The 68,732-nt window shown below is 48.9% G+C and overlaps 8 protein-coding genes and 1 non-coding gene across 10 annotated transcripts; 3 read left to right on the plus strand and 6 right to left on the minus strand.

Moving 5' to 3' along the window:
* Positions 1-235: 235 nt before the first annotated feature.
* LOC117857298 (uncharacterized) lies at positions 236-6,823 on the minus strand. Of its 2 annotated transcripts, none has more exons than XM_034739894.2 (7): positions 6,288-6,823; positions 4,370-4,510; positions 3,909-4,274; positions 2,875-3,120; positions 2,644-2,736; positions 1,200-1,400; positions 236-850 (listed from the first exon to the last, which is right to left on the minus strand). In XM_034739894.2, exons 1-7 carry the CDS (start codon positions 6,687-6,689, stop codon positions 635-637), a joined length of 1,665 nt encoding a protein of 554 aa, XP_034595785.1. In that variant the 5' UTR covers positions 6,690-6,823; the 3' UTR covers positions 236-634. The 2 variants fall into 2 exon arrangements, with proteins under 2 accessions (XP_034595785.1, XP_034595786.1); XM_034739895.2 differs by lacking the exon at positions 6,288-6,823 and adding an exon at positions 5,133-5,762.
* Positions 6,824-15,301: 8,478 nt separating this feature from the next.
* LOC117855429 (uncharacterized) lies at positions 15,302-16,117 on the minus strand. The gene has a single exon (XM_034737781.2). The coding sequence runs from the start codon at positions 15,965-15,967 to the stop codon at positions 15,593-15,595; it is 375 nt and encodes a 124-aa protein (XP_034593672.1). The 5' UTR covers positions 15,968-16,117; the 3' UTR covers positions 15,302-15,592.
* Positions 16,118-22,164: 6,047 nt separating this feature from the next.
* Positions 22,165-23,211, minus strand: LOC117855178 (uncharacterized). The gene has a single exon (XM_034737471.2). It carries the CDS (start codon positions 22,773-22,775, stop codon positions 22,407-22,409), a length of 369 nt encoding a protein of 122 aa, XP_034593362.1. The 5' UTR covers positions 22,776-23,211; the 3' UTR covers positions 22,165-22,406.
* Positions 23,212-24,231: 1,020 nt separating this feature from the next.
* LOC117856516 (uncharacterized) lies at positions 24,232-24,699 on the plus strand. Its single transcript, XM_034738861.1, has one exon. The coding sequence runs from the start codon at positions 24,232-24,234 to the stop codon at positions 24,697-24,699; it is 468 nt and encodes a 155-aa protein (XP_034594752.1).
* Positions 24,700-35,305: 10,606 nt separating this feature from the next.
* LOC117858058 (uncharacterized) lies at positions 35,306-35,999 on the minus strand. The gene has a single exon (XM_034741042.2). It carries the CDS (start codon positions 35,874-35,876, stop codon positions 35,538-35,540), a length of 339 nt encoding a protein of 112 aa, XP_034596933.1. The 5' UTR covers positions 35,877-35,999; the 3' UTR covers positions 35,306-35,537.
* A 6,917-nt stretch (positions 36,000-42,916) lies between these two features.
* Positions 42,917-43,055, minus strand: LOC117859395 (small nucleolar RNA Z247). Its single transcript, XR_004641190.1, has one exon. It is a non-coding gene; the product is annotated as a small nucleolar RNA Z247 (small nucleolar RNA).
* A 6,802-nt stretch (positions 43,056-49,857) lies between these two features.
* On the plus strand, positions 49,858-53,581 carry LOC117856054 (uncharacterized). The gene is made up of 3 exons (XM_034738475.2): positions 49,858-50,339; positions 51,576-51,677; positions 51,769-53,581. Exons 1-3 carry the CDS (start codon positions 49,962-49,964, stop codon positions 53,317-53,319), a joined length of 2,031 nt encoding a protein of 676 aa, XP_034594366.1. The 5' UTR covers positions 49,858-49,961; the 3' UTR covers positions 53,320-53,581.
* Positions 53,582-57,568: 3,987 nt separating this feature from the next.
* On the plus strand, positions 57,569-61,169 carry LOC117856055 (probable nucleoredoxin 2). Its single transcript, XM_034738476.2, has 3 exons — positions 57,569-57,967; positions 59,688-60,167; positions 60,321-61,169. The coding sequence occupies exons 1-3, from the start codon at positions 57,866-57,868 to the stop codon at positions 60,930-60,932; spliced, it is 1,194 nt and encodes a 397-aa protein (XP_034594367.1). The 5' UTR covers positions 57,569-57,865; the 3' UTR covers positions 60,933-61,169.
* Positions 61,170-61,439: 270 nt separating this feature from the next.
* LOC117856056 (protein translation factor SUI1 homolog) lies at positions 61,440-63,888 on the minus strand. Its single transcript, XM_034738477.2, has 5 exons — positions 63,741-63,888; positions 62,503-62,612; positions 61,970-62,181; positions 61,823-61,876; positions 61,440-61,743 (listed from the first exon to the last, which is right to left on the minus strand). Exons 2-5 carry the CDS (start codon positions 62,537-62,539, stop codon positions 61,699-61,701), a joined length of 348 nt encoding a protein of 115 aa, XP_034594368.1. The 5' UTR covers positions 62,540-62,612; positions 63,741-63,888; the 3' UTR covers positions 61,440-61,698.
* Between the last annotated feature and the right edge of the window lie 4,844 nt (positions 63,889-68,732).

Consider the following 68,732-nt stretch of genomic DNA (forward strand, 5'->3'; position numbering starts at 1 on the left):
TTTGACTTGGGAGTTTTAGGGAGTAATCCAATTGAAGGTCTGAAGGGCAAGTAGAAGGTTTGTGCGGGAAAATGATTTCTTTTTTCTGTTTGCCAGATACTAGATCAGAATGCGTCTTACTTATTTGTTAGGGGAAATCCAAACGTCGTTTTCCATGAGTCAGTCCTGAGCTCAAAATGCACACCGTGGTGTTTTTGTCACGGATTTAGTTCGGTCATCATCACCCGATACAAAATAAAGTTTAAACGCCCCCTCAGGGTACGTTGGTGATGCCACATATGACAAATCAAACAGCAGGACGGTTTCAACCGTGTACAATCAGCTTTTGATACAAGGATGCACGTACACTTCATCAGAGAAACTGAATGAAAGCACTAGAGATGTTTCCAGGACCCTAGAGCTGCGTGACTTTTGGGACATCAGGTGTTGATCTTTACTGTACAGTCATGGTCTTCCATATTCGAGGAAGTTGACATAACTTTCCTGCAACCTATGCATTTATACCTAAAGTATTATGTACAACTGAAGATTATGGCTACAAGACAGCGTGCGTAAAAAGCACACAGCATATCTAGATAGCACTAGCTGTGAGGGACAAGTAAATTTAGTGCTTCAGGTACAGTGATGCCTGACACTAGCAGCCCTTCGTCCTTTTGTAATCCGGAGGCAGGGATGGACATCTTTCGTTCATGTGGGCATATGGTTTCATGGTGTTGTATCCAGGCAGCTCCATCCGGTACCTACCCTTGATTTGGCAAAAGGGGAGCTTAACACTGTCACCCTTGTTGCACCACTCGGGAAGCCGAGTCGAGTTGTCCTCAAAAAAGTTGAGGGTGTAAGCATCTTTTATCTGCAAAATATGGGGCAGATAGATTAAAGAAAAACAAAGACTCCAGTATGGTTCCATGTATCGTGTCTCTACTATTGGAAAAACTCGAAAGCACAATATTGACTACAGTATAGAAGCCTTCCCAATCCCCCCTCTCCTCTCCCTATAAAGGATAATAAGATAGACCCCCTCTCCTCTCCCTAAAAAAGGATTGTAAGATAGACCATGCACTGCTAGGCTATCATGTACTAGATTATGAAATAGCTGCATTTGCAAAAAAGATATCCCCGCTAGATCCTTTTGTTCTAACATCAATTTCTATATATTTATAAAGTCGCACATTTAAGCACAAGGATTCAGGAGCACTTACTGTGAATTCAGTAACTTCAACAGAGTTGGTAATAGGGCCAAAGAGTCCAGCCTCCTTGTACATCATAAGTACGAAAGCAATACAAGATGCTGACTGACCATCTTCATAGACCCAGTTATCTTTCTCAGGAACAGTTAGTAACTTGTCAAATGTAATCCCACGTCTCTCTGATTCCACAATGATTTCAGGTAAATCAAGACCCTGAAAGAAATGGTGTCACTTTAGAACCAAACAAAAGCACTAAATAACTTTTAAGCACAATAAAATCGTAAAGTACAAAATCCTTCTATCTACATTTAAAATTTTAAAAACAGTACAAAAGGGTCTGACAGACCTCAAAGGTGAAACTAAAGTACCAGTTCCTAGTTGTAATAGGGCCTGTTTGTTTGAGCTTCATGGTAGCTTCTCAGTGTGAAAAGCCAAAACCTCAAATAAACAACTTATTTCTCGTGCAGCTTTCGAAAAGCTAGAAGCTCAGAAAAGCTGAGTTTATATGGAAAGCTCAGTTTTATGAGCTTTTCGTAGCTTTTTGAGCTCAGAAAGCTTTTGCTAGTGTTGTCTTTTCAGAACAAAAAGCCAGCGGCAGCTTTTCAGAAAAGCTCAGAAGCTGCAGCTCAAACAAACAGGCCCTACATGCAACAAGGAATCCGGATACAAATTGATCCCTTAGTACGGAACTATGGAAAAAAAACATGTCTAGCGCAGCACAGCATTTCTACTTATACCCACGCAATAGTGGGCACTCTTGACCAAGTGATCAATTTCAGTACAAGCTAGTTATTGCCATAAAATTGTAAAATACAGGCGCATCAACCAAAGCTGCCAGCACGACCTTATTGCTAGCCAACATAACTTATCTATGCATGGTCCCATGCACAGATTGACAACTGGAATGGAACTATAAGTTCTAACTGAATAGCTTATCAAACTTGTCTTGGTCCTTATTGCCACTCATCTGCAGTATTTAAGCACTGGCCTCTCTGTTCTTTGCTACCATTTGCTAAATCAGGTTCACAGCGATGATAGAGTTATATAGGCAATACCACCACTGGAGCACACCTCATGTGTGCCATCTAACACAGCCTAAACATTTTGAGGGGTGCCACGCGAGTGCAAGCAATGCTCACACTGGAGCACTAGAGGCACACAGGGCTGATGCTGGTATTTTCCTTGCACAAGTTAAGTTGAACTACTTGTTTGTTTGTTTGTCAGTTGCCATGTCACCTGAATTATCTAGCCATCTCATCTTAACTAAACTCTCAAGTGATCCGAGAGTGAATATTTGGACCTTTTCAGAAGTTAGGCCTAAAATCAGCCATCACCACATGCAGGAATCAAGGGACCAAATTGTGCATCAATCCAAATGTAATAAATACCCATGTAAAATAAATAACAGCTACTGGAAAACACTTAACAGAAGCATAGCAAACAGATCTAAATAAACCTTAGTTCCAAGCCGTTTGTTAAGGGCTTCTTTCCACAAATTAGCAGCATACTCTGGTTGAAGCTTGGTCCATACAGTCATAACAGAAGCAACCTGGATCATTCATTAAGATTTCAGTAACAGCTAACAAAACCTTCAAAATTGCATAGTCTAACCTAAAAAAACTTGGCCAGTGGGGGAAAGTTCAGCAGGTGAAAAGATATTAAAAAAAAGGTACATGTAGAATCATACCACATGAGCATCTAATGGTGGTGGATAGTTATCGCTGATGGTATCGATCCAGCTAAATATCATATTGTGATACCCATAAGGCTTCCCACTCATGTTTTTTGCATAATTCCAAGCTGCTGTCTCATTAAATTTTGCTCGCAAATCTGGATGCAAAGGAAGCAGTGCAATCTGAGGATTTGAATCATCCTTTGTCACTTCAAACTCCCACCATTCCTCCCAGGGCAAGATAGCAATAACATCTTCTCCCTGCAATCCGCTATTTCTTAGCTTTATATGGGACATTGAGACTGATACAACTAATAAAAGTAAATTTGCACTATGAGGGAGGGCACCCGTTGGTATGCAATGCTCTGTTAGGCATAGTTATATAGTTTTGCATAATGGCGCGTACTAGTTCAAGCCGATAATTGAATGCAGTAAAATTACACAAATAAACAAATAGCAATGCTGGAAGCTGCCAAACTTTTATTCCAACGGCATTTGATTTATACCCAGATTCCAGATGGAACAGCTAGGGTTGGCACTTGCAATGATATCCCTTGTTTTGTCTTTCCGGTTTATGTTTTCTGTTCTTTTAAGCAGAACATATTAATGATGCATTCAAAAGGAAAAACAACATTACCCATACACATTTACAATTGTAGACACTGACCACAACAAGAACATCATTTTCTGGTTAAATGAACACATGCTATGGAAAGGGGCTGTATCCTAGTGAAATAGCGCAAATTACTACTCATTCTTTGTAGTCATTCAGTTATTTTTGCAAGAATATCGTTGGGGTCACTTTAGATATCATTTGGAATCTTTAATCCTTGATCAAACCTCTGTGGACTCACTCACTATAGGAGTTCAAGCTAATCGATATAACAAAAACACGTTATCGATGGGCAGGACACCTATTGCAAAAACAGTTAACAACTTAACATGATGAGATTTGAGAGTTAACATTTTTTACTTGATAATCGCACATCTGCACTGCATGAGAAAATAACAAAACATACACATAAGTTATGCCAGTTAAGGGCCAATACCTTTTCGTTTTCATTACCCGATTCCCCAACCCAAAGCTTTCCATCAGAGTCCCTAAGGCAAACTGCAGTATGGCCTGCGTAAGCACCAGTAACCCACTTCTCCAGTGTTTCAAAACCACCCCAGCGCCCACGAATCTTGGATAAAACCAAGAAATCTCCAGAGTGGATGTCATCAGTATTTAACTCTGATACCCAAGGCTTCGGCCGTTCCTCAAATGTAGCACCCATATGCTTCTTGAGAAAGTTAAGATTTGCATTCTCGCCCCATGCAGTATTTGTGAACAGAGGAAAGACCTCCCAAAGTGCTCGAAGTGTCCCAATTGTTCCAGATGGCATAAGGAAAATGGACACCCCATTACGTTTCACCTGTTTATAATGAAACAAACTAGAAATCTTGTATCCAATATGCATATGTTGAATAAACGCCAATTGTATTAATTAAAGCAGAAGTGAATACTTACATATTCATACTCAGCCTCACTTTCCCATTCTTTGAAATCAAGGGTGTGCTCTCGCCCCAAAAAGTAGTAATCCCATGTAACACGGTAAGGTGTGGCAAATACGTAGAGATCTATGCAAGTCCAGCTGTGTGCTTTGGTTGTCTGCAGAAAGAAAGCATGGGATAATGTAAAGCGAAGGAAAACAAATGCACAAGTTAGGAGCCACAATTCACAGAAAACACACAGCATAGTAGCACTACATACATGAATAAATAAGTGCACAAGTTGAACTGTCTAGGCACCATTGACCCATGCAAGTTACAAGACACAACTGTATGTTCGACAAAATTTGTAGATTCGTGTGAAGGCACGTTTTGATTGAATCCTTGGCTCAAAGTCACCAAACATCAACTGGTCAAGTCCCCCATCACCCAGCTACAATCACATAAAGAACACAACAATTGGTAGCACTAAACTGCTAACTATACCAATTTTAGAGTAGACTTTTTTGAAAGACGGATCGATAGACTAAATATACACGAATTGAATCTGCTAGCTACCATTTACCTTGTAGAAACAGTTCCACCTCCAACTCAACCAAGCAAGTTACACGAGAAAGCCAAACATTTCAATGTAATCCGCGCAATTTGTGTTACTAAATTTTGATCCGAGTCTGAGATCAAAATCACCATATCTACTGGAAATCTTCCGTCAAGTAGCTCTACCATTCACTCGGCCGAATACAGAAGCCAACAAGGCTATTGGGTCCGGTACAGGAGCTCACCTCCACATGAACTACGCCGCCTCCGAGTCCCCCGTTGGTCCCGTTGCGGAACTCCACCCACGCCCGGTTCTCGTAGAAACAGGCCCCCTTCCACTCCGCGGTGCTGCCGGCATCCCCATCCTCCGGCGCGCGCGCGGCGCCGACGAAGGACGGGAGCAGGTCGGCGGGGCCCCGGAGCGCGAGGCGGCGGAGCAGCGGCTGCGCCACGGGCCATGGCAGGAGCGGGAGGAGGTCTCCCGGGAGGACGGGCGCGCGGAGGGGCGCCTCCAGGAGCCCCCGGAGGACGCGGGGCGGGCCGGCGAAGAGGAAGAGGAGGGGGAGGAGGAGCAGGAGGGGGAGAACGAGGAGCTTTAGCTTGGATCCTCCCATGGCGGCAGTTAGTGGTTAGGGTTATCTATGCTCAAGCAGTTAGCGGCGGCCGTTGGGTTCCCCACCTAATTTCACGGCCGGGAGCTTGCCAGCGGAGATGGAGTCATGGAGGAGTTCTGTTCTGAGAGTCTGAGGGGAGGGGAAGGGGAAACCTGAAAAGGTCCAATTCCGGGAGGGAAAGAGTAAGGTAATTATCGTGTTTCTCAAGGTTGCTTTGGTTAATTTGCTGTTGCTTAAGCAAATTTCCAATTCTGCCAATGTTGACCCAACCTGCACACGAGGGGCGATCAGCACAACAAGGGAGGGCCTGTTGTTGTTACGAGTTGGATTCCTCATCCACGTCGATGGTTCAGTGTTCAGTTAAACAATAACTCGTTCTGCACAATAATTAAAAAAACTCGTTTTGCACATTCCAGGGATATTCTAGTCCACACTCCACATACGTGTCCCAATCACTAAATAAAGTCACTGGGCCAGACACGCAAGGCCAGGGAACAGTTACGTCGCGCGCGGTGTCACTCTCTCCCGAGTTCTGCATTCATAGCAACCAAAATGTAGCAACAAGAACAGCTTGCTCCGGGCCCAGGCGAGTTTCCTAATGTTCTTCGGCCATCTAGTGGGTTCCTTAAACACACAGCAACGAGATAGTACTAACAGTTTCTTTCTATAAGCAGATCGTGCTAACAGTTGACCATTGTGTTCAGCAGCACGAGCGCTTTGTCATCTTCCTCCTCCGAGAAGATGAAATTTTTGCTAAAACCGTGCTCGGGCTGGAAGACGGCGTACCTTGATGTGGAGCGTGCCTCCGCCGTACTTGGACCCGCTCTCGTTGTGGAGCACGAGCCACGCCTCGTTCTCGTAGAAGCAGGCCCCCTTCCACCGCACCTCCCCTCCGCTGTCGCTGCCGGGCGCCGCGCCCGGCGCTCCCGCCGACGCCGCGCCGACGAACACCGGGAAGATGTCCGACACGCCGCGGAGCGCCCGGAGCGCGGCCATGGCGACGCCCCGGGGGAGGAGGGGCAGCACGTCCGTGGGGCTGAACGGGAGGGCCGTGAGACTAGCGCCCCACGGCGTGACCAGGCGCCCGAGGTACCCATCCTCCGATGAGCTCGTGGAGAGGAGGAGCGCGGCTGCTGCCACGACGAGCAGCAGAGCGGCGGCGGCTGCGGGCCTGTTGGGGCTCACCATGATGTGGTGACTGCTGGCCTACTGGTCTGATCTACGGGCTCCGGGTCCGGGGTTCATGGATTTCTACTTATCGGGAGGAGGTTTTCGACGGGTTCCGTGTCAAAGCGGAGCAGCAGGGTGAATGGAGACAGGGGCAGAAGTATCCGGTACGCAAATGTTGGCGTTGCTTCTCATCTCTAGCCGGTTGTTGAATTGTGTGGTTTTGGGCCGGCGAGGGCCCCCGGAGGCCCCAGAATTATTTACTTGGTTTTTTCTGTAAAGAGAATTTAATGATTTGGTTACCGGGTATGGGTGGGTGATGGCAGTACGCTGAAGAAAGTGGAGCAATTGGATGCTAAAGTGGATAGTCCGTGGTACCTGTGAGCAGGGATTGGGATTTCGTTTTTTTGAAATTTTTTGGTCCCTAGAAAAGACCAAATTTCGTAAAATTCCGGCCGAAATTTGGACTAAAAGGTGTATCTTTCGGTGGAGATAGTGAAATTTCGGGCAAATAGTAATTTCGGTCACTACTGAAAACATCGAAATATCGCAAAATTCGCGAAATTTCGGCCAAAATTTTGAACACTGCCCGTGAGTTGACTCCAATCGATTGCAACATGCACGTCGTTTTAAATTTTACAGGTATAGAAAATTTGTTATATATTTAGATATAATATTGTCGGTGTCAAGAATTACGGGTCAAGACTCCGGCAAGTAAATTTGTTTTTTATGCGCGTAAGGCTCGGATGGTTGCACGAGAGGACACAAGGTTTATACTGGTTCGGGCAGGAATAGCCGTACGTCCAGTGCGGGTGGCTGCTCGTGTTACTCGTACCAAGTCTGTAGTAGGGGCTACAAACAGGCGAGAGAGGGAAGCTAGTTCCCAGGTCTCTATGGGTGTTTTTCGTCTGGTAGTTCGGTTGGTTCGTACTTAGGGTGAATTCGGGGTTCGGTCTCTGGATCCCTCGCCCTCGGGGCCCCTGGTCTCCTTTTATAGTGCAAGGAGGATACAAGGGTTACAAATGAGCCGGGCGTAAGGAAAGTAAAAAGGTAGAAAGGTAAGCAAGGAAGGTAAAGCACATGGAGATGGGCCGAGCCACCGGGGTTGCCACCTTTCCTTCTGATTTCTACATCCTGTCAGCATGGCCGCCGAGGAGGGGTGGTTGCCGGTAGGTCCCATCGATGACCCAGCGGTCGGCCACTGTAGCCGAGCACGCGAGACGTGCGTGGCGATCGACCACTGTAGCCATGCGAGTTGATGATGATGACTGGCCACCGTAGCCGTGCACGTCGCGGATGACGGGCGACCACTGTAGCCACGCATGTTGACCAGGGGCGCGGCTGACACGCCCCTGCTGCCAGGCTGAGCGGGAAACCGAACGGCGCACCCTTCTTCGTTAGGCAGCATGGGCGATGAGTGCCCTATGACGAATGTCATAGGGGAGGGTTAGGATGGGGCAGCTGTAGCCCTGTGCAGTCGTGGCAGCAGTGCGTCGCCCGAAAACTCCGGTGGGTCACGTCGAGAAATGCTGGCGCCTCTCCGTGTGTCAGAGTCGTATTCCGGACATGCGCGTCCCATCGGTTGCATTTATGGCGAGATCGGTGGGGGCCCACAAGATCTGCGCCCTCGTCTGCTGGTCCGCGCACGTCCTTGGTCGAGGCGAAACTTTGTCTTGTGGGTCCGGATATGTCCGACCCTTAGCGCCCGGGGTCGGGCGAGACGGAGCCTTGCGCTCGGGGTCGGGCGAGGCGGAGACCTGCTGGGAGGGATCGGACGAGGCGGAGACATGCTGCAAGGGGTCGAGCGAGGCAGAACTCTCCCAGCTGGGATGAGGAGCGGCCTCAGGGGGTCGAGCGTGTCCGACCCTGTGACCCGGGGGTCGGGTCAAGTCGGCGGACCCTTATGACCGTCGTTTAAGGAATATAAGGAAGTCGTTAATATTTCCTCCCGACAAATATATATCTATATATATAGAAAAAAAAAGTATATATCTAGAAAAATTAAAATAATGTGAGGAGTATATGCTCCATTTTTTGGAGGTTCCGGAACTCTGGAATTGATATTCCTGCTATAATTTGAAATGTAAGGAGTAGATGCTCAGTTTTCCGAAGGTTCCCCGTGGAATTGATATTCCTACTGCATGTGCAACCGCCAATCGCAAGGGCCAAAGTACGTACAAATCAATCGTGCACCTTTCCCAAAATCAGAGCGTAAGAGATCTAAATTTTTTGAGTAAATTGCACCTACCATACAACAACTTGTCAAGTGGGTGCAGATTGGTCCAACATCTTGTAAAATGATTACAATACCTTGTTAAGTAGGTGCAAGTTGGCCCAACACTTGTAAAATAATAAATTTATTATAATAATTTGATCCAAAAACTTGTAAAATGTTTAAACTAGTATAATGACTTAGCAAATTGGTGCACCTACAGTCTGAACGTTAGAACGACAACGAATTAAGCAAAATAGATGGACATTTGAATTTTAATTTATTTCAATCCATAATTTTTTACTTTTTGTTAATAAAAGTCATCCATCATGACTCAACTATGCACGTAACTTATTTGTTCATTAGTTAAAATTAAATCAAATTTTAGAATTACGCCATTAGCATTACCAAGACTAAATTCATAAGAGAGACCCTAGGATCTTAGGTTTCTGCTTTTGCTCATGTATTCAACAACTGTAGAGAAGTATGTCTGTTTCTATTATTTTAGCTCATTTTTACTTTCTAAATAAGTACATGAGGCTTTGAAAATATTTATGACAAACTTTTAAAAGATATTGTTAGTATGTATTAAAATAGCAGGCTTCTTTAGCCAAACAAAAATGCATATAATCAAACATGTAAAAATAGTGAGGGCGAAATCACTATGAATATGAAATTAATTATTCCTAATTAAAATTTAATTATTGTATAAAAAAGAGTTAATATGAAGACATGACAATAATTTTTTTTCTAAACGCACAGAAGGTTCTAGTCCTGGCCAAGTATGCTACCATCGGCATGGTCAAATAATGCTTAATATCTTGTTCCGATGTGAATATATTCTGGTTCGACATTTATGTTGCTTGTTATAATATTTGGACTGCAGATGCACCAAAATGCCAAGTTATATTGCAGTGAAATGAGCATTTTACAAATTTTTGGACCAATCTGCACCCACCTATCAAGTTATTGTAGTAGATTAAACATTTTATAAGTTGTTTGAACAATCTGCACCCACCTGATAAGTTATTGTACTAGATTGAGCATTTTACAAGTTTTTGGACCAATCTGCACCCACCTAACAAGTTGTTGTATGGTGGGTGCAATTTACTCAAATTTTTTTAAGGCTTCAACATAAAACTTGTATTGCTTGGACTGTTTCAATGGGGTTAGAGCATCAATGGGGTTAGAGCATCTCCAGCAGATTGAGAAAACCAATCCACTTTACCTATATTCCTAGTTAAAGGGGATTGAGGAGGAAAAACATACCTTCAGCGGATCCTGTTTCACAATTCCCTTTCCCTATAATTTTTCTCAAACCCCTTTATCCTCCTCACTCTCCCCTTTCTTTTCTTAATCATCCTCTCTTTTGCTTAATCCCCTTTCCTCCTCCTCCTTCTCGTCACCCCGACGCACCGCCTGCCATCCCACCTCCCTTGTCGTCGCCTCCCATCTCTCTCCTCGCCTTTCCCGTGCTGGAGCCTCCCTCTCCTCGTCGTCGGCCGCGCCCGCCTCCAGCTCGTTGGTCCACCCGCTGCAGCCTTCCCGCCCTTCATCCATGCTGCGCCGCCGTCCCCCAAGGCCAACCGCGGCCCCACGCCACCACCCCTCTGAGCTGGTGCTTTGGCGCCCCATCGTGCCGCGCCGCCGCCTTTCCAAGCCGGGTGCAGCCCATTGTGACGACCGCCCCCAAATCTTCCATGTAATCTTACTCCTAGCCCCTGAGCACCTGTTTAGTTTTCCGCGCCTAAGTGTTCAGTTCAACCTTCCGACCGGTCCCGACCCCTGAGACCCGACCCCTCCCCGCTTTGCTCCGGTTCCGACCCCGCCAAACCTAGCCCACCGTCGGATCCTTCTAAGTCCTCCCAAACCGTCCGTTATATCTGACCGGTGGACCCGCGAGATCTTTTTCCCAGATCTTCCGCGACAGGCGCACTTGAGTTGCATGCCCGCTTCAGAGTCTCCCCGCCGCGTGGCTCACCTTCTCCGACGCCCGCCGCTCAGCCTCGTCTCTGGCCCGCGACCGAATGGATTCTCGCGCCCCCTTCCCCAATTGCAGCGAAAGCTCCTCTGCTACCCTTTCTGCAGCACCTCGCCACCCGTGCCCATCATCACATCGCCAGATCCCGGCTGCAGAGCCCGATGTCGCCCGTCTTTTCCGTCACTTCGAACACAGTCGCGCCGCCTGGTCTTCGCTACCCGACGATTCCTCCTTCGCCAACCCCGACCACGGCAGCGACAGCTCCTTTCCCCGCCCTGTCAGAAGCCGCCCGACAATCTGTTGCTCCGCGCTTGCCCGCGCGCCCGCGGCTGCCTGTCTTCTCACCTGTGCGTCCTCGATTCTAGCGTCGTTAACCCGGTCACTTCCATCAAATCTACCGCACGACGACACCCGCCTCCGCCAAATCTCAACCACCGGCATACCCGCTCCTGCGCCGCCCTGACGCCAGAGCCCGATGACCGCTGGCGTCATCCCCGAAGTCCTGCACCACCGCCCTCGTCGCTCAATCGCCGCCCCGGTAGAGCACTCCATTGCTTCTTCCCCGGCAATCGCGCTGCTCCCCTTCTCTCTTCCGCGCCGCTTCCCTTCTCCCTTCCCAGCCGCTATAAAAGGGAATGCGCAAACCCCGCCGAAGTTCCCTCCGCCATTGCTGCCTTCCGCCATTCTCTTGCTCCCTGCTCAAGCCCCAGCGCCACACACTAAGTTCCTGAGGAACTCTCCTCTCCGCTCCCCTCCGTTTTCCCCCAAGCCACCAGCCGCTTGCTCCTCCGTGCTGCGTAAGAGCTCACTTGTGATCCACAAGAAGCGCCGCCGCCGCCAGAGCACTGCCGGACCCCGCCGCCGTCAAAGCCTTAGTTCCTCCGCCCAAGTCTGTTTCTTCCCGACCCCAAGTTTTCCTTGTAGGAAGAAGGTAAGCTGCCGACCCCAGTCCACTTTGCCTGACCCCTCTTATCCACCCGACCCCAGTTCCGTCTCGCCCGACCCTATCTGTTCTGCCGACCCCTACCCGCCTCGCCCGAGGGCTCGGCTGTGATCTTTTCTTCAATCCGAGGGTGTGTGTGTAAAACTTAGGGGGTGTTTGGATAGCAGGTGCTAAATTTTAGCACCTGTCACATCGGATGTTTGGACACTAATTAGGAGTATTAAACATAGTCTAATTACAAAACTAATTGCACAACCCCTAGGCTAAATCGTGAGACGAATCTATTAAGCCTAATTAATCCATCATTAGCGAATGTTTACTGTAGCACCACATTGTCAAATCATGGACTAATTAGGCTTAATAGATTTGTCTCACGATTTAGCCTAGGGGTTGTGCAATTAGTTTTGTAATTAGACTATGTTTAATACTCCTAATTAGTGTCCAAATATCCGATGTGACATGTGCTAAAATTTAGCACATGCCTCCCAAACACCCTCTTAGGAACCCTTCAACGCTTGCGTCTAAGGATCCCTAGTATACCACATCCTCTAGTTTAAGGATCAGATCATAAGTTCCTTTCCAACCCTTACCTCTTGATCTCCACCAGCTCCGTTGAACCCCCCCTCCTGCTCTGTGTCGCAAGTTTCTGGGCTCAGTTTTGCAAGTGTTGCTGTTGAAATAACCGTCTATGCTAACTCTTGCATTGCATTCGTGTAGAGCTGCGCCTCGCCGACGGCTTCTACGAACTACACCCGGCGCCAGAGGACGAAGCTGTAGCTGAGCTCCTACCCCCAGAAGCCGAAGTCGCCCCCGAAGTCGAGCAGTTCTCTTCCTCCTTGCTCAAAGGCAAGCCCCGGCTGCATGAAAACCCTGTGTTGTTTTACCAGACTTGCGCATGCCTTCGGTAACATGCTTATGCATTTACGTATAGGAGTTGTTTGGAACCCTAGATGCATATCCTAGCTCCCATGATTTGAACACTAGCTGTTGGACCGAGTAGCTGCTTGCTTAACTAAGAAACGGTAAAAGCCGAGTGATTTCCTGTCACTCGCGAGTTGTAGGAGTTGACTGTTTACCCTTCTGTTACAACTGTAAGGACGATGGACGGGGCAGGGTTTGGGTAACTCTTTGGTGGTCGGATGGTTGCCCTGTCTGTCTATGAAAACTTGCTAAGGCCCGACAGTGGTGGTGTTCGTGATCAAGTGTTTGAAAGTACTAACCTCATACTTAGTATGGGATGAGGAAGCCTAGTACCGGATTGAACCTAAACGTGAGCGGTCGCCCTATTGTTCTTGGAACGGAGTTTCAACTGCTGGTTGTCGCACGTGGTTAGGGGATTAATGGGGAAGGCCGACACAGGAAGCGACCTCCGAGTGCGCGGATGTCGTGAGGTCAGGTTCAGCATGCATGGTTAAAGAACTCGAATCGATTCGTCTGCCTCTCACAGTTTGAGACTGCTTGATCGCTATGTCACCCTGAGTAAATGAGGAATCTGATGATGACATGGTTTTGTTGATATCTACGTACCTTGTTTTGGTTCTATGATTGCTTAGAATAGGTTGCAAAACCTAGACCGGTTAATGAACCTAGAACCAGAGCTAAAACTTGAAAATAGGGTTTTACTTAGTGCTTTTGGCAAACAAACCCCTCAGCCAAAAAGCCCTGCATGTCTAGAAGTGTGGAGTAGTTTTACTCCTGTCGGTTAAGTCTTGTTGAGCTTAGTAGCTCAGCCTTGTTGTGGCTCCTGTTTTTCAGGTGAAGTTGCTGTTCCCGACCCTTCTCCCGCTGGCACTTGGCCGCCCCAGCTCCCTCCGGGTTGGACGGTCGAGTGGGATCCCTCCTCGGACGGCGAGGAGAGGGATCAGTGATGTCCCGGCTAGCCTCACCAGGGATGTCCGACCCCGACGTTGCTTCCGCTAGTGGTTTTACCTTTTGTTGTCTTTCTGAAAACCCTGTAAAACTCTGATGTTTACTTCATAATCAAACTAAGTGGTTAATTTGTTAACTCGGTGGACTTGTTGTACTCTCTGGAGCCGCTCACCTTCGTGTGGGTCTGCTAAAAAGGTCCTGTTCAAGTGGTTAAATTGGAGGAAATCCGACGGCACTTCGTGTTTACTCGGCTTAGGCATGAGCGCTGCGTATCAGGCGGCTAAATCATGTTTAACCAAGTAGATCCGAAGTGGATCCGCCACACCCATCCTGGAGCAAGACGCGAGAGAGAGGAGAGAAAAAAAATGAAGGGAGGAAAAAATTACCCACTGTCAGTGGATCCCACATGTAAGCGAAAGGGAAAGGGGAACAGAGAAAGGGGATCTGCTGCAGCAATGGTCACTTGAAAATATGTTTTCTCAATCCCCTTTAACTGGTACAGGGTAATAGTTTTTTTTCTGAATCTGCTAGAGATGCTCGATGCGCTTGCCGGACACGGGAGGGGCCAATGCATTCCGCAAATGAGCCTAAACTGTTGAACTCGCGCGGTTGACCAAACGTACGAGCATATGAAATTTGGGCCCATACGTTTATGCTTACGCCTGATGCGGCCCATATCGAACGGAACGCGCGCAGCAGCGTAGCCCCCGCAGCGCAGCATGCCAACTCTTGCAGCTGAGAGCTGACGCTGACGGCGGCTGCGCCGAGCGCCCGCTTCCCAGGGCAGGCAGCCGCGTACGCAGCAAAGAGGGAAGCACGCCGGCCACCGCGCGCCGACAGTGGTCCGAACATGCACGCGACCCATCGCGTTCATTCCGTCCCGGCGGTGCAGCGTGAACACGCAGGTTGGCACGTGCCGCCGCCCTCGCGGTTAGCGTGCACGCCGCCGGGTCGCCGGCTCAGGAATCAGGATGCCCAGCCACTCCACGCGCGCGCGCCGACCACGCCATGTTTCGTTCCGCCGATGCCCAATGGCTCTACTGCACCTTCGAGTCCCTCACTCCGTCACTCGTGAGTCGTGACCTGAGCTCCAACTCCATGCCCGCACGGCAGGTGCGATTAGTCCGGCCGGTGCGCGGATACTGATCGGCGACGACGACGACAGGCTATCGAGCAACGAGCCGCGCAAACACCGAAAGAGCGGTGGCTACAAAGGGTCCATGAACGACGAAAGATGTACGCTTTTTTGCTTGGTTGCCAGATTCACTCGTGTTTTCTCATTGCTTTTCGTTCTCTACTTTTATTCCGATGTGAGATCCCTTGTTTCTTTTGCGACCGTATAGTATGGATGCTCGCGGACGGCGTACTGCGTGACGGCGTACTGCGTGTACGAGTTCAAAGTCATAAGCACCACAGTATGAACGGAACTTCAGGAATTGGCCTTCACAGATTCTTTTCCTACACCTGAAAATTTGACTTTACATTGGAATTTCCCTACTACAGTTATGTACATATCTAAAAAATCGATATCTACACAGATTAGTGATTACCCCCGAACAAGGTGAAAACAACGCGGAAACCAAGATGACATTGAGAGGTGGTAGGAGAATTTCTGAACCACCGGATACTTCGAGGACTAAACTGGATACTAAAAATATTAAACATGAACTAATTACAAAACTAATTACACGGATGGAAGTTAATTTGCGAGATGCTATTAATGCTATTAAGTCTAAGTAACCATTTGCTAATGATAGATTAATTAGGCTTAATATATTCGTCTCGAGAGCTTTTGCCGTTAGTTTTATAATTAACTTATACAATGTAACAGGAATCAAACACGACCTTAATCACGATCGAGATCGATCGAATTCTCCGACGACCTTAATCACGATCGAGATCGATCGAATTCTCCGGTGTCATGACTCCACGGCCTCGGGGATGCTCTGCAGCGCGGGCTTCCAGTGCCAGTGCTCTTCCCTGTGGTGGTGCACCTCCCCGGAGTTCATGATGTCCGCCAGCAGCTGCTCCGTCGACCGCCGGCTGCCCAGCCCTAGCACTGGCAGCTGCAACCCATGGCCGCCGCTGGCCCTCTTCTCCATCAGCTCGTGCAGCTGCCTCTTGGTGATCCTGATGGTCACCTCCGACGCGTGCTCCTCCGGCCTCTCGTGGTGATGATGGTCATGGTGGTGGTGGTGGTGGTCGCCCTCCTCCGAGGACGAGGCCTCCTCCTCCCACTCGCCGTCGTCGGCCCACGACTCCACTGCGCGCTGCGACGCCGTGCAGTTCCCCATGAAGAAAACTATCTGCTTGGAGGCGGACCGGCTTGATGAACTGCCTGGCTTGAGCTAAGAAGCTCCTTCCTTGTTTGCTGGATTCTCTCTCTCTTGTAGCAGTAGGCTGCTTTGAGATGAATGAATGGATAAGTAATGTAAGCAAATGGGTTTGGGAGTCCATTTATAGCTGAACGTGGGTGAGAGGGGAGGCTGCGAGGAAGAGGGTGCACATGCCGTCGCGTTCCTTCCGCTGTTCGTCCGTGATGTCACATCGGGTTGTCGGGTTCCATGTTCCGACGTGGCGAGCTGGTCGTGTCCCAGGTCAGAGGAGCTCATCCACTCCTGGCCCTGGGGCCTCCAACGAGGCAATCGAGATAGATGCCTTGCCGAGTACGCGTTCCCAAGCATCATCGTGCGGCGTGCGCGTTCGACTGCCGACTGGGCCTCCCCGCTCTGCGTCCACCGACAACGCCGCTGGGGTAGGTCGAGTTGGTCCAGGGCAGTTGGGCCGGCCTGGTGTGAATGGGCTCTGGAGCGAATCTTTTGGTGGCTTCAAGGGCCTACTGGCTCGCGCTTTCTTGCGAGCACGAAGACACTCCTCCGTGGTGCCTGCTGCCTGGTGCGTGGAGACTTGCTTGCTTGCGTGGGGATTTGCTTTGGTTAATCCACAGATTGGGATGACCGGATGAGGTAGAAACGGATAAGGAACCCCTGTTTAGATATTTACCGTGGGCAGTTTAACATTGATTTAGGGAAAGTTTGGATCCTATAGCTAAAGTTTAGTCTGTATCCTATCGGATATTCGGATGCTAATTAGGAGGACTAAATATGAGCTAATTACAAAACTAATTGCAAAATCCTAAGTTAAATGCAAGATGAATCTATTAAACCTAATTAATCCATCATTAGTAAATGTTTACTGTAGCATCATATTGTCAAATCATGAACTAATTAGACTTAATAGATTCGTCTCGCGATTTAGTCTAGAGATTGTGAAATTAGCTTCATTCGATGTGACAGGAGCTAAAGTTTAGTCCGGGATCCAAACCCCCATTACTTGTGCGAGCAGTACGCCCCCATTACTTGTGTGAGCAGTACGATTCAAGCATTGATCATTTCGTCTGATTCAGTTTTCAAGCTCCGACTCTGTCTCGATGGGCACAAATCCTCGCCTCCCCGTGCTGACACAATCACAAAATCTTCACATGCCACCGAATCATCGATGCGCGACGAAGCCAGAAGCACGCATGGCTTCTAGAATCTAGAGGTGTGGCTAACTGGGTATATACCATGTCAGAGATGTTCTGGTCAATTTCCTTTCACGGTAACGCGAGGAGCTCCACGTGTGGTGGTTTATATAATTATTATATGGACTGGCCGCTCCACAGAATCTCTTCCATCGGACGGAATTTTCGATCGGCGGAGTGGTCCTGATCTTGTTTATACGAACGTACAAGTAGCTCATCAACGGGGATTCAAGATCCTTGATTTCGGATTGGTCCAACATGCCGTGCAGGGCCCCGATATTCCACCTAGAAATATCCCGCAGGACAACAGTTGTTCCATGTTCCATCGAAAAAGCAATTGTTCCATGGATATTTCCACCTAGTACTCTCGGAATATGGTTCGTCCACATGCTGGATGTCAACCCCCAATCCCAAAGGACGATCATCCCACACGGCGGGGCTCTCGCGTGCCCATCTAGAACTTCCAATCATGAGTTCATGACCATGAAATAAGTCTGGAGTGGCTCGTGTTGACAAATTTCTGGAACCTTTGCAGTCACCGTGACGGATTCTTCTTCAACGAGACATAGGTCAATAAATCATATGTTGCGGAATTAGTTAACAAGCATATATATAGAGAGAGAATAAGATAAGAAGTTTGATTTATGTGGGGTTGCTCTCTTATGCGGGTGATTTGGTGTACTCGTAATGATATAGTTTTTTAGAAACAATAGTTCATGCAGGTTTTATTCCGAGGAGCTTATTTGCTATGGTTCTTATCACCGTTACAGCGTGAAGATACTAGGGAATAGTCCGGCGACGAGCAAAGCGCTAGAAATCATCATTTTAGAGGTGGAGAAGCAATAATCTTTACCTATTATTAAAGCAAGGAACATCTCTGCCTGGATTTTTCATCCGTCGGGTTATTTTGCAAAAAAGTCCCTCAACTTTCAAGGAATCAACCCGCAGTCCATATTGTAAAGAGAGGAATGGCTCGGGTGGAAAAAGAAGGGAAGGGAGGGGGTTAAACGGGAAAAAGCTTATAAAACAGAGAGGGGAGGGGGATTGGGCGCACTCCGTCCGGCCGTCCGGCTCCGGACCCGGCGCCGCTCGACAGTGGACTGGCGGGCGGCGGCTGGAGCGGGGCGCCCCGACGCTCCCCCACGCTGCCCCTGCGCGTGACCTCAGCCGGAGCTCATCGGCGTCTGAGAAGGCGCCGTCGGGGTGCTGGATCTGGATCCGGCAGGAGCGGGCGGCGACGGTGGAGAGCAGGGAGGGGCGGAGCGGGGGAGCCGGGCGGCGGGGAGGTGCTCCGAGGTGGTGGTGGAGCAGGGGAGCCGGGCGGCGGAGCGGCCTCACGGTGGCCGGCGGAGCGGGCGACCGGCGGCCCCCTCCCTCCGAGCCGCGCCCCGCTCCGAACTCGCACTTCACGCCGGCGCACGCGGTGTCGCACCACCACTCGTCGTCCACCGCCGCCGACGGCGAAGGCCACCGCACGCCTGCACGCATCCATGCCGCCGGCCTCGGCATCAGCTGCGGTGGCAGCGCAGTGCCCGCCACACCTCTCGTGGCGTCATCCCCAGCATCCTCCTCTGCGTCGTGCCCGCCCGCCCACAACCCAATCTCCGTCAGCCCAGCGTCCTTGTGGTGCAGATCCTGCAGCAGTGAGTTGGAGGACCTCAACAGTGGCCTCGTGTGGAACGCCATGCTGCATCAATCGAGAGGTGCGAGATGGTGTTGGACATCCCACAGGTGCAGCAAGGTGACCAGGCGGGTGCATGGTCTTGGCCGAGGTGCGAGATGATCACCATGTTCATGAGTGAGGAGCCCCGATAAGCTGAAGCATGCATACATCTTTATAACAAATGGATCTTGGGGTTTTTTGAGACAGATTTAGCGTTCTCCTCCTCCTGCTGCACTTGCAGGGAAGAAAGCTAGCTGGGTGCCTGATCTGCTCCTGGTGCTTGCCGGCAGGAAGAAGGAAGAGCTACTGGTAGGTGGTTGCTGCTGCTGTCTTGGTGGACAGAAGAATAGAGCAGAAGGTGTGCTGGTGATTCGAGCTGTTGCTTGCCCATTTATGGAGGAAGAAAAATAAAGAAGCTAGCTATTGTGGATTGCTGGCTCGGTGGAGAAAAGAAGACAGGAATGATGGTTGAACAGGGGAGCACTTCTTGCTGGATTGGGTTTGGTGAGGCCGCGTCAGCACCCAGAGATTTGTCATTTTGTTTGCTTAAAATTGTTGATGAATCCAAGGTGAACTCTCGGGATTAGTTGCCAATAACAAATTATCAGATATAAGGTAACCAAGAGATTTCATCGACGCTTCTCCACTTACCTGTTCCTCAGATTTAGAGTAACCCCTTGTTTACTTCACCCCCAACTCCCAACTTTGACACTATGCAAAAAGAAGATTCCCCATCACATCAAACTTGCGGTACATGCATGGAGTACTAAATGTACTCGAAATTAAAAACTAATTGCACAGTTTTGTTGTACTTTGCGAGACGAATCTTTTGAGCCTAATTAGTCAATATTTGGATAATAATTCACAAATACAAACGAAACGCTACAGTGTGCTACAGTGTTGTAACAGTAATTTGGCACCTCCCAATTTTGCCAACTAAACAAGGCCTAAGCTACCTGCAGCTTCTGCTCAAGGTCATGCACCTTCTTCTCAAGTTCAACGCTCTTGCTTACTTTTTGTGTCAACTTATTGAACTCTGTGGTAATCTCAGCAACTTTATCCCTCTCTTCTGTGACCTGGAAAGCTTAGACGATTCAATGCAAGAGAAAAATGTTGCAAGCTAGCAAATGCACCATGCTATTTCAGCAAGTCGGTAAGTTTCAATAGTAAAAGGATGTCCTGTATTAGCCAAAACCTATAAGTATGGGTACTGCAAAATTGCAAAGCTTCATCGTGGTATTATAATATTTGCTGACCTCATGTAAGATGATGGTCTCTTTACAATGGGATAATGATGCAAGGATAATGTTTACCTTCTGCTTGTAGCGCGCGTTGGCTGATTGTAACTTCTGTGCAAGAGCTTCGATTTGTTTCTCCAAGTCGTTGGCACACTGATGTTGAGCTTGCAGCTCATCCAGTGAATGAGTTTTATCCGCTTCCCATTGAACCACCTAAAAGAAACTTGTTCCTCCTGTCGAAAGGAAAATTATCCACTTATAAAGAGTCCACTGGTATAGAAAATACTAAATTATGCAGGGTTGTGTTCGTGGGTGCTCCCTGCACTCATCAGACTTTCCAGATGGCGGTCGTCGTCGTGTGTGCTGCCAGATGTCTTCCCTGTTCATGCACTCCTTTATGGCCGGCGGCCTTCTACTTCACTGCCGTCACCTTCAGTGGCGGCGTGGAGCAATCCGGTTGACTGGATCACTGGAGGCCTAGGATTGTGCTCCTTGCCCTGCTTGCTATTGCTACGGATAAGTTCGCGCGTTACTCTGCTGGACTTGGCATTTGGCAAATTTTGAGCTTGATTCACGAGACCGTACGTTGCGTGCGCGTGAGATGTTCGTGAAAATACCAAGCATGGCTACCTTGGTTGCATCGCACAGCAGGTGCTTCTAAAATTGCCATACAGACATAGTAGGCCATGAATCAATGCATGTAAAAAGTTCATGCGTTGAGACAGGGTCTGGATATTATTTATAGATAATACATGTAATATTTAAGATCTTCACCTGTAGACCCGTAGCAACGCACGGGCATGTTTGCTAGTAAATTTAAATTTCGCTTATGATTTGCATATGTTCACCACCAAAAATGACCGTTGCAGCGCTAGGAGGACAACGTGTCCCCAAGTGTCCACTGAGTTGTCTAGTTACTATTCCTATATTCGTCTCTTTAATTTTCACATATAGATAGCCGCGGAGTTTGAAGGCTAATGCCACTAGCACTAACATGTTGTCTAATGTGTTAGTACTAATTAACGGCATTAGCCTCGTCTCTTTAATAGATTTTTCAACTGGAGGGGAGCACCCTTGTTTCTTCTTCTCCGTCTCTTGCGACCTTTGGCGAGCATTTAGTAATGTCCGTGTCGAAGGTTGGCGCTCATCGAAGTCTGATAGATCTAGAGGGAATCAATGGCGTTGGTCGTGGTACTAGGATGGGGAGGTGCGGACCGGCGGAGCGAGCGGCAAGATTGCAGTGTTGTGACACAAGCGGTAGGAAGTAGAACATTGCTAATTGGGAAGTACAAGTATGGGGGCGTCATGCAATGAGCTAGACGGGTGTCATCGAGGGGGAGGCAGAGGAGATTATAGGAGCAGGACCACGGATCAACGAGTAGAATTGGTTTGATTGAATTGAAGATGAACCGTTGAATGTGCATATCAGATGGTCCAAAAATCAGATGGGGGCAACTGGCAAGGTCTAAAATACTGAGTGAGCTATAGATGCCCCTCTAAAATACGGAGGAGAGCTACGTATCTTTGTATTAAAAAGATATACGTAGGAGAGCTACGTATCTTTGTATTAAAAAGAAAGAAGAGTAAAATATAGTTTTGTTACAACCCAGATTTTACCGGACGCACGCACACGGACGCACGCACACGGAATGCATCATTGATCGTTACATGCTTATCTCGAGTTCATGCAGGCATGCCACGATCTTTTGACGCGTTTAGATGATCCTGTCCAGCCTTGGCCTCATCGGGATACATCACCGGTCTCTAGTTCTCCGTAGAATGGACTAGTCGCCGCTCCAAATTAAACAAATGAGCGCGACACGCCGTACTGGTAGCAAGTGTGCATTTTCGCATCAGCTTCCTTCTGACAGTGATTTTTGGACGGAGCTGAAGTTCTCTTCTAGGTGAGCATACATAGCGCCTGCACTGACCAGCCTTGGAAAGTAAAAGTAGTGTCAGGATCGCTCCACTCCACCAAATCCTTACTCTTGGTTGTTAAGAACAAGTCTTACACTACTTTCTATATAGCTGCAGCTTTAATTAGTGAGCACCCATGAATGGAAAAAATGGCTCCAGTAAAACATGCAGTAATATTTGAGGTTTGCCGGATTGTAAAAAATGGCTCCAGTAACTGCTTCCTATCAGCATTTCCGGTTTGCAAAGCCTGTACAGCACTATCTCAGAAAGAATCGCTAGAACCTGCATCTTCCTATAGCAACTATATGCACGTACGGAACTAATCAGACAGAAAATTCTGATCGAGCACCCTGATCTCGCCGGCTAATAGGCTCCAATAATCTCGCGAGCCGTCATGACTCCTCGGCGGCGGCCTCCGGTATGCTGTAGAGGGCGGGCCTCCAGTGCCCCCGCATCTCCTCGTGCTGCTGCTGGTAGCACACCCTGCCGGAGGTCATCAGCTCCGCCAGCACGGACTCCGCCTGCTGCTGCGCCGCCTTGGCCTTGCCGTCGCACCCCCGGCGGGCGCCGCCGGCCTTCTCCAGCAGCTCCTGCAGCTGCCGCTTCGTCACCCTGATCTTCACCTCCACCCGGTGGTCCATCTTTATCGCCTCGGCGGCGGCGGACTTCGCCGACTTGCTCTCCGCCGCAAACTCCTCCTCCCACTCGTCGCCGTCCGCCCACACCGCCGCGCGCTGCAGCTTGAAGCAGCAGTTCCCCATGCGCGCGCGATGCGTGTACGCGGCCGGCGAGCTTGTTTACGCGCGCGCCTCGACTTGCAACTACACGCTCGAGCTTTGGGTAAATGGCTAGTGGTCGTTGCTTGATAGGTTGATATTTTGCTTTGATCTGTTTTGCACTCGGGAGGACTCGGCGAATTGGTGACGAAGAGCTTATTTATACGCTGGCCCAAGCCTTCAAGGGGGGTGTGCAGCGCGACGTGCCAGCTACGCGAGCCAGAGGCGGGGAGAGGAGACCGGGTCGCTGGGGGCGGCTTCGGCTCTCCATCTCGCCACGTGGACGGACACTCGCTAGTGCGGGCGGCGAGATGGAGGCGCTCGACGCCGCACCGGGCGGACGGCGGCGACCGGGCGGGGGACGGCGGCGACCGGGCGGGGGACGGCGGTGACGTGGGTGGGAAACCTGTGGGGGGAGACGGAATCTTCCAGCGTTTCTCTCGCTTTTCCGTTCCACGCGAGGCGCCAGTGGGCAGCGGGGGGAAAAACTGCGGGTGTGAACGCGGCTTTTCCGGGGGATCTTCCGCTAATGAAGCCACCGGGCGGGACGGGGTCGCTCTCGGTCTCGGCCTCTCGCTCTCAAGCATGGCCCATCTCGACGCGCCGATGGTGTGCGACCGACGGGACGAACCGTGAGCGGATTTGGAAGGCTTCAGCTGCCGTGTCCGCGGCCATGTCTAACCGATGCCTTTATGTTTGTTTAATCTCTCTCTCTCTCTCTCTCTCTATGTTTGTTTAATCTCTTTATGTCCGTGTTCGTGATCGTGCGAGGGGCATGCTCTTTATGTTTGTTTAATCTCTCTCTCGCTCTTTGTGAGGTTTTTGATCCAGGTGGTAGACAGTGGAATGAGCAGCTGGTTCGAAGCTCCTTTGTATATGTAGATGCTAATGAGATTCTGAAAATCAACCAAGCCGCATGATGGATGTTGATGTGCTTGCCTGGGCGTATGCAAGATCCGGCAACTTTTCAGTTCGGTCGGCGTATCGACTGCTTAAGGAGGAGGAGTCCAGACGAGCACACGAGGCACAAGGTGTGGGGGGCATGTCGAGCAATGGGCCGTGGTGGAAGGTGCTTGAGAAGCTCAAAGTTCCACAAAATGTGCGGATTTTCTGATGGCGTGTGATCAATGGGTTTCTCCCATCGAAAGCGGAGTTGAGGAAAAGGCACATCATTGAGGAAAGTCACTGTGAGGCTTGCGGGAATCCGGTGGAGGACTTGTTCCATATTATAGTAGAGTGCCAGTGGGCTCGTCGGTTCTGGGCGGCGGTACAAGATGCCACTGGAAGGAAATTCCTAGAGTTGCATCCGGAGTCCTGGGCGAAGGACTTATTGGGCGGTAAGATATGCTCTTGGGAGGATGCGACGCTATTTGTGTGTGGTGGATGGTCATTGTGGACCAATCGTAATGGTCGTGATCATGGAAGGAGTCGTTGGAGTCCGATGGCGGCGGTGAAGCATGTTGCAAATATGGTGGAGGCCCTTGTGTGCCTGGGAGCAAAGGGAGTGCGGAGTAACCACAGAGCACAGGAGAGCTGGCACCCACCTGAGGAAGGTTGGGTGAAGGTTAATTCAGATGGCACCTTTGAGGTCCGGACACGGAATGGATCGGGAGTAGCAGTTGTGCGTGATCATCTTGGCCAGGTGCAGGCAGCACAAGCGCGTTGGCAGGGGCAAGTGGATGACGCCCTGATGGTGGAGGCATTGGCGGCACGGGACGGACTGGAGCTCGCGCATGAACTGGGTTACACGCAGGTGATCCTGGAGATGGATAACTCCACGCTGGTGAATGCACTAAAGGTGACGATGGCGGACAGGTCGCGGATTGCTGGTCTTTGGCATGACATTAGAGAGCTAGATCTTTTTCTTCATTTCAAGTGCGTTGGGTTCGACTGGAGGCGAATCACCTAGCTTATCGCTGCTCAAAATTTCGCTCTGTCGATGCCCCTGTGCATGTTTGGCGTGGCTGCTTACCATCATGGCTGACGGAGGCAGCGGCCAAGATTGTAAGACTTACATCTAAATGAATGAAAGCTCTCAGTTTGCCCTAAAAAAATCTCTGTCTCTCTCTCTCGGATTGGTCATGCTCTTTTCTCCAGCATAGCGCAACGGTCCATACCATTATGCCTTGGGTATCTTGAAAACCACATCACACATTATGAATTATGAGGAGCAACAGATCAAAAAGTGAACATCTGCAATGTGGATGAGAATTTCCCTTGGTTTTTGCCATAGGAAGTTACTCACAGGTCATAGCCAAAGGGTTGGCAAAGGAATCCTGAGACTGTGAACTGCTGCGAGTAATCACTATGGCTACTTAAAGCCTGGATAGAATATGAACAGGGTTGCAAAAGCATGAACCATCAGATCAACCCTTGATTAATCTAACAACCAAGAATTTTTAGTCCAAACAAACAACTGCCATGGTATTAATAGAGAGAATTCCTTGTATGTCATTGAAAATTTAACTCATCGCCTTTGTGCTATCCAAATTTAGATGATCCCTTAAATGCCATCAAAAATTTAACTTCATCCTCTACAGGCCATTCCTGTCATCTTTGCACGGAGAAAAGATGTAACGGCGTTAAATCGTATCGTTTTTCCGATTTTAGACCTCCCCATACCTTATCCTCTTATCCAACACCGTCGGCAGCCCTGAACCCTAGTTGAGCCATCGTCGCGAACCATCGGTCGAGCCGCCGCGCTACAAGGCCTCGGTCGAGGCAGACCGCGGCGTCCAGCGCTCGGCTGGGCCGCTTCTCGCTGTAGCCAGTAGCACCCGCTCCCGGCTCCCGCACGCGACGCCCTCTCGGCTCCCGCCGCTCGCCCGTCCACAAGAATCGGCAGGGGCCTGTCGTCCCACCCGTTCTCGCTCAAGAGACGCATGGCTCGTCGATCCCGCCCGTTCGTCCACAGGAATCGAAAAATCGGCGCATCGCTCGTCGAGCTGTGCGACAGTGCCTGCACTCCCCGGCTCCCGCGAGCAGGAGGCAAGAGAGGTGGTGGGGACCTGCGTGCGGCTTGCCCACCTGCATCGACCTGCGTGCGGCTTGCTCGCCTGCATCCTGCATCGACCTGGCAGCAATGATGCTTATAATTGGTTGCTTGCTTGTAAAAAATTGCAATGACCGGTGATTGTGTTTCGATTTGGTCTGTTCGTTAGTGAACCAAATAACATCTATAGTCTACGCATAAGATGTACTTGTGTGTGTTGCTTGTATGTGACATAGTATTGTTCTTAACGATAATGGTATAGAGGTGATAGTAAGAAAAATACTTCATCTTTCTCTTCTATGGGTAAAATTGTCTTTCCCACCTCCATTTAACAGCCACATAACAGTTTTGTAATGGGAATGGGATGTAGATGATGGAGTTAATTTTTTTTTTTGAAAAGGGGACCAGCAAAGACTGCCGGACTTGTATTAATTAATAGAGAAGGTAGTTACAGGCCTAGGCCGAAAAAAGAAAGAAAGAAAAGGTATAATGGGGCTACACAACGACAAATCTATGTTTGTCAGTCACTCCTCCAAAGGGCAGAGAGCTCCCAAATGTTTTGCACCTGCCAAGGTCCAGCACCGCACTTCATCCTTTATTTTACACATTAGCTGGTCCAAACTTTTAAATCTCCGTTGGAAAATTCTTTCGTTGCGCTCTTTCCAGAGCTCCCATGACACGAGAATGATGAGTGATCTAAATCCCTTACGCGGCATACCCTGCATGGATCCAAGATGCGACCACCATTCACTGATAGACGAGAAGGCGGACCAATCTCCCCTGGGTGGAATATGCACAGTCGCCCAGGCGAAGATTTTATCCCAGAGTCGAGTAGTGTAGCGGCATTTTGATAGCAGATGTAGCAGCGTTTCATCGTGCGTGTGACAGAGCATGCACACCTTTTGATTAGGCCAGCCCCGTGTGGTAAGCCGATCCGCTGTCCATAGCCGGTTTTGAAAAGCGAGCCAGGAGAAGAATTTGCACTTTGGGGGCGCCCATGTTTTCCAAATGAGGCGTTCCATATCAGACGGTGTTGAGGTGTTGAATTGAGCCTCGTATGCCGATGATGCCGTGTATTCGCCATGTCGGGTAAGTTTCCATGTAATGGAGTCCGGTGTGCCTGGGCTCAGTTGGACCGTTGCCAGGCGAGCCCAGAGGGTAACGAATTCAGCGATCTGTGTCACCGACGATAGACTGACCACGTTTAAGTCAGTGATCCACTTGTCATTTAAAATGGCATCTTTAACCGTCCTGGTCTTCTTTCTTGAGATGGAGTACACCGATGGAGCAATTTGTTTTGGCATCTCTCCCTGGAGCCACGCCGACTCCCAGAATTTGGCCGTCTCCCTATCGCCAATCGTGACTGTCGTTGCAGTAGCGAAAAGATTCTTGTCTTTCGCAGTGCACGGTGTTGGCATTCCAACCCAAGGTTTGCGCGGCTCCTTCCATTCATTCCAAAGCCATCGTAGGCGGAGTGCTCTCGCAAACTTCTTTAGGTGTAAAATCCCTAGGCCACCCAGTTTTGTCGGTTTGCACGCTATTGTCCATGCAACTTTACATTTTCCTCCAACGATTTGGTCTGTACCGGCCCATAAGAAACGCTTCCTCCGCCTGTCAATTTCCTCCAGCACAGCAGATGGGGCATTTAGAGCAGAAAGGTAGTAGATCGGTTGCGAAGAAAGTACTGCTCGGACTAGGGTTCGCCGTCCTGCGGGTGTGAGGAGCTTGCCAGCCCAGTTCGCTAGGCGTGCGTTTGCTTTGTCGGATAAGCTCTGGAAATTAATCTTTTGAATCCTACCAAGGGAGAGCGGTAGTCCGAGATATTTGATAGGGAAGTTGGTTTGTGCCGCCGGGAAGGGTGCAAGGATGTCATTTAGATCTATTCCGTTGCATCGAATGGGGGCAACCGAGCTCTTGCCGATATTGGTTCTTAGTCCAGTAACGCAGCCGAACCGGTCTAGGAGATCTTTAGTGTTGCGGACGTCAGCTACTGTCGGATTGATGAAGATGACCGCATCATCCGCATATAAAGATATTCGGATGCGGGCGTATTTCCCTCTTAATTTCGATAGCGCGCCCCTTTCAGTTGCAAGTTGCAGTAGTTGTTGGAGCGGGTCGATTGCCAAGACGAATAATAGAGGCGACAGCGGGTCTCCTTGACGCAGGCCTTGACCATGCTGAATGTCCTCTCCTGGCGCACCGTTCATAAGGATCTTAGACGTGGTGGTGCTTAGCAACGTGGTAACCCAGTTTCGCCATCTCGGGGGGAAACCGCGGCGCTGCATGAGGTCTAAAAGGTAATCCCACCGGACGGAGTCAAAGGCTTTGGAGATGTCCAGCTTGAGCATGAGGGAGGGGGTTCTCGAGACATGAAAGCGACGTGCTAGGTTTCTGACGTACATGTAGTTATCATGGATCACTCTTGTTTTAATGAAAGCGCTTTGACACTCTGATATCAAGGAGTTCATAAACGGTTGTAATCTTAGGGCCATTATCTTCGTTATGATTTTCGCTATGGCGTGTATTAGACTTATTGGTCTATAATCCGTGATGGAGTCTCCTTCTTCCTTCTTTGGCACCAGCACGATGTTGGCCGTGTTCAGCAAGTCGAAGAAATCATGGCGCAAGTTATGAAAAGCGTGTAGCATTGCCATCACATCTAGACGGACAACTTCCCAGCATTTATGGAAGAATTTAATCGTGAAGCCATCTGGTCCCGGTGCCTTGTCTTTGGGCATTTGTTTGAGCGCTTTTTTGATTTCCTCCTCCGAGAACTCCGCGTCCAACGAGGATAGGTCAACGGAGGGCCAGGAGAGCAGGTCCCAACTAAAGTCTGTTTGTCTCGGCTGTGGTCTTCCAAGAACATTAGTGTAATAAGCGGCAGCGACTTCTGCTTTGTCTTGCTGGGATATTGCCCATGTATCATTGTTTCGGAGCCGCGAGATGAAATTCTTTCTTCTCCGAGAGTTCATCTTCAGATGAAAGTACCGAGTATTGGCATCACCTAGTTTTAGGTTCGTTATTCTGGAGCATTGTCGCTTTCTCAGTCGTTCGAGGATGGCTAGTCCCATTACCCTTTTCTTTAATTTGGAGCGTAGGGTTAGTTCGTTTATGGTCAGAGTACGACGCTCCTGTGCGATGTCGAGCTGCAGGATGACTGACTGTGCCATGTGAAATTGTAGTTGTGCTTCTGAAAATAAGGTCTTGCTCCATTTTCGGAGTGCCAACGCAGTTTTGGCAAGCTTGTGATTGAGGCGATGAATAGGGTTCGTGTGAGTGCTCGTGGATGTCCATGACTGCTGTATCACCTGCTGAAAACCTGGCATAGAAACCCAAAAGTTCTCGAATTTGAAATGGCGTGGTCGCGGCGGGCTCTCATGACTGGAGAGAAGCAGGGGGCAGTGATCGGAGTGCGAGGAGGGGAGCGCTTGCAGGGTGTGTGACGGGAAAGCTAGGTCCCAATGTTCATTGCAGAATACTCGATCTAGCCGAACGAGGGTTGGGTTGCGGCGTTCGTTGCTCCAAGTGTACTTCCTGTTCTGGAGGTGGATTTCTTTTAAGTCACAACTGTTTAGCGTGTCACGGAAACGTCGCATGTTGTTGGTGTTTAGGTTGGAGTTATTCTTGTCAGTAGTTTTGTAGATCTGGTTGAAGTCGCCTAGGATAACCCATTTGATGCCCTGGCGGGGAGCCAAGCTTCTGATTTCCTGGAGGAAGTGCGGCTTTTCCTGCTCTCGCGTTGGCCCATAAACGACCGTTACCCGGGAAGTTACCGCAGTCGCTTTTATTGTTACGCTCGCCGTTAAGGAGAAATCTTTCTTTTCAAAAGAATCTACGGTGATTGCATCATCGTTCCAAAGGATCAAAATGCCGCCCCTGGTACCCGACACTCCTCCTGCCGGCAAGAAACTGTAGCTCCTGAGCATGCGTCCTCCCACAGATCGCACAATACTGTCGTCAATCTGGGATAATTTTGTTTCCTGCAGGCATACAATATTACAGGGCACCGATGTGATTATCTGTTGCACAGTTTGTCGCCGTGCCGCTGAATTTAGTCCTCTAACGTTCCAACAAAGAATTTGGAGATCATGTGTTGCCATTGATATGGGTGCGGGTATGGCGCTTCAGGAAGGTGGCAAACCTTGCAGTAGAGTGCGACATAGAAGAAACTGATCCAGCAGAAAGCATGCATATTACAGAGTCCAGATATACGCGAGTAGCAGCCGAAGGATATGGTAGTGCAGTTCGCAGATACATAGCAACATAAATAAAAGCCCACTGGGGGCTGAAGTGGCTGAAGGACTTATAACAACATAAAAACATGATATGGGAAGGAGCTCCGCAGGATAGCCTTTCAGGCAGCATGGCTGGAACCTTCTATCGCCTCTGCCCCTCCAAGCTTGATCAGAGCATTGGTTGCATTGTCGATGTTGTCGTCATCGAGGTGGAACAATGCTGAGAGTGCCTTGATAATATAGTCCGGCATAGGGCCTTGGAAAGTGGCGATGAACTCCCTGATGGCTTCCTCAGCCGGCGTGGTGTCGTTTTTGATGTAACCCAGGCGTCGGCATAGGACATGGTTGGCCTTCTCTTCGGCAGAGAGGTGCTTGATCTTACTGCAGGCTTGGCGCTTACTACGGCGTAGAGCCGCGACCTCCACTGGCGGCTTCTTGAGGCGACGCCCCCTTTTGCCGGGTGCAACAGATGGCTGAGACAGGATGCCATTGTCAGGCGTTGAAAATAGCTCAGCAATACCACTATGGGGTGTAGATGGATGCAGGGGTGTAGATGGATGCAGAACCGGTGACAGAGGAGCCAAAGAAGCAACCTGAGGGGCGAGGGTGTCGCCGCCGCCTGTTGGCCCGATGTTGCCGGCGTCTGGTAGGGTAGGTAGCTGGGCGGTGAGGTTCGCTTGTTGGCCGTCAGTACAGGCAGCTTGTGAGTCGGCTTTGGTGCCGTCCAGCAGGGGAGTGGCGCTGAGGGCAGCGCAAACAGTCGGCCTCCCGCCCGTCAGCCTCCCGCCGCTCCCTTCCTGGACCTGGTGTTCCTCCTGCAGTACCTGGGACAAAGGCAGTAATGCATGAGGAGAGGAGGTGGCGACATTGGCAGCACAGGTTGCTTGCTTGCCGTTTTGCTTCTCGACGACAGGCATCGGCAGGTAGAGGCTTTCCTGAGGCACCAGGGTAGGCGCCGGAGAGTCTGGTATGTTGTCAGGCGCTTGCAACCAGAGGAACCTGCAGCGGGGTGCTGCTGGCAACTGGCATTAGCCACCCCTTGCAGCTGAGCGAGGGCGGCGTCCACCTCTTGTACAGAAGGCTGAGCAGGGGGGGAGGGAGTTGCTCCTTGACACGCTGAAAGACACGATGTACAGGGATTGGGGTTTTGCCATTAGGTACCTTAGAGCAGATCTTGTCACTTGCCACAACGGACCAGGCTTCTTCCCCAGGGTCGGCCGCCATCCGTGCTGCAGAGGAGAACAGCTGGTGCAGGGGGCGTGGTGATGGAGGAGGGAGGGCGGGTCGCGGCGTGGACTGCAGGTTAAGAAGCTTGCTTGCCGCCTCCTCCATGGTGGCAACCTGGAGAGAGAAGAGGAGCTTAAGGTGTCGTTGACGTTGCGCTTCAAGCTCGTCGGCCGACATCGGCTTGTCGTCGTCGTTGTGGCTGTGGCGGCGGCGGCCGCCATAGGTGTCGGAGCCCCTGTTTTGGCGATGCGGGGAGCGTGAACGTTCACGGCGTGAGCCGTCGTGGCGACGGCCGAAGCTGGTGTCGGTCCGCCGCGCGTGGCCGTGGCGGTCGCGCGGCCAGGAGTCCCTCTCGTCGTCGTCGTCGTCGTCGAAGTTGTTGCTGTTGTGGGCGCCGCGGAAAGCCGGGTGGTCGTCGACGCGGTCCCGGCGCGCTCTGTCACGCCTATCTTCCTCCTCACGCTCGTTGCGCCGCTCCTGGACGCGCGGTGGTGGAGGGTGGTGGAACGGCTCGAAGGCGGCCGTGGGGACTTGGTCGCCGTCGCGGACGCCCCAAAACCAGGGAAGTTGCCGTCGCTCCGGCTCTCCCACAGCAAGGTCCGGGTCATCACGGTCCGCAGACACTTTGGAGAAATCATGGATTTCCCAAATGTGGATGATGACCCGGTGCTTGATTCCCCGCTGCCATCGCCGGGGGGGTGTCTCCGAGACCTGCACAGAAGAGGAAGAAGCATCCAAGGCTCCAGTAGTGAAGATGAGCCACATAACCTTGGGGATCTTGCTTGGGTCAGCCGTCCAGGCCCAAAGCTCAATGCCACGGGTGTCCGTCGGGTGGAGCAGGTTAGTGTCAACACATTGGAGCGAGCAAGTGCGGCCGACGATTCTCTCGACGAGCTCCGGCTGCCAGGCATGGCGCGGAACACCGTCAAGGACCAGGCGCACTCTGTAAAAGAGTGCAGCCCCGAGAGCACCCGTGAGACTCCTCCATGGCCGAACGCAGACATCCGCGCCGCGGCACTTGAACTTGCCTTTTGCGTTGACCTCTTCGCAGCTTCTCCTGTTCTGGAAGCGGATGAGGAACGCCTCCGGCCGGTGTCTGGTGACGTCAACGTCGCCTGGCCGCAGCCTGAAGTCTGCGACGAGGGCCTCCTCCAGATGTCGCGATGTGGTGTTGGGGGGGGGGACACGCATGGCCCAGGTGACCAGCGCACATCCCTCCCAGTCTCGCAGCTCCCGCTCCAGCTCGAAGGAGGTGGGGATATGGAGCCTGTCTTCATCTGGCCGGAGTGCCGGGTCACCAACAGAGAAGTTCTTCATCCTCGAGGAACTGTGGTGGCCAGGGGGCGGCAGCGGCTGTTGTCGTCGAGGTGGGGGCCTGCGACGTGGTTTGGTGGGGGAGGTCTTCTGGGACGGTGAGGTTGTTGAAGCAGAGGCGTGTCTTGGTGGGAGGAAAGTGCGACAGAAGGAAAGCTTGTGCCCCTGCTGGAGGCACCTGAGGCAGCGAATGGGGTCTCTGCAGGAGCTGGCGCGGTGATCCCGGCCGAGGCAGCGGAAGCAGCGTCCTTGAGTGCGGTGGAGGAAGATAGCTTTGGGTAGCGAACGGGCCAGCGGCGCCCTGCTTGAATGCCCCTGTCGCAGGCGAGTAGGTGGCATGGGAGGGTGCCGCCATGAATGCACAGGACGCCCGGGCAGAGGCTTCTTCCTCGGTGAGCCCCTGCGGCGGTTGACCACATGGGTCCAGCCAGGCTCCTCGTCGCTCAGAGCTGGGGGTGGGATGCGGCGCAGGTGCACGGGGCTCGAGGGCCCAGCGCGGCGCGAGGCTGCAGCCGGAGGGGCATTAACACGGTAGGCGGAGGGTTGGGTGGCCGACGAGGTAAAGGTGGAGCTGCGGGGGGGGGGGGGGGGGGAAGGGGTGAGTAAAGGCGGATCCAGCGAGGCGACGTCGCGAATCCGCGCACCCTGCAGGGGGATCGATGACAGAGGAACGGCGGGGCGCCGCAATAACTGTGGATCTTGGAGGGAGAACGGCGGATCTAGGCGCAGCGAGGCGTGTCGTGGGCGGGATGGGGGTGCGTCCGCCAAGGTGGAGGTTGAGGGAGCGGGGAGGTGACCGGCGGACAATCTCCGCGTAGGAGGGCGAGGCACGGATGGGTTGGGGAGTTTCCGGGACGGGGAGGTCGTCGAGGTAGCCGGAAAAAGCGGATCTGGGTGGTGGCGGCGGTGGAGACTCTCTCCAGAAGGAGGGAGAGAAGGAGCTGGGTGAGGGCGGAGGGGGCGGTGCCGCGGGGGAGGCGTAGGGGGGGATCTGCTGGTGGCAGGGAGGGCTGGCTGTGGGGGGCTGGGGGCGGTGGAGGATCCGGGGCGGCGCCGCCGGGGCCGGCGGCATCGCGGAGGTGGGTAGCAGTTTTTCCCGAGGATAGCCAATTTCGCAACTTTTTTTGGAGTTAATTTTTTGATGGGTACCGAAGGGATCATCTAAATTTCGATGGCATAGAAGGCATAGATTAAATTTTCAATGGCATACAGGGAATTCTCTCGTGTTAATAACAAGTTCGAGAAGAACTTGTTGCCAATTGACGGTCATGCATGCGTGATTACAAAATGTACATGCTTACGTACCCTTGCTCGTTGGACTTGTGAAGGACAATGTCATTCCACATGTTTTTTTAGACGGATTTTGTGAAGCAAGTAATATAGTTATTTTCGGTCACCTCCCGCACGGGGCACGAGCATTCTTATTTATGATACCCACGTCAGTATATCTGCAGATGTAATAGCGGCAGTCAATCAACTATATGAAATGCTTCACTTCCTATATGCGTATATATAAATCTTCTAGCGTCGGTTGACACTTGTACTACTACTCTGCGACGAGAGCCTTTGTTATGAATATCCATTCATACAAAAGAAATGCCTCGAGGGAATTGCTGCCTAGCTGAATATTCAGATCCGATTAACATGCTTGAATTGAGTTTAAGCGTGGAACATTATTGCGTCATTTTAGCGTCAGCCTGGTCCTGTATTGTCCTTTTCATTCCTTTTTCCATGGAACTACAATTCATCTTGCAATAAAAGTCCACGAGAAATTTATTTGACCTAACAGTTGCTCTGCATCTGTTAACCACTACCAGCCCTGAAGCTTCAGTACACCGAAAATACGTCGTGTCAATAGTGGTTAGAAGACACACGTACCTGGTTGTCACGTTGCTGGAAAATGCCACTTCCAGAGCTCTGGAGGGCGCGGGGCCCAGAGAGCATCAAGCAACGCCCGCGCGCGGTCAAAACGACAGCAACATTACGGCCACCACTTGGGGGTTTAATCGGATGATTGCTACGTCGAGCAACCTTGATTTGGACCTCGTCTTGTCAACGTGTTGGTGCGCACCTACTGCTAATGTGGACCGCCCATTTTCACCTCCATCTCTTTATTGTAAGCACTAAGCGGCCGGGGTTAGTTCATGGTAAATTTTGACCTGCGAAGTGCGTGGATCATTTTGTAGTGAGGGTGGCCCTCATCCCGACAGAATGATGAGCTGAGTCATTTGGGCATTTTCATTTGGTTCTTTGCCTCTTTGGGTCACGTCTCACCAAAAAGATGACCCCTTTTTCCTAACCAGTGGTTCTTACTGAATTTTCCTAAGTAGCTCCTGATCATCTTTTGAACACTGCCTGGAAATTCATCTTGAAGAAGCATGAACACAATTAATTAACCGAGACGTTCCTGAACACGAAAGATAGCGAAACTAATGCATTAGATTAGCTCAGTAAGCAAAAAAAAAACAAAAGTATCCCAACACTATGAGAATGAAATGCCACATATATACTGTTGCCTCTTGCGTGAAGCAAGCGAAATAAACATTCCCTGCTGTAATAGTGGCCTTTGAATGAAGCGGAATGCATCAGTATATGCATTCATACTGTTATTAGTCCAGGCTCTGCATGGTACCACGGCCATACAAAAGCGTAGGGGGGCATACAAAGAGTAGAATTTAGACCGTAGTCTAGTTGACCATTGCCATGAGTCATTGATCTGTGCTCTGCTTCGTGAAAGCATGGGTAACTGCTCATGAAATTCACACTTCTTTTTCAAGTTTTGGTGCGAGCATAACGGACGTCTCATTTACATCGTCGCACTAATCCTACTATACTGTACATCGTTCGTCGCATATTGCATCCGAACACAAAGAATGACACGCAAGCCACCCAAGAAGCCGCCTGCGATGTGCGATCTACCGACAGAGACTGCAGCTACGAAGAAGCAACCGGAAACGAAGAGGAGCCACAACCAGGGAATCATGACTCGACGGCCTCCGGGATGCTCTGCAGCTTGGGCTTCCAGTGCGCCGCCTTGCAGTGGTTGAGGTGGTGGTAGACCTGCCCGGCGTTCATGACGTCGGCCAGCAGCTGCGCCGCGGCCCGCCGGCTCTTGAGCCCCTGGAGGCCGCCGGCCCTCTTGTCCATCAGCTCCTGGAGCTGCTTCCGGGTGATCCGGATCGTCACCTCCGCCGCCGCGTGGTCCTTCCTCCCGCTCGTCCCCGCGGCCTCCTCCTCGGCCGCCTCCGCCGGCACGTCCCACTCGCCGTCGTCCGCCCACGACGTCACGGCGTGCTGCGTGACCGCGCAGTTGCCCATCGACGCCCTTCTCTGTTGACGCTGCTCTGTTGCCGCCGCCGGCGCCGCTGCTCTCTGCGGGATGCTGCTGCTTGAGCTTTTGGTTCGGAGTGATTAGGTGGTCTTTGGGCGACCGGCTCCGTCGGGAGGCGTGGTTTTATAGTTTCGGGGGAACAGGGGACTCTGGGAGGCGGGCAGGCGCGACCGTTCCCCGCGCGGTGCACCTAACGTTTCGCGGCCTCCGACGTGGCCGGGCAAGTCCTGCGTGGACGCCGAGTTGGAAAGGGGCCTGTGGGCGGGCGCCGTGGGGTCCTCCCGGTCTGAACGCGGTGGCGCGGGGGATCTCGGCCGGATCGGGGCCCCGCCGGCCCGGGCGGTCGCGGTGGGAACGCGGCTTTTGCCGGGGATTCCCAGCGGGGCGCGGGCGCGGCACGGGCCATCGCTGGTGACACGGCGCCAGCACCCGGACGCTTAGCCGCGGCGCGCGCGCTTGGTTTTGCGGCTGGGACGGACAGCGCATGAAGCCGCGGTGGCGTTGCCGCGTGCTTGCTGCAGGTCGTTGCGCCTGCCGGTTTGTTTCGGTGGCGGGCTGGCGCCTGGCGGCGGCGGCTGCCTCGTCGGTGCCGCGCGCGCCGCAGAACTTCGTTGCCGGTGCGCGACTCTCTGCTAGGAGTACGTCGCTAGCAGTTTTAGGATGATCGACGCGATGCGCCGCATTAGCATGCGCGTCCGACCGTCCGAGTAGAGTAGACTTTGATCGGCTAACAGTGCGGCCGTGGCCGGTGCATGTTCTGGACACGCTCCCTCTTGGTGGCTTGGTGACTTAGACATGAAGGTCGTATCTCTAATGTAGAAGCTAGCTGTGTGTGGATGTACACAACGGACCGTGTTTGATTATAGTATTAGTTATTAATCATGATTACTCCGATAAACATTGGGGTATGAGATTGCAACGGCTGATCTCGCCGTTTCAGAGATATATATCTAACGACGACCTATCTGCGTATTGTATCACGTACCACCTACACTAGACCCCTATACTGTACTGGTATCTACCAGAAAACGAGAAACCGACCGGCGAACTAACTGCAGAGAAGGGATCCACGACCTACCCTTGTACTTGTACAGCAGCCAGCAGGTACTCAGGGGAGAAACTGTCAGGTCGCCAACCTCGCCGCGGCTAGTTCGAGTAGTGAACAGCACGTCAATGCGCTACCACGGCCTACCGACTAATGATTGGTTCGGTTCGGGCTTGATCGGTGAGACGTACGTGTCGGCGCTCCTGTTCCGTGTGACGCCATCGCGACGGCGAGGGCATTTTAGTAGCGGTGTCTGGCTGGATCGGATGGTGAACTGGCAGATCCATCCGGCTTGTTCCTCCGAGCGAGCACGCCGGCTACCGGCAGCGGAGAACGTTAGGACTCGGGAGCTAGTTGACTTGGATGATTGCAGGGAAGGAAACTAGGGGCGAACACCACCACGAGTCCACATGCAAAAGGGATGGCGGTGCTGTTGCCACTTGGCGTGGGACTGTCTGCAAGAAGGGAAGACGTGCTGGATCGGAGTTCTCTCCCACAGTGACGGCAGGAAACCGTCGGGAAGCCAAACAAAGCTCCCTTCAGAGGTGTGCTTCCTTTATGCCTCTTGCACGATGCTTAGCAGCCCCGGTGCTTTATGTAGCACAGCATGGAAGTTGAGGTGCACTTGCTCGAGAGGAACTTCGCAGGCGACCTGATTGTCTGACGACGGCCTGGAGGGATGTCACAGATCATGAAAGCGCGCCCTGTGCCTTGAAGGGTCTCTGAAGTCTGAAGGAACCAGCTTACAGTAGAATGAACTTGGTGTGAAAATACTCAGAGGGCAGAGGGAAGCACCGTCGTCCAAATTCGAGTCAATCGATGTATTCGTGTTGATTGAAGTGAGGAATAGCCCCTCACGTGGCTTACATATGTACGCATAAGATTACACCTTAACAACCTTGGAGAGCTAGCCGGAAGAGAAGAGATTTACAATAATTCTATCTACAACAACAGATGTCTCCCGGCCTATCACAAGTCCAAGGTTGTTTAGATTACAAACCAACTCATGCTTATGTGTCATACACAAACACATATGTTAACATCCTTCCTGATGAGGACATCACCTGCTCGGATACAACCACATTAGCAAATTTTGATTCAAAGGTGAAATAATTCTTTATCAAAATTGTATTCGATACATTTGATGAATTGATGTTGCACTATGATGTGTGTTCATTGTCATTTTCAGAAATACATACGTGGATCAAAAAGAGTGTTAAACATACATGGAAGCTACGGAGGACCAAAGAAGTTGATTGGAGGTCAAGTCCAAGTATTACCAACGTCCTCCACCAGGCCACCTCGTCATTTTTGGCCTAACGAAAGAAAGAGATCAAATCCAACACGTTTTGGAGCTGGATTCGGACTGCAGCTCTGCACCAACTTGCAATGGCCGCCACGACCTTATCCGGAATCCGTTCTGGGCGTTCAAGTACTCCTTGAAATCCTTATGAAGTCTATTTTCACATGGATTTGGACTTAAATCCCTATCTTTCCTAAGGGGGGTGCAATGACCAAATTGCTATCGAGAGGTTTTTCTGTCAAAGGTGCTGCGTCGCCTTATTTTGGCCCGATGTGCCTTGTATCAAGTCGGATCCAATAAGGACGTATCCTAGGGTTGGAGCACAACACCAGGACCCCCTGGTCGTCCTCCTAGGCATTAGTAAGGATTAGAGCCACCAAAAACAGATTAGGTTTTGTTTAGATCAAGTTTAGCTCTCGCTAATTGCTTGTAAGCGCGCGTGCTGGATCAGCCGCCCGTCTTCTTGTCTTCTGAACCCCACCTTATTTGAGATTGAGTTTGCTTCATCTACATCTAGTAATTCAGTACTTGTTATACTTGTTCTTGCTAGTTCTTCGATTGCTTGCAGGACGAGTGCCCTAATGGCCGAGTGACGCGCTCCACAAGATCACGACAGCTATTGGAGATGGTGTATCAGCTGCTAAGGTGCAGCATCCTTGAAAGGCTGTAGTCGGACCGTGAACGTCGTCTCCATCCACCAATCGAGTTATTCTTTTTCTCTCATTGAAAGATCGGGAATCACCCTAGTGGGTTCCTACCAGTTGATATCACTCCCTCAATCATAACCTTGTTAGGTTAAGATTGCTTTTGAAATTTCCAGTAGCCAAACAGGTAGAACCTTTGTAAACCCATCTGCTACTTGATCTCCAGAAGAAACATATCTTATCTCTAAGAGCTTCTGTGTCACTTGTTCTCTGACGAAGTGATAGTCCACCTCAATATGTTTAGTTCTAGCATGGAAGATAGGATTGGCAGATAAATACTTAGCTCCAATATTATCACACCACAACTTTGCAGCTTGTGGACTTTTAATCTTTAACTCATAGAGTAGTGTCTAAATCCACATGACTTCAGCAATAGCATTTGCTATTGCTTTGTACTCAGACTCCGTACTAGACCTTGAAACTGCTGCTTATTTTCTCGCACACCAAGATATCAAATTTGACCCTAAGATCACAGCAAATCCTCCTGTAGAACGCCGATCATCAATACTGCCAGCCCAATCTGTGTCTAAAAATACACTTACCAAAGTAGAAGACGACTTGTGGATTCTCAATCCCAGCCGTGTGCACTACTTTATGTATCTCAAAATTCTCTTTACTGCTGCCGTGTGCACTACTTTATGTATCTCAAATTTTCTTTACTGCTGCCCAGCAATACCCCTATAACACTTCTATAATTTGTTACATCTTTTGGACCCAAAAGAGAACCCTCATGTAGAGATAATTTCTCACTTGTAGACATAGGAGTTGCTACTGGCTTACAATCAGATATATTGACTCTCTTTAACAAGTCTGATGCATATTTATCTTGAGTTAGAATTATACCATCATGTACCTTACTGACTTCTATGCCCAAGAAATAATGAAGCTCACCGAAGTCCTTGAGAGCAAACTCTTCTTTTAAGTCACACAGTAGAGCGGACGTGGCTTTTTCTACTAAGCTAGCCACAATTATGTCATCTACATAAATAAGAACAAATATGATAACACCGCCTTTATTATAGAAAAAGAGTGACATGTCTGCCTTTGATGCCTGGAACCCAAGACTGATCAGCTTTGTACTTAGCCTTGAGTACCATGCTCAAGGAGCCTGCTTGAGACCATATAAAGCCTTGTCAAGTTTACAAACATAATTCGGTTTGGTTGGATCTTCAAAACCTAGTGGCTGCTGCATGTAGACTTCTTCTAGGAACCCATGAAGAAAAGCATTCTGAACATCAAGTTGTCTAAGACTCCAACCCCGTGATATAGCAATACATAGAACAATTCTTATGGTAGCAGCTTTTACTACAAGACTAAAAGTATCCTCATAATCAATGCCATATTGTTGCTTAAACCCCTTTGCTATCAATCTTGCCTTGTATCTATCTAACCTCCCATCTGATTTTCTTTTAATCTTGTACACCCATTTGCATCCAATGATATTTCTACCCTTTTGTGGAGGAACTAAGTGCCATGTTTTATTCTTCATGAGAGCATCATGTTCCAATTCCATTGCATGCCTCCAATTATTGTTAGCTAAAGCTTCATCTAGATTACATGGTTCTCTGGTGTTGGTAAAAAGACCATAACGAACTATGCCGTCTGTATAAGCCTTCTATTTACGAATGCCACTTTGAAGTCTGGTTCTGGGTGGTGTCATACCGTTGCTGGCCACAGAAGATCCTGCCTGAAGATGATCCTGGGACGACGGCGCAGTCGTTGTCGAATCTTGCTGACGCGTGGGATGGCCTTATTGGCTCCCCTCGCATCTTGCGTCAAGCGCGCGTGGCTCCATAACGCTCCTGCCTAGCATTGGACGCGCATTGCGGCCCGATGCGCTGGGGTTGGAATCCGACGCGGGCGGTGTCGGTTCAGGCGCGCCCGACCGGGGACGCGTGGAGGCAGCCGCTTTGTTGAGGCTGGCAGGATCTGTCTGCCCTGCTCTTGGCACCGATCCCGAAGGCGATCTTGTGTCCTGACGCACTGTAGACTTGTTGTGATCCTCTTCGTGTTCTGCGACGGGTGGAGCTCCAATATTTGTTGTGTTCTGCGGCTGTTCTTGAGGGATTGCTTCAGTGTTTTCTCCCTGATTTTCTTCCTGTATCTCAGACATCTCATCAACACTATTAGATGGATCATTAGCATCTTGGTTAGCTACACGTTCACCTTAAGGGATTGCTTCAGTGTTTTCTCCCTAGTTTTCTTCCTGTAGCTCAGACATCTCATCAACACTGTTAGATGGATCATTAGCATCTTGGTTAGCTACACGTTCACCCCTAGAAAAATGATTAGGTAGCCAAAGAGAGGGAGAAAGCTGGATGATTTCAGCCTGGAGTCTAGCTCCTACATTAGGATGTAGTTGGGAGAAAGGAAATACGTTTTCATTAAAGATGACACCTCGAGAGATGTAAATGTGTCCTATGGATACATCTAAACACTTGAACCCTTTTCCCTTTATGAAGCGTGCTATAACCCAAGAACACGCATTGCTTGGATCGAAACTGGAGCTTATGTGAGTTATAGGGTCGTAGATGAGGCCAACACGCACACCCGAAGGTTCTCATGGATGAATAGTCCAGTTTCTGCTTGTACAGGAGTTCTAAGGGAGTGGATAGATGAATGACTTTGCTTGACACACGATTGATTAGAAAAACTGCAGCAGCAAAAGCTTCATCCCAATATTTTAGGGGCATGGATGCGTGAGACAGCAAGGATAGGCCTACTTCTACGATGTACCGATGCTTGCGCTTAGCTGAGCTGTTTTGTTGGTGTGTGTAGGCAAGATACGTGATGAACTATGCCAATATTTGTAAAAAAGGAATTGAGCCTCTCATACTCACCTCCCCTTTCGCTTTGTACAACAAAATTTTTTCGATCAAATAGGCGTTCTACCATAATCTGAAATTCATGGAATTTTTGGAACACTTCGGACTTATACTCGATAAGATAGATCCAAGTAAATTTACTAAATTTATTAATAGAGCTTACATAGTAATGTTTTCTCCCAACAGATTCAGGAGCAGACCTTCACACATCGGAAAAGACAAACTTCAAAGGAAATTTAGAAACACTATTGGATCTTGAATTGGGTAATTGATGACTTTTCTCCTGTTGACAGGCATCACACACCGAGTTGCTAGATGATTCATCTAAACAAGAAAGATTATTTCTACTGATAACTTATTTAACTATGAAAGATGAAGGATGACCCAGACGACTATGCCACCTGGTGAAGGGAACTTTGGTGGTAGTGTAGACTTGTTTATTGGATGGAGCAGGAAAAGGGTATTGCGGCTTTTCCCTTCAAGGATGATGCTCTTCGTGACCTGGTCCTTTACCAAAAAGAAGTTCGGGTGAGATTCTAAGAAAGCATTGTTATCAGTAGCAAGGCGATGGATAGAAACTAAGTTCTTTTGAGCTTAAGGAACATAGAGAACATTGTTAAGATGAATATCACGACTAAGGGTGTGAACAGTAGTGTGCCCAATATGGCTAATGTCCATACCTGAACCGCTTGCGGTGAGAATTTGGTCGGTGCCATTGTACTTGTCCCTGATCTGTAGCTTTTCCAACTCGCCGATGACATGATCGGATGCACCTGTATCGATGTACCAGTTGGGGTCGACTGTAGATCCACGGTTTGCAGCAGCAGCTAGCCTCTTATCGGGAACAAAGTCTTCCTCAAAGCGATGTCAGCACTCCGCTGCCGTGTGGTTCTTTTTGAAGCACACCTGGCAAAAGAGTTTGCTGTTGCTCTAGTTGTTGGAGTAGCGCTGGCTGGAGTAGTTGTTGTAACTGCTGCCGCCACCATGGTTGTAGCCACCACCTTGACGTGTATTGGTGCCGTTGTCTCCTCTATCAGATTCGCAGCCACGGCCATATCCTGGTGTGCGGCCACGCGAGCCACTACGCCCGCGGTTGGAGAAGTTGGTTGATCCTACTGTTGCCTTCCCCCATAGATTAGCTCTAGGCGGGTCTCAAAAGTGAGAAGCTACGAATACAGCTCATCAAGTGAGACAAGCTCCATCCTAACAACTAGAACAGAGACCAAGGGGGTGAACTCCTTATCTAGATCGGTAAGGATGTGCTCGACGAGCTCTTCTTCTTGGAGCGCCCTTCCTGCCGCTGCCATCTCATCGCCGAGGCCCTTCATCTTGGTGAAGTATTCTGCATTAGTCATGTTATCTTTCTTGGTAGTGGAGAGTGCAATGCGCACATTCATAGCCCATGCACGAGACTGCGATGAGAACGCCGCCTCAATAGTTCTCCAAGCCTCAGCCGTGGTTTCGCATGAAGAAACTTGAGATAGAACACTGCTGGAGAGAGACGATAGGAGATAGCTGAGAACCTGTTGGTCCTGGGCCTCCCACTGCTCGAACGTCGGGTTTGGCTTCTTCTCCTCCTTTTTTGCCACTTGATGACGATTTCTGCATTAGGGGCTTTGATCGCGCCTGTGAGATGGCCTTCAAGACGGGTGCCACGCACGGCTGCACGAACTCTTGCCTTTCAGGTTGCGTAGTTTGCCTTCGTGAGCTTCTCTGCAACTGAATGTCCTCCAAGCGGATTCATGATGGCCGCCGATGTGGAGCTTGACATTGCCGGAGCTGGGAGGGATGGGATCTACTAGATGTGATCTAATTTTGTGGCTCTGCATACCATGTGAAATACTCAGAGGGCAGAGGGAAGCACCGTCGCCCAAACTCGGGTCAATCGATGTATTCGTGTTGATTGAAGTGAGGAATAACCCCTCACGTGGCTTACATACGTAGGCACAAGATTACACCTTAACAACCTTAGATAGCTAGCCGGAAAAGGAGAGATTTGCAACAATTCTATCTACAATAACAGATATATCTCCCGGTGTATCATAAGTCCAAGATTGTTTAGATTACAAACCAACTCATGCCTAACGTGTCATACACAAACACATGTGTTAACACTTGGATCGCAAAGTAAACTGAACGGAATCGATCGCTGGCAAAGGCAGTGGGTGTGAACGGGATATCTCAACATAGCGAACCACTTTGCGTTCTGATTCTGCATGCGGTTAGGCGCTCTAGCGTGTCGTGGCCTCATTAACTCCGTACCATTCTGGTAAGTAAACCAGGTGCCTCAAGACCCCTGACTGCGCACGACTTCCTGAATTCTGCGTGCGTCTTGTTGATTCTGTTTTCTGTCTCTTTGTGAAGCACGAGTGTGGTAGCGCCTCCAAATTGACCTCCTGTTCTTGTTGCTTGTGAACCACAGCTCTCGGTTCAGCGTCCCTCAGATCCCGTGAGACCGAGACATCGTGGTGCCTGTGACTGTGCGACCTCTCTGGCCCTCCGAGTCTCAGGAGGATGCGTCGTGGACTCGTGTGTTTTGACGTTTTGTTGCTCACGGTCACGGGCGAATCGGTTCCCGTAGGAGAGCTAGCACAGCTAGTCAGAACTCGCAAGGCAGCGGCAGATGCCGGTCTTATGGTTCATTGTTCGGGCACTTAAGATAATGAAAATGACATTACACCACTTTACGGAAATATAGCATGCAGACTTGCAGAGGATGCAGTGCATTCTTCCTTTCGAGAAAATACGCAGAACTTGGATCGAATAGAGAATACGCCACTGAAAAGAGGGGAAAAGAGATACTGACGTAACGAAACTCATCTTTCACCGAAAGATCACAATTGGAAAAGCACATGGAGATCAGGTGATGGCAGCAGAGAACAAATTCGTTTGGTCGCCTAGGTGTAACAACCTAAATTGCCCTCTAACCGAGAGCACTAATCTAGCAAAATTCTCCAACTTTGGGCAACGTTAAATTAACGCGGTGGGCTGAAATGGTGGTTACAGATAAACGGGTGCGTCGCATATGACAAAATGTGATCGCAATTCACAAACCACAAGCACCGAAATTGAGTAAATGTTACCATGAATTAATTGTCATCCACGCAGCGGAATCCATCGTCATTCGTGGCATCACTCAAGCAGTTGCCCGACGTATATACTAAAAATAAAAGCAAGCATCGTTTTCAGATTCACAAATGGTCGCATTGCGATTCAGCTTTACAGCGACATCATTTTGATCGGCAATGCAGACCACACATTCATTTTTTTTTAAAAAAAAGAAAGATGAAACCTTTTAGGTAGCAAAAGCGTTTGCAGCTACGCCGTTCTGTGATCCTCGTGAGAAAGACCAGCTACAAAGACACACGGAAGCATGGTTTCTGAAAGCAGTAGAATAAGCGACTGTTAGCTGAACGATTTGGTGAAGCCCGTGTTTGTAGCTGCTGTCCCGATTTGAACTCTAAAATGTACCCTTGCAGCTGGAGCTCTTTCGGCGCATGATTAGGTAGGACTAACTCAGTAAACTGGAAAACCTTTTTTTATCTGTTTTTTCTCCCAAAATGAAGCCAGGAGCCCTCATGTTTTTTTTTCTTCCCTGCCATTTTTGAATTCACCGAACTGCTAACTTGTTTTTTGAAGAGGATTTTTTTTTGAAGAGGAGAACTGCTAACTTGTCATCAGCTTGTCGCCTAAAAAGAAATAAAAAGAAATAAAGACGTGCCTGAATTTCGTAATAGACTATTCCGTCGAAGACAGAACCGATGGTACAAATTGCCGTGCGCTCAGTTCCTGTGTTCCACACGAGCACGCTTTGAACGTTTATCGCGTTTCTTCACGGCACCTGTTCTGTATTTCTACGGCATTTTGGGGCAGAGCCTTGCAAGAGGTCGCAGTCAACAAAATGCTTCAGGAACGGAAGACTCTCCGGAACACACCCGGCGCACGTGTGGATCGATTCAGGCTCTCGAGCCAACACTGCCTACCATTACTGAATCGGTTGCCTCTAATGAAAAACAATTCCATTATTAGTCCTAAATCCAGGTTATGCCGACGTTTTCAATGCTAAAAACAAGGACCATAATCGCCAACTCCACCAACAGGAGCGAAAAGAAGGGGTCGCCAGTTCCATGGGAGCTCAGAATTTCTGAGCAGGCAGGAGGCAACAACTCGCCTGTGGGCCCGTTTGGTTCCTTTGCTTATTTTTAAGCAAGTATCACATCAATGTTTAGATACTAATTAGGAGTATTAAACGTAGACTATTTACAAAACTCATTACATAAGTGGAGGCTAAACAGCGAGACGAATCTATTAAGCCTAATTAATCCATCATTAGCAAATGTTTACTGTAGCAACACATTGTCAAATCACGGACTAATTAGGCTTAATAGATTCGTCTCGCCGTTTAGTCTCCACTTATGTAATCGGTTTTGTAAATAGTCTACGTTTAATACTCCTAATTAGTATCTAAACATTCGATGTGACGGGTGCTTAAATTTAAGCAAGTGAACCAAACCAGGCCTGTGTTGCCCGGGTCCTCGACCTGCATGCAGGTGAGGCGATGTGCATGGATAACCTAACCGCGATCTTGGTCGCGGGCAAAGCTGATCATAGTATTTTTTAATAATTTACTGGATGGACAATGACAGAGTCCTCGAACCGGACCATCAAGCTTGAATACTTCGCGTTTCCGCAAGCGTGCGGAGATGGAGAAGAAACAAGAAAGTGGTGAGGGAGGAACACCGATAACCGATTCCACTTTGCTTGTGTGAACGACGTGGCACCAGTGGAATCTCCTGGTTGCCTTGCTTGGTCAGATTATGCTTCTGCCACTGACCACCGGAATACGGATCATGCCTTCGTGCGTGTGCTCTGGTATCTGGTTGACCTCACTGGTTCTTCTACTTTGAGGTTTACTGGGGGAGCACACAAAAGCCCAGGATGGTAAGGTGGGTTAAAAGGGCCGGGCCTGTCTAACTTGTCTTAAAATCCAATGATCAGTACATATCATCCGGGTTATTTTTAATCTGGATATCACTTAGATTTTGACCCAATGGGGTGATGACACGTCGCAATTAAGATGCAAATTGAAAACTGAGTGATACAACAACTTTCCTCACCCAGAAAATAAAGAAATTACTAGGGAAGAAAACTGAGTGAAAACAAGACCATAAAACACTCAGAAACTCATTTGCTGTGTCATGCTAAGGGTTTGATTAGCTTAATTAGAAAGGTATAGGTAGTATTCATTAACTATCCATCGTCCTCTTAATATTCTAATTTTAACGCTGATCATTGTTGCTTGGTTCATAAAAGCGTTGAATGAAAACTGAACACAGAGATGAGAAAACTGAAACTGAAAAAAGCAAAACATCACAATGCAACTACCGGTCCATGATACTTTCAGAGTAATTTTATTTCAACATTCATTTTTTCCTGTACATGGTACCATGCCACTTTGGACACCATCAGACTTCATGGTGATGAAAGTACGCTCCATTTGGAACCACAGTAGAGGAGATTGTTAGTGATTTTGACAGGAAAAACAGAATAACATGCATGGTCATGTTAAATGGAGATGCACAAAGGAGGGGCATCTCTCCTCTACGCATACTTTTTCTTAACAAAACTATTTAGAAAATCTAAATAAATGAAAACTAGAACTGAAATAAAGAAATGAATATACATATAAGCAATTGCTCATATTTGTAATAAATCTTCAACCCGCTATATAGTGGTTTATGCTGTATAGTAGTTACACTGAATACATTCACAACACCACAGCACTGAATATTCAGAACCCTAGCATAATGACAATATTAACTGAATAAGGTGAAAACTGAATAGTCAAAGATAAATGAACATTTGTTCAAAAAAAAAGAGATAAATCTGACTAATGAAATGTCTAAACACTGAATATTCAGAGACAAATGAACATTTAGAAACCTGAATATACTAACACTGAATATTGCTGCAGGAAGGCAAAGAACCTAACTCCAAATATTCATTTTTATGACCAATATGGTAGACTAGACCACCGGCATTAGGGGCTTGAGTTGCGCCTAGGCCACCAGACCACCACACAAATGCCGAATCCATGAGGAGCACCATCCATTTTTTTGGGGGAAAACAAAAGAAAACACAAATACATTAGAACAACAAGGCTCAACGCAGGAGTTCCTCGTGTGGGGAAGAACACACAACTCCATCCAGGGAAACAAATTTGTAGCGTAAGAAAATGGAGTAGTTAACCCCTCGACACATGACAACCGCGGCAACTGCAATCCGATCCCCCTTTCTCTCTGAAATCTACTGCCTTGTACATCCACAAAAGCCAAACATTGCAGTAATGAAATTGGCATGAAACGAAAGTGCGAAGTGATTGAATTAAAATGAAGAGAGCTTCTGCAAGGAACATTGATGCAAAGGAGACACGAGCTACTTCAGGCAGCGAGAGGAATACGTATAAAAAATCGTCGTTACCTTCAACGACGCCGCGGCTTGTCAAATCGCCGCCACCCACGTCCCCTCTCCGCCGGCGCCGCCTGCTGATGCGTCTCCGAGAAAACGAAATATGGGCTGAGATGCATGCGGGTTTGATATGTGGCTATGGGCCGACGAACGGGCTAAAATAAGCAACAGAATAAAAAAAAAAGCCCGATAACCACAATAGCCACACGAATCTTGCAATAATCTAGGCCCTTGAACCCAGGATGCTAAGGTGAGTTAAAAGGGCCGGGCCTGTCTAACTTGTCTTAAAATCCAATGGTCACTAGCAAAAGACACAAATAGTACTTCATCTTGCGCGCGCGTGTACAAGCAAGAAAACGGTCCGTCGGAGGGCCGGTAATTTGGCCCAAGAATAAATTATGGGCCTATAATGGGCTGTAATACTGCAGCGTTGCTGTTGTTAGTCCAACATGACACGGGCCTCTTCCTTTGAGCCCCATATAGTCACGTAAAGGCGTAAAGCACAAATGAATCAAACAGGTACTGCGGAAACAAGAGTGCTGCTGTTGCCCTAAAAAAAAAAAAGAGTTCTGCTGCTGCAGTACTCATACGCACATCACCAGTTCAACTTGAACATCGACATGAATGAGATTCCAATGAGGAGAGGAAGGACTAGCACCATGCTTGATGGCTGAGGCGACTCGATGGGCCACGGTCCCAGCTTTGCCTGCACCCGTTTCAGTCGATCGATTTGTAGTACAGGGCTCCAGGCAAGCTGCGTGCATCGTCCACGGACGAGACCCATCAATTTCAGCAAGTCTTTTCATTCCCCTAAACAGCACGGCACACCTCCGCGCCGTGCATGAACAGCGCGCACCGGTGGTTAATGACAGGTGCTTGCCTTTTGGAGTCGCTTCAGCCATGATGGAGGTTGCTTTGATGATTACTGCTGACTTTTTTTTATCGTACGTGCGCCAGTCTGCCCAGTCATGCCAAGTTATATTGTACCGTGCGTGGTAGACTGGCAGGCAGGAGAACCCGGTGGTGGATGTGCCGTGCTTCTTCTTGACTCCTGTTACGAGACAGAATCGGGGCAACGACGCGAATGAATGAGAGCCTAGGCCGTTTTCTGGTACCCCATGTACACCTTTTTTGAATCGAATAGAGTAGTGAGCTCTCACGGCACGCGCCGGCTCCAAATTTCAAATTGCAAATAAGGCGTTAAACCGGAAACACCAGACTCCCGTGTACAAGTTTCCATGGTATGACAACTTAACGTGCCAAACGAGACAAAAGATCGAAATGGAGGCATGGCCATGGAGTCAAGTTCATACACGATGTTAATCTCTTCTTTTTTTTTGGGGGTGGGGGGGGGGGGGGCGTAGATGTTAATCGCTTCTCCTGAGCTCCGAAACTCTTGCTAATTCTCTCGGTTCACAAATGAACGCTCATGGCCTCGTGCCGAAATGTGAAAGCCTAGTGAAAGCGTGAAGCCCACGGACACGTAGACACCGGCGGACACGATCCGCTTTCTTTCCACGCTGCGAAGCGTCCACAGTAGTCGCACCGCCACGCCACCAGCGGGGCAGCCGCGTCGGATACCCCCAGATCTCACGCGCCCCCACCACACCCCCCCACACCCGCGCTGCTGCTCTGCTAATTCACGACGAGTGCCACTGCCCCCCTGCGACCACCACCACCTCGGCCACACCACCCATCCACAGGCCGCCCCGGCCGCGTCTCCGTCCATGGCGCGCCCCGGCAGCCACCGCACCCGCCGCCCGCGGCCTCCGGCCATCCCCGAACCGCAGGCCGCAGCCGCCGCCACCCCCCCGCGTCCCGGGTCCGCCTCCCGCCGCCGCGCGGCCCGCCGGGTCCGCGTCCAGAGCCCCTCCCTCGCGGCCGCCCGCCGCGGGGCCGCCCCGCCGACGCCGCCGCCGCCGCCCCCTCCGGAGACCCCGCCGGTCCGGTGGCCCCTGGATGCCGGCGACGCGGGCGCTCGCTCCGCCCCCCGTCCCGGCGCGGGCGCGGCCCTGTCGGTGAGGGAGATCGCCGCGGCGCTGTGGCGAATGCAGCCGCCGCAGGCGCCGCCGCCGGGGCTCGGGAGGGCGCGACGGAGGGCTGAGGTGAGCATTGGCGCGAGATCTCTGTGAATCCAGCCGCTTCAGTACACTGTCGAGATTGCTGTGTTCTAGGGTTGTAGATGGCGATATTTTGGTAGAGTGGGCTGGTGTCGGCGGTGACACTTTTGGCACATAGCTCATCACTTTTTATGTTGTTTTGGAGAAATGTCGGTATCAAATTGTTGGGATTTGACTGTGTCTCTCTGGTACACTCATTCTGCTTCTCTTGCTAAAGCTGCACGCGTTTTGTGCTTTTCTGATCATTTCGTGTACCAGACTCATGTCAATCTGTTTAGGTATTGCTCTCAAGTACTAATACTTTGGCGAAACTAGTTAGGGGGGTTTTCCAATGGCGGAAAACATTCTTATGTGTGCTTTGGTGTTTTGCTCAGACTTAGAGCAAAATGCTAATGTCTGTACATCCATGTTGGACAATTTCAAGCTTATAAGAACAAATTATGTGCAAACATTATATCTGGCATAAAATTAGGCATTCAAATGATTACAATATCTCCAGGCCATTGTTTGGAGGGATGAATTTTGAGGATAACTAGTGGTATGGATTATGGAACATGGAACATCCTCATAGATTAGGCGTTTTATGATACTCATCAACATCGGAGTAATCCCCCCTCTCCTAGATAAAACTTTGTTACTCTGCAGACCTGTTACTGCAGATATAATGTATGTCTAGATACATAATAATATCTATGAATCTAGAAAAGCCAAAACAACCTACAATTTGGAACGGAGGGAGTAGTTGACACTTTTAGAATCATGACTTTCTGTTAGTACGAGGACAATATTATGGTAGTTTGTCTCACGCTAGATCTAGTTAATTCAGCTTTTGGTTTGGTCCATTTTGCCTATCTTCTTGTTCAGGCCATTGATTTTGACTTTTAGATTCATTCATCAGTTCAGCTAAAAAGATAAGGTATCGCAATCCATGATACCAGTACTCTTGTAGTCTTGTTTGAGTGCAGGTGTGTAGCTATTGTGGTCCAGTGGCCCCTTGATAGCCCATTGTCAATTGTCATTCTAATTTCTTGATTAAGTTAGTTTTCCATGTGAAGAATAGTTTATTGAAGGCTTAGATTATACTTAGGCAGTAATGCTTCAGCAGATCTACTTTTATTTGTTGTTTACCCCCATCAAATTTTATGTCATAACAAGTAGGTCTTGCCTTTTTTTTTTCAATGTCGCTGTTCAGCTAATAATTCATGCTGTTGGAAACTGCAGTCCAGTTCAAAGCGCCCACACACGCCTGACCATTGTCAGCAATACAAAGCGGTTATCCAGGGCAGGACAGGAAATAGGACTGTTAGCAATGCCCCACATGAGGTACCCTACTTACGTTCTGAACGAAAATTGCCATTGTTGTATCTTTACCAAACCCTGTTTGATCTGACACGTGTATGTTTACTACAAATAGATGGAAGCTCATTCTGCAGTGCGTCAAATAGAAGCAGAAATAGCAACAAAGTGGAACCATCAATTCATGAAAGCTTCCCGGGGTGGGTACTACGATTACATTGAACACAATCTGAGGGATGCTGGTGGAGAAATCTATTCACTAAAGGAGGAGCTTATGGTGGCTCAGGACCGGATTCATGAGCTTGAAGCAGAGTGTCGATCTACAAAGAAGCAACTTGATCACCTGGTGAAGAATCTTGCTGAGGAAAAGGCTTCCTGGAAGAGTAGGGAGCACGGTAAGGTTCACCACATCTTAGATGCTGTGAAGGAGGAACTCAATCGGGAGAGGAAACAGAGACAGCGAGCAGAAATGATGAATTCCAAACTGCTCAATGATCTGTCTGAGATGAAGTTTGCTGCGAAGCGTTACTTGCAAGATTATGAGAAGGAAAGGAAGGCTCGGGTGCTCATGGAAGAGGTTTGTGATGAATTAGCAAAGGAGATTGCAGAAGACAAAGCTGAGGTTGAGGCTATGAGAAGTGAATCAATGAAGTTCAGGGATGAATTGGAGGAAGAGAAGAAGATGCTTCAGATGGCTGAGGTTTGGCGTGAAGAGAGGGTGCAGATGAAGCTTGTTGATGCAAAGCTTACACTTGAGGACAAGTATTCTCAGCTGAGCAAACTTCAGGACGAACTTGAGGATTTTCTTTGTTCCCAGCCAGGCAATAATCTGGAAAAGGGAATAGTAAGGGAAGCAGAAAGGCTCAGGGAAGCAATCTGCTCTACGAAGATCAATGGTATCAAGGAATTTTCTTACAAACCCCCTCCTCCTTCAGAGGACATTTTTGCTGTATTTGAAGAACTCAAGCAAAGGGAAGATACTGCTGAGAAGGTGATTGTGCAATGTAATGGAAATAGGCCCAAGAGTTGTGCATCAAAAGCCCATACAGATAGTCCTGAAACTGACATTTTCTTGGAGAAACAAGCAAACAGATATTGCAATCAACCTCACACCCATAACGAGGAGGCAGAAGATGATAGTGGATGGGAAACAGTAAGCCAAGTTGAGGAGAATGGCTCTAGCAATTCACCAGGGGGAAGTGAACCGTCTGTAAATGGCTTCTGTGGAGAAAATGATGCTTCAGTGAGTGGGACTGATTGGGATGAAAATTGCGACAATGACCAGGCACATAGTGAGATCAGTGAAGTTTGTTCAGCAACAGCAGGGAGGTCTTGGAGTAAAAGATCATTCGTCGGACTCTGGAGATCATCAAACAGTGTTGACCAAAAGAAAATGGGATCCAATATACTCAATGGTAGATTATCAAATGCCAGGATGTCAAATGTCGCCGAATCTCCAGACCTGAAGAACGGTGAAGTGTGTGATAGTCCGCAAAGTGCAGGGCAATGGAGGCCAGAGCTGCTGAACCCGGACATTGTTCGAGCCATAAAAGGATGCATCGAATGGCCCAGAGGAGTGCAGAAGCACAGCTTGAAGTCCAAGCTTCTAGAGGCAAAGCTTGATGGCAGTAAGGTCCAGCTGCGTCAAGCATTGAAGCAGAAGATATAGCATGGTCAGTCACATTCTAGATGGAAACAGGATATCATGATGCCTCTGCTCGTGGGGCTGCTTCAGCTAGAACAGGCAGCGCCCCGCGAGAGGAATTGTAGCAGCAGCTGTTGGCAACCGGGTGTTATGATTTGACCCTACCTGATTGATGGCTGACGGACCACCTACTTGCCTAAATGAAATTGTTAGCCCTGTGTAATCACGACTGTCTTGTGTAGAAGTATTTTAATCAATAAGCAATGCAATCATTCGACCACACTAACCGATATCTTCATTTGTTTCCTTCGCAAGGTCCGTGCTGTTCCAACTTCTGGTAGTGAAAGTAGCGTAGAAAATGGATGCTGCTCTGTGTTGACAACTAGTACTCAAAAAACATTGTTCATTTATCACAGAGAGAAAGTGCTGACAATGTTAATGTTATAATGTGCTACCCTCCTTCGTACTTTTGCCCTATCCCCTGAGCGTTCAGTCACCTCTGCAAAAATGTAGCCTACTGCTGCTAACGTTCATTTCTACCACCATAGAAATATGTCGCCGACCAAAAATGTTACCGGCACAAGCCGAGACACCGAAGGCGCATTTGAAAGGATAAATTTGAAAATTATACTGCCGATGAACGAGTTGTCTTGGGCTTTGGGATGGCTTGTGGCCTTCCTTTTCCTTTCCTTACAATGGATCATCTTGTTTTCACTGAAGACCTCTCGCCGAGCTTTTTTTATCTTGGTTATTGGCTTTGCACTTGTAAAACTCATCGGTTGCTAGTTTCAAAAAAAAAAACTCATCGGTTGCTTATCACACCATGTCAGTTTTCTGCCAAAAGTCTGGTTCACTCTACTATGGTTAATTTTGGCAAGAAATTTTCCCTGACACAACTCTGGCAAACTGCCGTGACTTGTGAGAACCAAACAGGCCATTGGTCTGCTCGACGAGTGCTGGTGTAAAGAAAAATTCCCATGGCATTTCTGCTGCGAAATGGCTGCTTCCGAGCCGCGCATCTGAAAAGTTAGAAAGCAGACTACGACTTTGTTTACTTCCCTCCAAACTCCCAACTTTGACACTATGCAAAAAGAAGATTCCACATCACATCAAACTTGCGGTACATGCATGGAGTACTAAATGTAGACGAAATCAAAAACTAATTGCACAGTTTTGTTGTACTTTGCGAGACGAATCTTTTGAGCCTAATTAGTCAATATTTGGACAATAATTCACAAATACAAACGAAACGCTACAGTATCGCATTTATGGCAAAATGCCAATTTGGCACCTCCCAACTTGGGAAGTAAACAAGGGCTACGAAGTCAAGCGCATTAAGTAGTACTGACGAGGAATATAGTGGCGCATACGAAAGGAAGAAGAATATGGAGCGCACTAGGAAAAGAAAACTGTAGAATGAACAGAAAGCGATGGCAGCGTTCAACCCTTAACCATCACCAGTTCACCACGAAAATTTGCTCTCTGAGCTCAAGCAAACATTCCTGGCACAACCGTGCCAATCAGCCCCCAGATCCGGACATGCCACCGGTGTTCGTGGAAAGTACGAAATGTGTCCAGCCCAAGAAAAAAATGTTCCGGTTATTTGTGCGGCGAAATTGCTGCTTCCGAGCCGGGCATCGGAACAGTAACAAAGGGAAACTACGAATGCAACCGCATTAGCACTGACGGTTGACAAGGAAATACAATGGCTCATGCGAAAGGAACACGAATATGATGTGCACAAGCACAACAGCTTCTGACAAGGGGTAAAGAAAAACTCTCGAAGGAACGAAAGCGATTGCAGAATGCAGAGTTCATCCATACAAACTTAACCATCATCACAAAAATTGTTTACCGAGCTCGGAAACTATCCTACGAGCTCCGAAGAAAAACCGTGACCAGGCAGTTGGATGGTTGGTAGTCTCCCTTAGTCTACCACACACGCCTAGGTTTACCACTCCACCTGTCGAGAGCCAGTACCTCTCACGACCCACCGAGTCATAAGTCGTAGCACCGAGAGCATATACAATCCACACGCCTTTACGAAAAGGTCCGGTCCGTCCACGCCTCCCCGAATTGCGAGCGGAATACCCCATCTCTCCCGGTCTCCTCCCCGTGCCGTGGACGACCATCCGCGGACGCCCAAGCAGAGATCAGCATCGCATCGCATCGCATCACCTCGGCAGAGGACAGCGCGGCGCCTTGGCGAAAGCGACGGCTGCCTGCCCATGCCGATGCCAACCGGAGCCCCGGCGCGCCCGCGGGGGTTCGTCGCCCTGCGCGCGCGTAGCGTGGGGTACGTGTCGTGGCGCCGGGGGACGCGTGCGTGACAGGGGCATTCAACCCGACATGACGCATCAGGAGGATAGGATGAGGCCGATCAGGTAGGTGTTCCGTGTTCGGGGTCCGGCCGTTCGCCGCCTTTGTTTCTACAGTACTAGCCAGCTAGCTCGCGTCGGTGTCGCACGGCGCGCGTGGCTGCGCGGGGGACGGACGGGTAACACGTGCCTCCTCGCGGTGGTTGCTTCCGCGGTTCCGCCTCAAGAGTTCGTCGTGTTTGCGCGCCCTGTGTGTACCCGACAAGTGTGGGGAGCAGGAGCGCCACCTGGTTGATTGGAGTCTGCAGTTTATCCATCCATCTAGCTGCAAGAGCAAGCATTCGTGATCTGGTTAACTGTCGACGTGTTGCCGTGTTGGTATGAGAGTTGTGCGGATCTTTTTGACGGCAAAGCTAGGAGAAGCGGGAACGGACCTTTGAATGCGAGGTTGAAGAGCGGCCTGAAGGACTTTGAGAGCAATGCAAAACTGCAGCCGCATCTACCGGCCTCTCAATCATGCACGGTGAGACGTGGTAGCATCCTAGCAGAAAGCCGCAAACTCACAATAGACGTGGTAGGTACTGGTACCATCGTCCTATTGTGACATTCACAATAGACGGCGCGTCAGGTGAAGGAGGGACAGAGCTGAGGCAGGAAGAAGGAAGCCAGAGACGACACGGAAGGAAATGGTCGTGAACCAATCAACATGATTCCTCCGGTCGGCTACACACGGAATGACCGAGAGGTTTCCAGCTGACCCCGTCGGTGCGCGCGACAAGGACACCCACTGTCCATCTGAGTTCTCGATTGCCTGATCGGGGCGATCGAGCAGCCCCGGTAAAAGGCCCGTGCCGCGCACGCTATACTAATAAACTACAGAAAAGGGCACAAAGGCCAGACGCATTATTCCCCCGCCACGTACGCCTCACGCGTCACGTATGCACGCGTACGGCGTACCCGCCGAGGCGCCGAGGCGGAGGTCACGTCAGGGATGCTACATGCAGTATGCTAGGACTAGGGCTAGGACTAGGGACCCCCTCTGCTGGCACGCGCGCACACGGCACACGTTGATTCCCCCACGGGTGGCTAGGCGACCCGGGAATCTTGCCAACCTCGTCGACGATCTCCCACTCTCCCAGCCCCCTATTGTTGCTCCCCACGACGCACCAATTTACGCTTGTTACAAATTCTCCACTATGATATCGAGTGGTCTCGTACCTTAATGTCCGATAGTACATTGTAGGTTACTATATGTGGCTTAAAAGCTACCTTATGTATAGGAGCTATGTGTAATATCAAAGACTAATGAGAATATAGCTCCCCTCACATACTTGTCTACTGTGTTATGATGTTTTTGTGTATTTGATGAAGGAAACGGGATTATCTACAACTTCTCCACGCCTTGGATCGGGGTACGAGGAATTGGATTGGGAATCCGATTTATAACAACCCTTTCCCACGCCACCGTGCTCCTCGATACGCACGGTGGTATCCGTTGTCCGCCCCAACTCGGCCGCGCGTCCACCCCCACGCCGCGAGCCGATCGATCGAGAAGGATAACCATCAAGCCTGCCGCGCCACGGCGGCGGCACACGTTGCTGCCCAGGCCGCAACGGAGCGAGACCCCCGAGTCCTCCGACTCCTAGTCCCAACCAAATTCCCAGTCGCGTCGCGGCAGATAGAGAGTGGGAGCGCACTCGCCCCTCGTGTCATCGTCCCGTCCTTTTCCACCCACCGCGCGGCAGGCGCGCAGCCCCGCTCCCGCGCGCCCACGTACCCCCACGGCACACGCCGAAAAGGCAGGTTCCGGTCCGGCTCGGCCCCGCCGCAGCTAACTCCCGGGGCGGCTGCCCTCCGCCTGACACCTGCGCCTACGCCAGGCTGCCCCGCAGCCGTGCCAACACGTCCGAAAGGCACCGATGCGGTTTGGCCATGACCGGCGCGCCTGTACAGCGACGGGCGGGATGAGCCGCGCGGTTGGTTGAAGAGCGCCCAAATGACGGGTACGCCCCCGTCAAAACTCAAAAGGAGGCCGAGAGCCAGAGGGCAGCGGCGCGTTGGCCATTTATATCTGTGGTGCCGCGCGAGGGCGCGTCGCGTAGCGTAGTCGCGGGCTGCGGAGGCACAGTGCACGGCAGCGTCAGGCACCGGCGAGCCTTCGGCCTCTCGGCTTAATATCTCCGCGCGTCTCCAGACCAGCTTGTGTTGGCCGGGACAGGGAAAGCGTCGGAGGAAGAGCACGGGAAGTGGACATGGCTGGAGTTCTGCTGGAGGTGGAAGAAGCGCCGGAGGGTGGGGGAGGCATACGCTCCGTGCTGACCATGGGTTCGCTGGTCTCTCCCTCCGGGAACGAGGTGCTCTTTCAGTTTTAGCTTCTGTTCTTCTTCCGCTTCAACTCTCTATCTCTGTCTAGCCTCTGTTCTCTTCTGCGTTTTCTGCTGGATACTTTGGCCTTTCAGTAAGGTTCATCAACCTTCGTTTTCATTGATGCTTCGTTGTTCGTTCCTTTATCTTCAGACTACAGCAGCTAAAAAGGTACATCAAGCTGTATCAAATATGTCCACAGACCGGTCTCTCCTTTTTAGCGTGTTGAAATCACGGGGGGCCTTGATTCGTAGAGGATTTGATCATGGGAGGGTATGGTGCAAATATATCGAACAGGAGGTCGCTAATACAGAAACATGCATGTTTGTTGTCATATTTTGTGTGGCATGCAAGTATAAGCTCAGTTGCCCAAAAGTATCCAATTCATCTAGTTAATTTTGGAGGGCAAAATTTCACGTTTAACACCCGAAGAAACTTTGGTCTTCCTCTTTAGTGGTTGAGCTTTAGATAAAGCTTAAAGCAACTAGAAGCTTCACATCTTTTTTTTTTCTCTAGAAGGAAGTGACTCTTCAAGTTTTCATACTTCTTCTGTGGACAATCGAAAATCACTTCAAAGTAATAAGATCTGAAGACTGAAGTCTTAGCCTCTACAAATTCTCAATCAAAGCACCAGCTAAAATGCAACCACGAGAAAGTGTTGCTCTACAAACCTACAAACTTAAGGCGTCATTAGACTATCTAAACAGTCTACTTTATTAAGGTTTCAGCACAGTTCTTAGCCTCTCTCGGTTCTCAATCAAAGCACCAGCTAAAATGGAACTATAAGAAACTTTCTCTACGAACCTACAACGTTAAGGCCTCGTTAGACTATTTAAACAGTTTATTAAGGTTTCAGCACAGCTGCACAGGGGGGAGGGGGGGTTGAATAAGCAATTAAAGCACTGATGTGAGTCTTTACCGAAAAGCTCACCAGTTTCATCAGAACTGTGGCACGCGCGTATTCCCTCCGTCCGTCCCACAGAGAGGGGAGGGTAGGGTTGTCCTAAGTCAAATTATCTTAAGTTTGATTAAGCTTGCAATGAAAAGAGGATTAATATTTATAACACTAAATAGGTATGCTATGAAAATATATTATAATAAATTTAATAAAACTTGTTAGACATCAAAAGCATTTATATATTTTTATATAAATTTGGTCTAAAATAGTTTGACTTAGTACAAACAAAATTAAATGGATACTGTTTGCCGGACGGAGGAAGTATGTGCCAAATCCATGCGTACAAAACTCATCTTTCTTTGTTCCTCAACAAACCAAACCAATCTTTTTCTTTACATCTTGCTTTTCTTTGTTCCTCAACAAACCAAACCAGTCTTTTTCTTTACATCTTGCTTAATCAACATTACACGTGCTCATGCTGGGACCTCTCTAAACTTCTAGGTTTCCTGCTGTAACTTGTACGCCAAATCGAACCAGAATATATGCACCATTTGCGGTGTACTTTTGCTTTTAGGACTGTTCAGCTCATCCCGTATTCCTACACACGACAAGAATCAGAATCGCATTGTGCAGATTGCGGTTACTATCTTTTGACATGTGTCGGCATGTCGCCCACTATTTTCCTCGTCACACATGGTCTTGCATTGCAGTCATTCTTTATCTTTACTTTTCAATCTCCATGTCTCCATTTTTGTGTTACACACATGAATTATATGACCAAAATAAACATTGGAGATGTGTCTTGTTGACAGGTGCACTTTCCAGAGCTCGATGGCAAGATCATCGGCCTCTACTTCGCTGCAAACTGGTACCCGAAATGCGAGGCCTTCACCCCGGTGCTGGCCGCGGCCTACCAGCATCTCAAGGAGCGCGGCGCCGGCTTCGAGGTGGTCCTGGTGTCGTGCGACGAGGACCGGCCGTCGTTCGAGAGGTTCCACCGCACCATGCCGTGGCCGGCCGTGCCCTTCGGCGATCTCCAGTGCAAGAAGCGCCTCAGCGAGAGGTTCCAGGTCGAGGGCATCCCGCGCCTGGTGGTGCTCGCCCCGGACGGCGAGGTCGTTCACCCGGACGCCGCCGACCTCGTGCACCGCTACGGCGAGAGGGCGTTCCCGTTCACGGCGGCGCGGGTGGCGGAGCTGGAGGCTGACGACCAGCACAAGTACGCGTCCCAGACGCTGGAGAAGCTCTTCTCCATCGACGGGAAAGAGTTCGTGAACGGTGGCAACGAACAGGTAAGCGAACGTGTTCTAGAACAAAAGCTAGCTAGCTGGAGGGTGCCGCTAGCTAGCTTGGATGCATTGGTGTTGCACGCCATTGATCCTGCATGGGCCATGGCCCGTCGATCATCATCCAGCTGTTGGCCTCACCGTGGCTAAGGGCTGCAGGTTCCGATCTCGAGCCTGGTGGGGAAGACGGTGGGCCTCTACTTCTCGGCGCACCAGTGCGCGCCGTGCATGAAGTTCACGGCGAAGCTGGCGGCCATCTACCGCAGCCTCAAGGGGAGAGCGAAGGACTTCGAGATCGTGTACATCCCCATGGACAAGGAGGAGGACGGGTACCTGCGCTCGTGCAGCGACATGCCGTGGCTGGCGCTCCCCTACGACGGGGCGCCGTCGCGGGCGCTGGCGAGGTACTTCGACGTGCGGGAGATCCCGACGCTGGTGGTGGTCGGGCCCGACGGCAAGACGGTGACGCGCGACGGCCGGAACCTGGTGAACCTCTACTTCGACATGGCGTTCCCGTTCACGGACGCGCAGATCAGGCAGCTGCAGGAGGCGGAGGACGAGGCGGCCAAGGGATACCCGCAGTCGCTGCGCCACCGGGGCCACCGCCACGAGCTCAGCATCGTGTCGGAGAAGTCCGGGGGAGGGCCGTACATCTGCTGCGAGTGCGAGGAGCAGGGGCTTGGATGGGCGTACCAGTGCATCGCCTGCGGCTACGAGATCCACCTCAGGTGCGGCCGGAACGCCGAGGGCGGCAGCGCGGGGACCGGTTAGCGGGTATCTACCTAGACTAGCTAGCTGTGTATTGGACGTGGTCTGTGTTTTGTTCCCAACAAACGTCAGCTTGCTCTTGTCAAGTCTGATGCTAAAATAGATGAGAAATGGCCTTCGTTGTAAGGTTTAGGTGGTTGGCTGAGTGCTGAAGAATTGCAGCTGCAGCCTTGCAGGTGTTAAGCAAACCTTGATGATGCCCAATCAATCTAGTTGAGTTTCTACTGTGCCATTGATCAACAGTATGACCTCCATCGCTGACGAGTGTGAGGCCTGCAATGTTCCGTAGCCGCACGAACAGAAGGATCGCTTCAGTTCGTAAGCACATCCAATTCGTTCGGCTAAAGCGACGGCCAAAGAAAATTAACATATTCCGGGCCCAAACATATAACAAGAAAATTAACATATTCCAGGCCCCAACATATAAACTTGAGACGAACCCCAAAAACAGATTAGAAAGCACCACACGAGAAGCGAAAGACCATAAACGAACACAGATAGGAAAGATCATAAACGAACGCAAACAGAAATATCTCTTGTTATTCAATACGAGTAGGCAGTTCCTCAGACAAACAATACTTTCATGCAGGTAACGCTTACAAACCATACTGCAAGGACAACTTGCATCAATAATAGACTTCTCAATCCAATAGTGACACAAAGGTTTAGACAAAGATAGCGACTACTGATATTATGGTGACTTCCAAGCTTCAGAAACCTTCAACACTTGGTATCATATGATACCACACAAGCATTTCTATGTTGCTGCCTAAAATCCGTGAATCTTGATGGTCTCTTTCTTTGCAATTCCAGCCTAACCGAAATATAACATTGTCCGATTAAGAAATGTGAACTAAACAACCACAGAGACAGGTGTCCATTATAGAACTTACCTGGGTTAGGAAAGTAGCAACATTTTTACGCTGATCACCTTGCAGCTGAATTACCTGTAAAATATAGCAGATGGATGATCAGCTTGACATTCAGATAATAAGAGAACTAAAATATGATGGAAGCGATTACTGAGTGCTACTCCATACCTGGCCTAGCTCAGGATCCTGGACTACAGTACCATTGCAGCAGAACTCCTTTTTGAGATCCTTGAGGATTTTGTTGTAGCTGTACTCTTTCTTCAAGCCCTGAACAGTTGTCAGACTCTTTCTTCCGTTGCGCTGCTGAACGCGCACATGCACATACTCCTTTGATCCAGCACCAGCGCTGGAGTCCTCAGCATTTGCCTCCGCAAACGGATCTACATAGAAAAAGATATCAAGTTATCAACTTCTGTCTTTAGAGTGTGCTCAGGCTGGACAAATGAGTAAAAGCAAACTTATCTATATTGGAAGAAAACCAAAATAACAAAGTTCATCAGACCCAGTAAGACATGAATGCATATAGCCTCATTAGTAATTAATAAAAGCATTTATCAGTACCATCTCAAGAGTAGGTTGCAAGTGGCACATATCCACCATTAATAATGCATATCACAACTTAAGAGACAACTCAATTATACCTGTAGGTTATTCAACGAGAAAAGGTTACAACAAAAATGACAGAAAAAGGGAGTATATACCAAAAGCAGATGGAAGCTGGACGTCGAGATCAGACATGAAACTTGCTTGTTAAGTTTGATTAGTCCCCAAACAGATCAGTGGGTTTCACTAGTCGGTCTGGGTGTATGAGCTGCAAAGCATAATACTGTTTCAATCAGTCACTGAGTATGTAGAGTCATGATTCATGGAAGGCATTAAATTTTTTTAAATGGACAACTCAAGTCAATCATCCAATATTAAGCATACAGGCCAACCAATATTCACAACAAATGTAAGATGCTCATATTAACTTAAAAACAGTAAAATAACACATAAGAACAAAACTAACAAGATAATACCTATCTGAACAATCAAGGAACTATCTTGTGATAATAAATGATAATTAGGCTGAATGGACATTGAAGACAATCGGTATTCTACATAGCTAACTGATGGAGGTGCTCTTGGGTTCATAACTAAGGGCAGATATAGAACAATGGCAGGGAAAGAAACTAGAGAGTTCAGAGTTAATCAAATGAAAAATTCTGTGATGAGGTTGCAAAAGGGACCAAACTATTTCCCTAATTGGTTTGTTTTAATGGGCTAGAAAGGCATATGGTACAATTAAAACGTGACTTCACCTACACAGTGTAACAACTTGCCTAATATCTCTTATCTGATAACTACAGATAACCACAACCAAAACTCAGCTCATTAACAAACAGGTCTCAACTCTCAGGAGAAGGCTGCCTTCTAAAACTGGTTTAGTGCGCGCAAACTCCCAATTCTCGTTCAGTTTAATATCCACACCATTTCACAGGCTACAACTGGAGATGTAAATTCAGCCTGGGAGTTCCTAAATTTCAAGACAATTTGCACGCAGCGTCTATTATACTAAGATAACTACCCCAAATCATACCACCAAACCATCACTACAAGGATAACAAAACGCGGAATCGGATCGAATCTCAAACCCTAAGGGGTGAGGTGTCCCCCAAAATCGAACAATCTGAAGTTCAAATCGACCCGGCCAACCCAATCGGCACCCCTCCCCGAACCCAAGCACTCGGTAGGAGCAAAAAATCCCCACCTCAACAAACCAACCCATCAATTCCACCAAACAACCCCCGAGATCCGCTCGGTTCGGAGCGAGATTATGACCGCGCAATACGACCTACCACAGATCAATCACGAGACGGAGGAGCCCATCAACAAAACCTCCACAAATCTAAGCTCGGAAACACGGAAAATAATCTGGGAAGAGCAGGGAGGAGGTGACCTTGGTTGGTGGCACGGCCGGCGAACGGAAAGCGAGGCGAGCGACGGGAGCGGAGGAGGGGAAAGGTGAATAGGTGATGCAACGACTTGACTTCGGGAACCGCGTCCTCCCTGTTTCTGGGTCCTTCGGTTCCAGACTTCCAGCTCGACCGCCGGTCGGTTATAAAGGAGGAAGGTGGAGAACGAGGAGTATTCGGCCCACTGGAGTCCTCCATGTGGGCTTAAGTGTTCCCAAAGTTTAGGCCCACTAATACTTGGGGTGGGCTTGCGTCGTGGCATCGTGACCGCAAATCTCACAACCAAAACGAATAGCATAATTGGGTGTAATTTTAGCCCATCATCCATCCAGCGCGCGGCGGAAACGAGGCGCATAATGAAGGCGGCCCACGACCGAAGACGTAAGTACGGTCAAACGGATGAACATGGTAATCGCATTACTTTTTTCTCCCCAAAAATATTGTTCAAAATTTTTTATAAAAGTATAAATGCAAATGTTCACGTACACATCAGCAACATACACTTACACCCTAAGTCACTAACACCGAGAGACTAAAATGGCATATATTCATATAGATTCAACCGTTAGAAAATTGATCCTACGGAGCTACGTTCTCAAGTCACAAACATAGTGTCGAGAGTGGAAGCAAATGACGAGAGAGTGAATGGATGGTTATATTAATCTTATAAAATATGTACATATACATACATGATGAGGTGACACCACGAAGGGGTCTTATGTCTGTTAGGACTTATAACGTTGCACCCCTTGAAATTAGATCCCATGGTAAATATTCTCTAACACTCCCTCATTTGATCATCCTTCAGATAATTTCTCAAGAAATACCCTGTGGGAAAAATTGGAGGAATATATAGGTAGATATATACCAGGCGAACTCCTCAAAACCCACATTGGTGATGTTTAACATTGATGCAAAATATGAAACATCATATCTTCTTATGTTGGAGAATTGGAGGTTATCGCAGAAGGTGTACCTCATAATTGAGTCATTTTTGAAAAATTGATGCTCACAACGTAATAGTCTCCGTATAATGAAATAATGGAGTAGATCTCCCAATAATGGGTAATAAACTTGCAGCCTAAAATTATAGTCTCTGGGACCATAATCTTGCAGCCTAAAAGTATAGTCTCTGGGACCACACATAGATCTTCATCATAAGATGTAGACCTCCTAGTGATGGACAAGTAAGGCTTGGTCTTAGGGCAAATAAATTCTTATAATTTATAAAGAATTTATTGCAGCCAATGTCTAGCATATTTTTCAATCCCAAATTGAAGACATGTAGTATATTTTGCCTCGAATACATCTTTAATTAAGAATAACTTAATTAAGAGAATTCTAATTTATTAAAATACAATTTATAAAGTAAATTGCTAAATTAATAAGGTTGTGAAAAAATGTAGTATGAGAGTAAATATTCTGAAGGAGTAAACACTCTACCATGCAAAATTGACAAAATTATGCGAGAGATCCTGCCGGGTTCTAAGCAAAAATAGTAATTATGTATGTATGTTTAGATAGATTAAACATACACAATGTTCTGGTCTAACATATTGAGTACAGGAGTATATACTTAACCATGCAAGTTCCGTTAAAAACAGAAACATATAGACACATAAAAGTTTAATTAAATTGCCAGCACTAAAATACGAAGAAACATGAGGGATTAATTGTAATTGCTACTGAAACAAATAAGAGGAAAATAAGTTTGTCAGGCCGACATAATTTTGAATGTGGCCCCAAACGGCTTAGAGCCCACCAAAGCCCGTACAGAGGTGATCGCCGGCCACCGCCGCCGGATGGCGCCGACGGCGCAGTGCCGGGCGAGCCGGGTGGCCTTGCATCGCTGCCGCTCGGCCATGGGCCATGGGCGCTTGCTAGGCATAGACGTGCGGTTCGTCGAGTGCTGCTGCCGCAGAACCTGAATACATTCATGTCGCCGCGAGCCGCGTGCCGCAATGGCGAGGGCTGTCCTGCAGCGGTAACCTTGGGCGCGGCCGCCGCATTTGGCTTGAGTAAGTGGACATTGCCACCGTGTCGCTACTTGCTGAAACGCACCGAGGGTGTGCGCTCCTGGCCGGCCGCGGCAGCCGCCAGGCACCGTGCACAGCCGCACCACTGCGAGCCGCCAGAGATGCCGTCGCAGCGCATCAGGTGCAGCAGCGCTGATGCGTTGAAACGGCCGCCGGTGGGGGTGACGACATCGACGTGGTCGGCTTTACGAAGTCGTTGACGTAAAGTACAGAGAAGTATGTAAGCATGTCATAAAATTGTTGCTTACCATTCGTTGTTGAGGCAATTAATCATGTGCTCTTCTGTGACTGCTTCAATTTTATCGGTTTCCAATTTTCTTTCCCTAGAAGGTCCAGGCCTCGGGTGCCGTACGCGCGGGGGATAGAAAACCGCGATGACCACCACAACGAAAGACAGCGCTGCAGCGGTTTGCGCCGGCAATGATGTTGACGTAGCGCGGTGCAGCGGTTTTCTCCCTCTCGTGGCCGAACTTAAGAGCGAGGAGGGCTGAACGTGGCTGTTGCTGATACTGTGTTGAGAGTGGAAGATAAATGACAAGAGTGAATAGATTATTATATTGACCTCATGAAACATATATATACATGATGAAGTGACATTACAAAGGAGTCTCATATTTGTTCGATGTGAAGGGACATATCTATTAGGACTTGTAACTGCTTGCACCTCCTGAAATTAGATCGCATGATGAATACCATGTTCAAGCAGAATTAATCGCTGTTATAGTGGTATCCAAATCCAAACTTTGCCCCGAAAACTTAATAGAGTGCTTTAATTACCTTCCACAGGTAGAGGTCTAATTCAAAATTTCTAAAATTAAATACGAATAGAATAGCGTTGGACATTTATCTTTTCCTCTGAGTAGCTATATATCAGCCTATCTCCCCCGTCGTCTATAGGTATCTTGTGTTTGTCATTATACGGACTTGACTAACTTTGGGTCCTCGAAACGAAGGTGAACACGTTTGATAATGTCTGCAGCATCCCCCTAGAAAATTACTAATAGGAACAAATTATGCGGAGAAATACCGGTCAAGTTTGATAATGACAAGAATACTGGTATGTCAAGTTTGAAGGACATATCTACGGTTACATGGTCATGGCCTGCTAATATAGTTCTAAATAGCCCACTATAGCTTCGCTATAGCTTGCTGTAACTTTTTTAGAGAGCTGACGATACACCATTGCCAATTATTCCGCTATGGCCATTTGGGACGCTTTAGCTCCGCTAAACAGTATTATTTAGCTTAGCCGCGAAATCTATTTAGCACTGTTAATCTTATTTCCCATTCCGCGGGTTTGATAATCCTTCATTTTCTTCACACTAGAGGCCCAAAAGCTCATTAGTTGCTAAAAAAACTATGATAGTGGTATAAAACCCTAACTATAATATTTAATTTTGAAGTGATAGACATGAAGACATGTTCTCATGTAGCCATAGACATGCATAGTATTCATAAAAGAGTAAATTTTACCGGCGGTTCTTAGACTTGTCCCGAGTTCTCATCCTGGTCCCGGTACTTTCAAAATGTACGTAGCAGTCCTCAAACTTGTCTCGAGCTCTCATCCTATTCTCGGTACTCTCAAAATACACATAATAGTCCCTAAACTTGTCCTGAGTTCTCATCCAGGTCCGTAAACTTGTTCCACTAAAACATTGGGTTGAATTTGAACTTAGTTTCAAATCCTCATGAAATTTTTTTATCAATTCTGAATGGGATTCTAACTTGGTTTCAATTCCTCATGAATTTTGAATTGATTTGGAGTAGGATTTGAACTTTAGGATTGAATCCCACTCAAATCAATCCAAAGTTTAAGAGTATTTGAAACAAGTTTGAATACCATTCAAAATCAATAAAAATTTAATATGGATTTTAAACCAAGTTCAAATCCCACTCAAAGTTTTAGTGGATGAGAGCTCAGGACAAGTTTATGGACCTAGATGAGAACTCGGGACAAGTTTAGGGGTTGTCATGTGCATTTTGAGAGTACTAGGACCAAGATGAGAGCTCGGGACAAGTTGAAAGACCATGATGAGAGTTTAGAACAAGTTTAAGGACCATCATGTGCATTTTGAGAGTATCGGGATCGAGATGAGAACTCGGGATAAGTTTAAGGACCGCCGGTGAAATTTACTCTTCATAAAATTTCCTTAGGTCCATGTTTATGTGCATGATTAACTAAAATTTTTCATACCTTTATAAAACTGCTAAATGAAATAGTTTTGCTATGTCCCGCTATAGATTTTTATAGCTTTTTGAAGAGGTCGCTAAATAGCTCAGCCCGCTAGTACTAATCAAACTGTCACGTCGCAAACAAAAATTCTACATTACCGGTGAACGCACGAATTAAGGAAGATATCCTCTCACGTTTTCTCTAACCTACTTGCCTCGTGCACTCACACATGACAAATAATCTACTTCCCAAACCATTTGCTACTCTAGTATCTAGAAAAGAAATGACAATTTTTCTCCACCTACATATCGTTCACTTTTGGTTCTCCTATAATAATATATAGGACGTGCTTAGTTTAGAGTAATAAAATTAGTGGGCAAATTGACCATTCGGTACTAACTTGAAGTATATTATACAAGTTGGTTGACTAATTTGTACCCACTTGTTGTACGGTGGTGGGTGCAATTTACTCTACATTGTAAATATGACATGTATCAAGAGAAAAAGCAATTTTGGTGAATACCACCTTTATATTTAAATCATTTCCTTTAAAAAACGAGATGTCTTTTCAGCACCATTTGTCTTATTTTTCTCTAGGTGCAGATCTCTAAGAAAAATTTACTTTGGTGTCATACCACTTCATCACTAAATTTGTATCAGCAAAAAATTCTCACGGCAAGGAGACAATCCAAACTGGTCTGGCCCTTAAATCACCTATTTCTCCACTTGGGCCCTTCCCACAACTAATTCTCGTTCACCCACCGACC

This window comes from Setaria viridis, chromosome 5 (genome assembly GCF_005286985.2).
Source record: "Setaria viridis chromosome 5, Setaria_viridis_v4.0, whole genome shotgun sequence".
Classification (NCBI taxonomy): domain Eukaryota; kingdom Viridiplantae; phylum Streptophyta; class Magnoliopsida; order Poales; family Poaceae; genus Setaria; species Setaria viridis.

Bases quoted from the DNA above. Each gene is read 5' to 3' on its own strand.
- LOC117857298 (XM_034739894.2), bottom strand. From the start codon at position 6,689: ATGGTGAGCCCCAACAGGCCCGCAGCCGCCGCCGCTCTGCTGCTCGTC. The intron at 3,121-3,908 runs GTATTGGCCCTT...AGCGGATTGCAG, and splicing joins CGGGTAATGAAAACGAAAAG to GGAGAAGATGTTATTGCTAT. The intron at 851-1,199 runs GTAAGTGCTCCT...CATATTTTGCAG, and splicing joins TTGAAGTTACTGAATTCACA to ATAAAAGATGCTTACACCCT.
- LOC117855429 (XM_034737781.2), bottom strand. From the start codon at position 15,967: ATGGGGAACTGCACGGCGTCGCAGCGCGCAGTGGAGTCGTGGGCCGAC.
- LOC117855178 (XM_034737471.2), bottom strand. From the start codon at position 22,775: ATGGGGAACTGCTGCTTCAAGCTGCAGCGCGCGGCGGTGTGGGCGGAC.
- LOC117856516 (XM_034738861.1), top strand. From the start codon at position 24,232: ATGGCGGCGGTGAAGCATGTTGCAAATATGGTGGAGGCCCTTGTGTGC.
- LOC117858058 (XM_034741042.2), bottom strand. From the start codon at position 35,876: ATGGGCAACTGCGCGGTCACGCAGCACGCCGTGACGTCGTGGGCGGAC.
- LOC117856054 (XM_034738475.2), top strand. From the start codon at position 49,962: ATGGCGCGCCCCGGCAGCCACCGCACCCGCCGCCCGCGGCCTCCGGCC. The intron at 50,340-51,575 runs GTGAGCATTGGC...TGGAAACTGCAG, and splicing joins GGGCGCGACGGAGGGCTGAG to TCCAGTTCAAAGCGCCCACA. The intron at 51,678-51,768 runs GTACCCTACTTA...TACTACAAATAG, and splicing joins TTAGCAATGCCCCACATGAG to ATGGAAGCTCATTCTGCAGT.
- LOC117856055 (XM_034738476.2), top strand. From the start codon at position 57,866: ATGGCTGGAGTTCTGCTGGAGGTGGAAGAAGCGCCGGAGGGTGGGGGA. The intron at 57,968-59,687 runs GTGCTCTTTCAG...TCTTGTTGACAG, and splicing joins TCTCTCCCTCCGGGAACGAG to GTGCACTTTCCAGAGCTCGA. The intron at 60,168-60,320 runs GTAAGCGAACGT...TAAGGGCTGCAG, and splicing joins TGAACGGTGGCAACGAACAG to GTTCCGATCTCGAGCCTGGT.
- LOC117856056 (XM_034738477.2), bottom strand. From the start codon at position 62,539: ATGTCTGATCTCGACGTCCAGCTTCCATCTGCTTTTG. The intron at 62,182-62,502 runs GTATATACTCCC...TTTTCTATGTAG, and splicing joins CCAGCTTCCATCTGCTTTTG to ATCCGTTTGCGGAGGCAAAT. The intron at 61,877-61,969 runs GTATGGAGTAGC...TATATTTTACAG, and splicing joins AGGATCCTGAGCTAGGCCAG to GTAATTCAGCTGCAAGGTGA.